General features: G+C 38.8%; 1 protein-coding gene across 1 annotated transcript; it reads right to left on the reverse strand.

Moving 5' to 3' along the window:
* Positions 1–20222: 20222 nt before the first annotated feature.
* On the reverse strand, positions 20223–44845 carry LOC131279366 (olfactory receptor 1J4-like). The gene is given in 3 exon segments (XM_058301359.1): positions 20223–20631; positions 20633–21118; positions 43908–44845. Coding segments are annotated over 3 exon segments (1833 nt in total).
* Positions 44846–72089: the final 27244 nt, after the last annotated feature.

Genomic DNA, 72089 nt, shown 5'->3' on the forward strand with positions numbered 1-72089 from the left:
TTGTGGATAATGTTCAGCAAAATCTCAATGTTCCAAACGGAGATTCTCTGGTTCAGATTCACGAATAGTTGTTATTCTCATTTTTCAGAAGAAGAAACTGGAGCTTACAGAGGTTAAATTGTTAAAACAAACTAGTGTCGAGATCAGCCATCTAATAAACATCTCCTTTCTTCTGTAATGCTCGAAAACACTGTCCTGAGCCCAAACTCTGAAAACACACATATTGTTTTTCTAAAAATCCCTATGTTAAATATAATAACTTTTGCCTGACCCCTGTGCTTTAATTACATACAAACAAATGCCACACAGAAAAACATAATCCACGTGACTCAACAGACACTGGAACATATACACAGCATTGATTTAACTCCCTCTGAATCCCCTGAAAACTGTGACGGTCAGTTGATTTATGCCCTGCCCAACTCCAGAATATTCCTCCATCTGTATCTGAATTCCCAAAAGTAAAAACATTCACTTGAATAAATGTTTATCCACCTTGATGATACATAGTTGGGGAAACTGAGGCATGTGCTAGAGATGAGATGAAGAGGCTCTGAGAACAGCCTGAGCAGCTAGAGAAGCCTCAGGAGTCCCCTGTGCCTTGGCTCAGCTCTGCTAACTGTAACACACATTCTGCTTTTCTGCTTGGAGAAATCACAGAACAAACTCCCCTGATAGGTCAGCACACCACAACTCTCTCAGTTCAGCAAGGTCCCCAGAGGCCAGTGAAGTTGAGCCCAAACCCATGAGCTGACTGAGGTTCCACAACAAAGACAGTCCTTGCACATGAATGGGGGGCATATCTGTCTTCTGAAATGTGGATTTGAGGAAAGCAGTATTCCTGGGAGCGAGACATTAGGAAACAGATAAGGGGTTGTGGTCAGGGCAGGGAAATGTGCTAAGCTTCTAGAGAAGTGTGGCAGGTCTTCCTTCCTTTCCTGTGTCTCTCCTTGCTAAACAGCCAAAAGTTCATGGGTGACACTTGAGGAGGTTGAGCTTTGGCTAAGATGTGGACTTAGAACTAATTAGCAAATGTGGTGCAGAAGAAAGATCAGCTTCTAAAGAAATTGACAAGGAAAGGAAAGCATCTAGATACAAGGAGAGCTTCAGTAAACCTGCCATCTCTTTGCCAAACCAATCCAGATTGCATTTATTGTTTCCTCCCTGATAGTATCTAATACAGCATAGATTAAGATGTCATAGGGTCCAACTGAAACCTCTATCCAGATCTTGGGACAGGTCCATCCAGCTTGACCTTTACACCAAAACTGATACTCAGGGCAAAGCCCCATTAGCACAAAATGAAAAACTATTCTTTTCCCAGCTTCATACACTTACCTGTGCTTTTATAACTATGGCTCCTGATTCCAGTGTCCAAAACCTCCTTCCTTTATCCTAGTTCTCTACGTGGGTGATCCTCACATCTAAACCTGGAGAACCAATTCTCACTTAATTAACCTAAATCTATAAAGATCTATACTAAATCTATAATGATCTATAATTTTTGTATTCCGCATTCTCCAAGCAACCCTTCCATTAATACTGATCTGTGTTTGACAAACTGCTTTTCAGAATTGGGATGTCACTTGCTGAGAAGAGGTAATGGAAGACAAATTAAACACCCTCCTCTGCCTAAAGGCCAGGATACTGTCCATGCATTCACCACAACTCCACACACCACACACATCCCAGCCATGCACTGCCATTTTTTCTACCTCTTTGTTACCTGTCAATCATAAATATTCAAAGTTCAAATTCCTGCATCTGTACAACAGAGAAAGATAGGTCACTTCTCTTGTAACACTAAGGGAAAAGAAAGCTTGGCATTCAATAGGGTTTAAAAGTCCACAAAGAAAATAAAATGAGGAGCAAATGGTGCCTGTACATGACTGTGACACAAAAATTATAGCTTTACCAAAGCATGGGGATATGTAGCAGGAGTTAAGAGCATGGGGTTCAGAGTGAGGCAGTTTGGGGTTCAAATCCTGTTGCTGTCACTGTTTCAATGAACTTGAGCAAATCACTTCACCTCTCAAAGCCTGTTTCCTAACATGTAAAATGGTTATAATAACAGCACATTCCTAAAAATTCCTTATTATGGGATTTAATGAGATGCTTAGCATGTATCCGATGCAACAAATTTTCAACAAATATTGGTTATTAATAACCTTAATTCATTTCAATACATATCCAAATTTCCTTTTATAAAATCTTGCAAAGTCATGAAATTAGTCTACCCATTAGGCAGTTACGATTTGATTTTTTTAAAATATGTGAGTGAAGTAATTTTGAGACTAGCAAGGAATAGCAGATATTAGTATACAGTTTTACACATGGGGAAACTGAGACTTCAAGATACTAATAAATTGTAACTAAAATATAGGAATTTAATTGTCAAATGAATATCTAATGGCCAACATTTTAAAATGTGTGAAATTCCCAAATAAGCCTGTGAAAGATTAAGATAACTCTAAAGAGAGGGCGGGGCAAGATGGTGACTGAGTGAGCTTACCTGACGGTCTCTCCTGCAAAGAAGCGGCTGGGCAGCGTTGGAGGTTCTCCGGGACCAGGCTATTTCAGGATTTTTGCAGGGCAGGAAGTGTCTGGACATCGATTTGGTGGGAAGGTAACAGGAGAGGATTAGTCTATAAGATATAATTGAAACTCTATTGCATGGAGGTGAAAGCTCCGAGTGGGACGCTCCCTCCTGGGGTGGGTGGAGCCACGGAACCAGCACTACGGCCCTGCTTTTTGGAGGCTCTGCAGTACTGGGGAATTTGCGAGCCCTGGGCGGGCTGTTAGGGGGTTGACAGGATGGGACGCCTATGCAGACCGATTTGGGGAGACAAATGGGGGATTTGTTGCAAAGCGGGGAATTTTTGATTGCAGACACAAGTAATAGCGCTTCTGCCTGGAGCCCCGCCCCCCCAAGCCCGGCTGCTGATCTGCAGCAGACTTAGATTGCTGGCAATAAAGGGACGTAACCGGGAGGCTGTTACAAAGTATGGCGGGGGGTAGGGGGGAATGTCTGGAAGCCGATTGGGGGAATATTTTGGAAAGCCTGGGAATTTCAGTTTTGGACTCTGTTGTCGGGGTATTGGCGGGAGCCCCACCCCCAGGCCTGGCTTCTGATCTGCGTCATTAAATTGGCTGCAGTGTAGAGGCGCCCTCAGGTGTCCATTCCAGGGGCTTACAGGGTGGGAGCTGTCCTGAAGCTGAATTGATGATACATCCACAGAATAGACACCAGTGAGTGAGTGAATTGCAGGGTTCAGACACATAAGATAGAGTTTGTGGATCTGACATCCCCCATAGGGCTGGCACCCAGCTGCGGGGATCCCTGAAGGCTGTGTTACACTGCGGTGCTCCCAGGCTCCCTGTTGACCAGATCTTAGGTTGCCAAGTCTGAGTCCCCTAAACCCTGGAGGCCCACACCCCAGAGACTCACACCTCTTGAGTCTTCAATATCTCAGACTTTCCATCCCTGAATCCATCACGCTCTGAGGTCCATCTGAGGTCCTTGAATGTCCTAGCCCTCAACGTTTGCGTTTTTTCTTTTTTCTTTCATTTTGTTTTGTATTTATTTTCATTTTATATTATTTTTTGTTTTTTTAATGTTCTGATTGCTAACATTGCATTGTCCCCTAGTCTTTTCTCCCAACGTATCCCCCAAAGTCTTTTTTTTTCACTTATTTAGGGTTTTTTTGTGGTTGTTGTTGCTGTTGCAGTTGGTGTATATCTTTTTTTTCTTTTCCCTACCTGTTCCCCACCCTTTAACCAATTCCATTTTCTTTCTTCCTTTCTTCTCTTTTTTTTCCGTTTTTTCTCTCTGTCTTGCCCTTCATTTTCTTCTTATTTTATTTTATCTTAATTATACAATAGGTGCTGCAGGGAACACCTCACATTTCCTGGGTTTCCTCATCCTACACTGCCTCATTTCTGTGTGAATTGATTTTGGCTACCTACACTATCCCCTTTCCCCTACATCTTGATATCCTCCATCATCTACTGACTCTCCTATATTCCACCTCCCTTTCTTTGATCCCCAAAGTGTCTAACTCTTAATTTCTAATACCTTTGTCTTGTTTTCTGTCTGTTATCCACTCTTGAAACTATTACCTTTCCTTTCTCTTTCCCTCTCTCACAAAAATACTAGCTTTTTAATTCATACCATATTCATCCCATATTCAGTCGACTACCTCATTATAGGTACTCTACCTACTGCTATAACTCTACACAACTTACATGAATCTAATATCCATCCTCCCAGATCTCATATTGTTGCTCTGTTAACATTTATCACCAATACTACTTTACACTTTTTCCTTGCTTACACAATTGCCTTTCCCTGGCCCTAATACTTTCCTTTAAAGTGAACTCAACCAGCAATAAGAAATTAGAATAAGAAGAACACAGTGACAAAGACAAGATATAACACTTATGCAAAAACAACAGTTAATTAATCCCCAAGACTAGACAAAGAAGATAAGGAACTGATTAAACCCATCAAGATAAAATGATGACCAGGCAGCAAAAAAAACTACAAACAAAACCAGTAATCAGGAAAACATAGCTGAATCCAATGAACAAACTAAAAGTCAGGAAGGGGAGCAGAAATTCACACAAGTAATGAAAGATCTCAGAATATTTATCACCAACAAATTTAATGAAGTAAAGGAAGAGGTTAACAACATGAAGACAACACTTGGAGGGGAAATTGCAGACATACGCGAAAAGATAACAGATATGATAGGAATGAACACCACAGTTCAAGAAATCAAAAATACACTTGCAGCAAATATCAGCAGACTAGAAGAGGTAGAGCAGAGAATTAGTGATGTGGAAGGCAGTACATTGGAAATCAAACAGATAGTAGAATTGGTCGATAAAAAGATAGAAAAAATCCAGTTAGGACTTAGGGACCTGAATGATAATGCAAAATGCTCAAACATACATATTACAGGCATTCCAGAAGGAGAAGAGATGGGAAAGGGGTCAGAAGGAGTGTTGCAGGAAATAATGGCTGAAAACTTCCCAAATCTACTGAAAGAGACAGAAGTACATATCCAAGAAGCACAGTGCACCCCAATCATCATAAATTCCAACAAGCCCACCCCAAGACATATACTTATCAAATTATCCAATGCTCAAGACAAAGAGAAAATTCTAAAAGCAGCAAGAGAAAAGAAAACCATCACATACAAGGGAAGCTCCATAAGATTAAGGGCCAATTTCTCATCTGAAACCAAGGAGGCAAGAAGGCAGTGGTATGATATAGTCAAGGTACTAAAGGAAAAAAATTTCCAACCAAGAATACTCTATCCAGCTAAACTAGCATTCAAAAATGATGGAGAATTCAAAATATTCACAGATAAACAGAAACTGAAAGAGTATATCAACAAGAAACCTCCCCTTCAAGAAATTCTAAAGGGAGTTCTGCAGGAAGAAAGGAAAAAACAGGACAGGCAGAGTTGGAGGAGAGTGTAAGAGCAACAAAAAAGACAAAAAGAGAAGGGGAAAAAAAAGCAAACAAAATATGACAAACACAAGTCCAATCAAAATATGGCTAACACAAATAATTCCTTGAAAGTAATAAAACTGAATGTCAACAGATTAAACTCACCTATCAAAAGATTCAGACTGGGACATTGGATAAGGAAATATGACCCATCTATATGCTGTCTACAAGAGACACATCTTAGATCCAGAGACTCATGGAGATTGAAAGTGAATGGTTGGAAAACAATCATACAAGCAAACAATAACCAAAAAAAGGCAGGAGTAGCTATATTAATATCAGACAAAATAGACTTTAAATGCAAAACAATTGTGAGAGACAAAGAAGGATACTACATTTTAGTGAAAGGGATAATCTGTCAAGAAGATCGAACAATCATAAATATTTATGCTCCTAACAAAGGCGCCTCTAAATATGTGAGGCAAATGCTGGAAAAACTAAGTGAAAGAATAGATGCATCTACAATTATAGTGGGGGATTTTAATACACCACTATCAACTCTGGACAGAATATCTCAAAAGAGAATCACTAAAGAAACAAAACATTTGAACAGTATATTAGAGGAGCTGGATCTAATAGACATATATAAATCATTACACCCAAACGCAGCAGGATATACATTTTTCTCAAGTGCACATGGATCATTCTCCAAGATAGACCATATGCTAGGCCACGAAGAAAGGCTTAATGTTCAGAAAGATTGAAATCATACAGAATAATATCTCTGACGACAGTGGAGTGAAGCTGGAAATTTGCAAGGGCCAGAGGCCAAGATTTCACACCATGATTTGGAAATTAAACAGCACACTCTTAGAAAAACAGTGGGACAAAGAGGAAATCTCAAAAGAAATCAACGAGTACCTTGAAAGAAATGATAATGATAACACAACATACCAAAATTTATGGGATGCAGCAAAAGCAGTACTGAGAGGGAAATTTATAGCCATAAATTCTTATATCAAAAAAGAAGAAAGAGCGAAAATTGAAGAACTAACTGCACATTTGGAGGAATTAGAAAAAAACAACAAAGTAATCCAACAGGAAGAAGAAGGAAAGAAATAACAAAGATAAGAGCAGAACTAAATGAAATAGAAAATAAGAAAGCACTTGAAAAGATAAACAAGACCAAGAGCTGTTTTTTTGAGAAGATCAACAAAATTGGCAAACCTTTAGTGAGACTAACAAAGAAAAAAAGAGAGAAGATGCAAATACACAAAATAAGAAGTGAGAAAGGAGATATCACCACTGACCCCACAGAAATAAAGACTATCATAAGAGGATACTTTGAAAAACTATATTCCAACAAAAATGACAATTCAGAGGAAATGGACAAATTTCTAGAAACACATAAGCAGCCCATATTGACGAAAGAAGAAATTGATGATCTCAACAAACCAATCACGAGTAAAGAGATAGAATCAGTTATTAAAAACCTCCCAACTAAGAAGAGCCCAGGCCAGATGGCTTCACAGGTAAAATTCCGGAAAAAACTAACACCAATCCTACTGAAATTCTTCCAAAAAATTGAAACAGAAGGAACATTGTCTAACTCATTCTATGATGCCAACATTACCCTAGTACCAAAGCCAAACAAAGACACCACAAGAAAGGAAAATTGCAGACCAATTTCTCTAATGAACCTAGACACAAAAATACTTAACAAAATACTTGCTAATCGTATTCAACAACACATTAAACAAATTATACACCACGACCAAGTGGGATTCATTCCAGGTATGCAAGAATGGTTCAACATAAGAAAATCATTGTAATACACCATATAAACAGACTGAGGGAATAAAATCAGATGATTATATCTATAGATGCAGAAAAAGCATTTGACAAAATACAACACCCTTTCTTGATAAAAACACTCCAAAAGATCGGAATACAAGGACATTTTCTGAACATGATAAAGAGTATCTATGAAAAACCTACAGCCAACATCGTTTACAATGGAGAAATCCTAAAATCCTTCCCTCGAAAGTCAGGAACAAGACAAGGATGCCCACGATCTCCCCTTCTATTTAACATGGTCTTAGAAGTACTTGCTCAAGCACTGAGGCAAGAACCAGATATAAAAGGCATTCAAATTGGAAAGGAAGAAGTCAAAATTTCATTTTTTGCAGATGACATGATCCTATACATAGAGAACCCTGAGAGGTCTACAACAAAGCTTCTAGAACTCATAAATGAGTTTAGTAAAGTTGAAGGTTATAAGATCAATGTGCAAAAATCAGTAGCATTTCCGTACACCAATAATGAGCAAGATCAGGAAGAAATCAAGAAACAAATACTATTCACAATAGTAAATGAAATAATCAAATACTTAGGAATAAATTTAACTAAAGATGTAAAAAATTTATACACCGAGAACTATACAAGACTGTTCAAGGAAATCAAAGAAGACCTAAATAAATGGAAGAATATTCCCTGTTCATGGATAGGAAGAATAAATATTATTAAGATGTCTATCCTACCAAAACTGATTTACACATTCAATGCAATTCCAATAAAAATCAACACAGCCTTCTTTAAGGTACTAGAAAAACTAACTATGAAATTTATTTGGAAAGGAAAGAGGCCCCGAATAGCCAAGGACATATTGAAAAAGAAAAACGAAATTGGAGGAATCACACTACCTGACTTCAAAACATACTACAAAGCTACAGTAGTGAAAACAGCATGGTATTGGCATAAGGAGAGACACACAGACCAATGCAATCAAAATGAAAGTTCTGATATAGAACCTCATCTATATAGCCATATAATATTCGATAAAGCCACCAAACCCTCTCAGCTGGGAGAGAATGGCCTATTCAACAAATGGTGCCTTGAGAACTGGATATCCATAAGTAGAAGAATGAAAGAGGATTACCATCTCACACCTTATACAAAGATCAACTCAAGATGGATCAAAGACCTAAATATAAGAGCCAAGACCATGAAGACCTTGGAAAGCAGTGTAGGGAAACATCTACAGGACCTTGTAATAGGAAATGGGTACATGAAAAGCACGAGCAGCAAAAGAACAAATAGATAAACGGTGCACCTCAAAGGAGTTTGTCAAGAAAGTAAAAAGGGAACCTACACAATGGGAGAAAATATTTGGCAACCATATATTGGATAAGAGACATAACTTGCATATATAAAGAACTCCTACATCTTCAAAATAAAAAGATAAACAACCCATTTAAAAAATGGGAAAAAGAATTAAACAGACACTTCTCCAAAGAAGAAATACAAATGGCTAAAAAGCACATGAAAAAATGCTCCAAATCTCTAGCTATCAGGGAAATGCAAATCAAAACTACAATGAGATACCATCTTACTCCCATAAGATTGGCAGCTATGAAAAAAACAGAATACAAATGCTGGAGAGGATGTGAAGAAATGGGAACACTCATCCACTGCTGGTGGGAATGCAGAAGGATACAACCATTCTGGAGGACAGTTTGGCGGTTTCTCAAAAAACTAACCATAGATTTGCCATATGACCCAGCAATGCCATTGCTTGGTATATAGCCAGCAGAACTGAAAACAAGGACACAAACGATATATGCACACCAATGTTCATAGCAGCACTGTTCACTATCGCCAAAAGTTGGAATCAACCCAAATGCCCATCAACAGATGAGTGGATCAATAAAATGTGGTATATACATACAATGGAATACTACTCGGTTGTAAGAACAAACACACTACAAACACACGTGATAACATGGATGAATCTTGAGAACCTTATGTTGAGTGGAGCAACCCAGGCATTGAAGGACAAATACTACATGACCTCAATGATATGAAATAAGCAAGCTGCCTCAGAGAGCTAGAGACTGAAAGATAGGCTTACAAGAAATCGAGGGGTAGAGGAAGGATGTAAGCTGACATCTACATGGGTGTAATCTATGATAAGCTGGAGGTAAGTATGTGTATAAGGAAGAGAAAAAATGGGGGCAAGGGGTTACCTTTGGATGGGGCTTTGAAGGTTTGAGGGGGGCTAGGGATGGGCGGATGGGTAATATTGCCCAAGAAATTGGGGGGAGGGAGGGGCAACATACGAACATAGGAGATTGTCAGGTGTTGGTTGAGAGTATAATGCTGAGAAAACCTTTTCAAAATATAATTAGAAATGTTACCTGTTTAAGATCCTCAAAGGGGATAATCTGATGCAGGACAGACTCCTAGGGAATATGTGAATGCTCAGTTTGCCAGAGTGGGTTATACCATTGGGTAGAGACCCATATAATGAGAGTGAATGTAGACCCACATCCTGGGGAGGACTGATGCCATCAAATAAAGGGAACTGTATCTCTCAAGAGAAAGGGTGGTTCCAAGGGCATTAGGGCAGTTGAGCAAGTCAAGCCCTCAACACTGTTGCAAGTATCTCGGAACATGGCTCCTCAAGAAATGAAGATTGACTGTCACTGTGGGCCCCAAGGGGAGGGGGAAATAGATATTGAATAGATGGAACCAAAGTAAATGTGAGGGCAAAAGAAGTGTTTCGTGAGAGTACACAAGGATGGATATAAAATATGTAATATTACACCAAAAACATATAGGGGACGACAGACTAATAATGTAAACCATAATGTAAAACATAGGATAACTAAAAATTTAGAAAACTGTATAGCCTAAAGTATAAACCACAATGTAAACACAAATGTTACCTTGTTTGAAAGCTATTGTCTCAATATCTGTACATCAGTTTCAGTAAATATGATATGAATAAGTTAAAAGATTATCACTGTGGAAGGGAAAAGGTTTTATAATGGATATGTGGGAGTACTGTATATTGTATATATGAATTACTGTGATCTAAGGCTCTTGTGAAGAGAACCTCAATAATTAGGAAAAAAGAAAAGAAAAAGATAGGATGTAGAATTTTTCCAAATCAATATGTATTCTATATCTAACCTTTAAACTCATCACTATATTCCATTTTACTAGTAAGGGAACCTGACATTATATTGGGCTTCACTTTTCAGGAAGTTTTGGATCACAGAGTGGTTCAACAATGGCAGTGGAGGAATTCTAGTATGGGATGTTATTGACAGGTGATACATGGTTGACAGGGAGTTATACAGGGCATGTGTCCAGGGTGCATGGAAATGTTTGGATATACTCATAGTGGAAACAATTAAAAGCAACAGCTGGGGGGGTACTGGGTTCCTGGCTGGGAGGGGCTCTGTCGTGGTCCCTAGGGGAGCAGTGGCCGTCCCCCAGGTGCAACGGCAAGGACCAGGAAGGAATGAGGGTCCAACAGTAAGCCCCTGATACTAATGACTATGCTTATGAGCCTATACACCTGAAATAAGAACAAAGCCTAGAGCAGCACTGTGCCTAAGAGTTCCCTCCTGACAGCCTCTGTGTTACTCAAATGTGGCCAGTCTCAAAGCCAAATTCAGCATGTAAATGCAATGCCTTCCCCCCAGCGTGGGACATGACACCCGGGGATGAGTCTCCTTGGCACCGAGGGATCACTACCAAGTACCAGCTGATGACGTAACTAGAAAATGACCTTGAATTAAAGGTTCAACGCGGACCAGCAGAATATCCTGTCTACATATAATAACAGGAGTTAAAAATGCTGTTTGACCTAAAGTAAGGGGGAAATGGAAAGGACAAATGAGTTTATATGGCTATGAGTCTCTAAAAAAGAGTCTGGAGGTTGTCAGAAGGATTGCCCTTATGCACACCTGAGCAGAGTCTCAGAGACAGATAAAGTAGATACAACCCCAGGTATTGGTCCTTTTGAGGGCTAAAGAGACCCACAGGTTTTATGGTCATGGCAGATGGGGCTCACTGCCTTGTCAGTTGGCCCTTCTTTGGAGCTGGTGTTTCTGCGTGATGGAGCTGGACTCAGATGGGATCTCTTTTCACAAGCCTTTCATGCTGCTTTACTGGAATTGTAGTTGGTGCTGGGGTTTAAGATGTATCTAGGGGATTTGAATCTCTGGACTGACAATATGATAGCCAGGCCCTGAGCCTCAACAGACTTCAGCTCCTACATTCTGATTTATTGGACTTACCCCACTCAGCTAACATGGAGTTGAAGAATGTCAACCACCACACCATGGAGCCTAGAGTGCCTACAACTGAAAACAGGAGGATTGCATCCAGTATCCATGTGGAATCTAAGCCCCCTCTTGACATAGATGTGGAATGGACACAATCACGCCAAGGTCCACAGGAAGGAGGAATACAGTAAGGATTAGAGTGGACTTAATGATATTCTATGCATGAACTATTGTGGTTAATAATCAAGAAAGTGTGGCATTGGTGTGGAAAAAGTGGCCATGGTGGTTGCTGGGTGCGGGGAATGGGAGGAAAAGATGAGATGTGGAGGCGTTTTCGGGACTTGGAGTTGTCTTTGGTGGTGCTCCAGGGACAATTGCTGGATATTGTATGTCCTCCCATGGCCCACTGGATGGAACGTGAGAGAGTGTGGGCTATGGTGTGGACCACGGGCCATGGGGTGCAACGATGCCCAGTGATATACTCACCAGATGCAATGGATGTGTCATGATGATGGGGGAGAGTGTTACTGTGTGGGGAGTGGTGGAGTGGGGGCGGTGGGGGTGAATGGGGACCTCATATTTTTTTAATGTAATATTTTTTTAAAAATGAATAAATTGAGTAGAATTTGGAAAAAAATAAAAATAAAAATAAAAAAAGAAAATGAAAATTTAAAAAAAAATCAACAGGAATTACTAGAAAATAATAGAAAACAAGCACAGAACAGAGAGTACCAACAAAAGCAATAAGCATTCCTCTGAAAAAGCAGTAAAAATTGATTCTGGCAAAACTGATCAAGAAAAAGAAGCCATACACAAAGAAAAAAATCAGGAATACAGCAACTATATCACTGTAAATACAACAATAATTACAAATATAATAAGAGAATATTATAAACAAATTTATGCCCATAAATTAGACTAAATTAGACTACTAAGATGACATGGACAAATTCCTTTAAAAAGAAATAATTCTTCACAAGAAGAAATAGAAAATCTGAATAGTTAGTCCTTTATGTATTAAAGAAGTTGAACTGTCGTTTAAACCTCCCAACCGAAACAAAAAAAACCAATTCCATGCTTAATGGCTTCACCACTGAATTATTTTAAATTTTTACAGAAATTTTAAACATCAGTTCTACACAAATTTTCCCTTGGAGTAGAAACAGAGGGAACACTTCCCAGATTGTTCTATAATTCCACAATAACCTTGATACCAAAACCTGACAAACACATTATCCAAGGAAGGAAATTTATAAGCATATCTCTTATAAGGATAGATACGAGTAAATTTTTTAAAAAACAAAATTTATTAATACATAAAATGGATATCATGCAAACTTGGTTTTTTCCACAAATACAAAGTTAGTTTAAAATTCAAAATTAATCTATGTAATTAGCAACATTTTAAAAGAGAAAATCATATAATCATAGCAATATATGCAGAGAAAATAATGGGTAAATTCAATACCCATTTGCAATATAAAAAATGAAATCTCTTAGTAAACTTATAGAAGGGAAGTTCCTTAAGCTGATAAAGGATATATACAGATAATATCATGCTTAATGGTGAAATATTAAGAGCATTCCCCTAAAGATTGGTAATAAGAAAAGTATATCTACTAGAATGATTTATATTCAATATTAAAACATATGCCTTAGCCAGTACAAAAAGGGTAAGAAGAAATAAAACTATCATTATTTGCAAATGACACAATTGTGTACAAAGAAAAAGAATCCAAAGGAATCAACAGTTTCACATTGAGAATTCATAACTGAAATTAGCAGGGGTGCAAGGTCCAATTCAACATGCAAAATTACATCATTTAAATATTCCGTAAAAACTAAAATAGAATTTTAAAAATATTTTAATTATAATCAAATCTAAAACTATCAAATATTTTGGAAAAATACCTAACAAATGATATGCAAGCCTGTACAAAATGTATAAAGAAAAATTTAAGAACACCTACATAAATGAAGAAACATGAATATGGATTGGAAGACTTGAGGTTATCAATTCTCTTCAAATATGTCTGAAGATATAATGCAATCACACAAAAATTCCAAGAAGGAATTTATGGAAATTGACAAACTCATACAAAAATATATATGGGAAAGCAAAGGGCCAAATATAGCCAAAACCATCTTGAAGAAGAAAAACAAAGCAGTAAAAATCACACTGTTGGTTATTAAGACATATGTTGAAGATCCAAGACTTAAGGGAGTATGCTATTAGGAAAATAAAATACATCAGAAAAGAGAACACATAAATAGATACAGACATGATTTGTGGCACAGGTGGCACTGCACATTAGTGAAGAAAGTAGATATCCATATGGAAAAATTAACCTTGGTGTCTACTTCACATATGAACAAATTCCAATTCCAGGTTCTTTGTAGCTCTAAGTATAAAAGGTGAAGCAATAATGTTCCTAGACAACATAGGAGAATATCTTTATGATCTTGGAGTAAACAGATTTCTTAAACAGGCATGAAATCTAAACATAAAGGAAAATAATAATAAACAAACTACACTACGAAAAGGACCTTCTGCTCATCAAAAGATCAGATTAAGCAAGTAAAAGACCCAGTCACAGAGGGGGAAATGGTGTTTGTAACATATATATCTAACAAATGACTTAGGTTCAGAATTTTTTTAAAATCAATAAATAAATACAAGACAAACAATCCAAAAGAAAAAATGGTCAAGATAGTTAAACAGACACTATACAAAAAAAGAAGCTATTCAATGGTCAAAATTCATATGAAAAGGTTCTGAAACTTATTCATTTACCAAGTAATAATTCACTCATACTAACAATAAACCATATATTTAGCAAGGTCACTGAATACAAGATCAACATACAAAATAAATGTTGACTCTACATATTTGCTACAAACAATCAGAAAATGAATTTTAAATGCCATTTATAATGACATGAAAAAATCAAATATCAAGAAATAAAGCTACTGGAAGATATTCAAGACCTCCATATTGAAAACCTCAAAATATTTCTGAGGGTAATTAAAGACTTCAATAAATGGAAAAGTTCATATACTGGAAGACAATATTGTTTAGAATTCAGTTCTCCCCAAATTAATCTATAGATTTAATAAAAACTCAATCAAATTCAAACCTCAGCCAGTTGATCAAGGTTAACATTTTCAGTTCTTAGTCATGTTGATAACATGTACCCTTGAACCATAAGGAAAATGGCACTTAACTTCTTGGTCATCAAAAAAACTAAGTCTAACCGTGAAGAAAACATCAGATAAACCCAAACTGGAAAAGGTCAAACATTCTATAAAAAGGTTTGACCATCAATCGTCAAAACTGTCAAGGTCATGAAAAACAAGGAAAGTACAAGAAGTTGTCACAGACCAGAGGAAGTTAAGGAGACAGGATTACTAACTGCAATGTGATATCCTGAATGAAATCCTGAAACTAGTGAAATCTGAATAACCTGTGGAGTTTAGTTAATAGTAATGTACTGATGTTGGTCCCTTAGTTGTGACTATGTGCCATAGTAACATAGGATATTAAGAATAAGGAAAACTGGAACAAGGGATGTTTTAGTTTCCTGGGGTGCTACAGCAAATACCATAAAATGATTTGGCTTAAACAATGGGAATTTATTCACTCATGGTTTTGAGGCTGGAGAAAATGTCCAAATGTAGGCATCATCAAAGCATTGCTTTCTCCCCAAAGATTATGGCATTCTGGGGCTGGTGGCTGTTGATCCTTGGTTCCTCTGTCAATGGAAAGGCACATCACAGCATCCCCTGGTCTCTTCCTTCTTTTCTAGATACCATTTCAGCTTCTTGCCCCCTGTGGCTTTCTCTCTGACTGAATTTCATTCTCTTATAAAGGACTCCAGTAATAGAATTAAGACCCTTCCTGACTGAGGTGAGACACCTTACCTGAAGTGACCTCATACTTACAATGTGTTTATGCCCACAGGAATGGATTTAAGAACATGTTTTTGGGATACATGCATCTTCAAACCTTCACAAGGGATGTACAGGAATTTTCTGCACTGTCTTTGCAATTTTTCTGTATATCTAAAAATATTCTAAAATAAAAGTTTACTAAAAACAAAAATAATATTGCAAGTATATTTCTTTATGGAAATTGGCATGCCAATTCTAAAATTTAAATGAATATGAAACGGATATAGACTACCCAAAACAATCTTGAAGGAAAACCCCAAAGTTGGAGAATATATATTACCAGATTTCAACACTTATTACAAAGCTGAAATGAATACAGCATGGTATTTGTATAAGGAAACATAAATAGAGCAATGGAACAGAATAGAAACCCAGAAACAAATGCACATTTATCCAATTACATGATTTTTGGCAAAGATACCAATATAATTTGCATCATTCAATACATTATGCTAGATTGAAATCTAATAAGCTTTTACCTCTATTTCACACCAAATGCAAAAGTTAATTCTAATATCTAAAAAATGTATTTTAAAAAACCATAGAACTGTGTAAGACCAACTTTGAAGGCCATTGTAACCTATGGACTGTTTTTAGTATGACAATTGGAATAATGTTTCCATCAATTGTAACAAAAATAACACACTAATACACCCTGCTAATAGGGAAAACTATGTTTGAAGAGGTGGGATATGTGGGAACAATGAACTTGCTATATAAATTTTCTGTATACTAACAACTCCAAAAAAATTAAAAAAGAACCCACATGCTCAGATGCATTTAGTTTCCTTTTAAGGTTTGCCAGACATTTACTATAATAAATAATAATGAATGAACCAACAATAGGCTGCTATCCTTGAAAGGGTAAAAATCAGTATTCATACAGAGGGAGAAGGAAGAAAAACTGAAGACAGTCTCAGTAAACTGACCAGAAGTTAGCAGACTGGCCACACTTGATAATGTTCCCTGAAACAAGCCAACTGGGCTTTAAGCAAAACGATGGATCCTCTGAGAATTCCTGAGATCATTTGCCAGTCAGTGCCTTTTCCTTGGCACTTCCAGGTGAGATAAGACCATTTCCCACATGAGACTATCTCAGGGAGGATGATATTAAAACCATGTCTTAAAATAGTTGAGAAGATTAAATGAGAGAAAATACATCAAATCTTTAGATTAAGTAGCATTTAGTAACCCTTCATCAAATATTAGTTATTTGTTGTGTTATTATTATTTATAAAGTCATTACTTTCTGCTGCTTATGCATACACACCCCTTTGGTTTCATAGCTGTGATAGCTCACCATAATGCCATGTCATTTAAACCAAAAAGTTGAAGTAACCGTTGACTTTGATCTTTCCAACAGTTATCTCAATTCGTCAGCAATTCGTTGTTAGTTCTAACTTCCAACTACATTGCCATCTCCACTGCTATCATAATAGACTGAATGATCTCCAATTCTTAACTGCTCTATTGTAATAGCTTCTTCGATGTTCTCTCTCCGTCCACATGTGGCCTTTTTCATATCGTCTGTCCTCAACACAGCAGCCAGGATAAATCTTTTTTAAAGCTGAATAATATTCTTCATCTACAGAAAAGCTTCAAGTGATTCACAGGTAATTCACAGGAAAAATCTAAATGCAAAACTTATAAGACCTGGATTCTCATTAGCTCTAAAATTAGCCCCAACTGCTTTTTACCTCTTCACTCCTGCCCCTTCACCCTAACCTCCTTTCTACTCCTGAAGCATGATTGACACTGACCCATCTCAGCAGATATACAGTTGTCTCCACTCCCTGGAAGGTTTTGTCTAAAAATAGCCTCATGGCTATTCACACCTTCACACCTTCAATTCTTTGTTCAAATGTCATCTCCACATTGAAAGAAATTCTCATCACGTAACTAAAATTACAACTTATTCTTATCATTCCTGATGTCTTAACTGAACTTGGTTTTTTATTTTTTTCATTTTTCCTATTTTTACAATCATTTACACACTCAAAATTTACCATTTTACCCACTTTAAGCTGTACAATTCATTGATATTAATTTTATTCTCTATTTTATGCTACCATCACAAGTATATATTGCCTAATAGTTTTCATCACCCATTTTACAGAAATTCTGCACCCACTATGTAATATCTCCCCATTCCTCCTTCCCCTGCCTTAGTTTGCCAGGGCTGCTAGGAAAAATTTCACAAAATGGGTATGTTAATTACAGGATTTACTGGCTCAGTTTTAGAGATAAGCAATGCAAAATTACGGCATCACCGATTTCTTGCTTGATCCCTGAAGTCTGTTGTGTCAAGGGACAGGTTTGTAAAGATCCATGGGGCTCCTGGTCTTGTAATTCTGCCTCCTGTCACATGTTGATATCTCACCCCTTGTGTCTTCTCTTCAGATTATCTCTGATTCTGGCTTCTGAATTACTTCTCTTATTATGCATCCAGAAATACAGATTAAGGCCCAAATTGATTCATCTGACCACATGTAACAGGAGTTTAGAAGGTCCTTTTCACAAATGAGTCCATACTATAAATGCTAATATATCTTCATAAGATCCTATTTACAAATGAGTACACACCCACAGTATTACAGATTAAGGAGATGTCTTGGTTTTAGGGACATAATTCAATATAGCATACCCCTACACCCTTAGGAAACTGTAAACAAATATCATTCCCTGTGAATTTATTAATTGTATTTCCTATCAGTCAGATCATACAATATTTGTCAGTTTGTGTCTGGCTTATTTTACTGACATGAAATCTGTACAATAATTTTTACAGCAGCTTTAGTCAAATTGCCAAAGGTGGAAGCAAACCAAACATCCATCAGCAGATGAAGAGATAAACAAAATGTGACATAAACAATGTCATAATGCTCAGCAGTAAAGAGAAAGGAAGTTCTCATACATACAACACGAGGGATGAACCTTGATGACATCATGTTGAGTGAAATAAGCCTGCTGCTTCTTATGGCACTTATATGCCTTGAAATCTACTGTCTTGGTATTCTTGTATTAATTTTTCCCCACTAAATATAAGATCTACAAAGCAAACCGACTTTTGCTTCAGATTTATAGAACTATCCAGAGACAATAAATAATTACAAAAGAATAAACAGTGGGCATATACTTAGCATTCTCTTAATGGAAGTCACTTTTGCTCTTGGGTGCTAACAGCTAATTCATTATCAAACTCTAGAATAATCAGGCAGATTTAGATAGTCCACAGAAAGGCTGACATAGAGAAAATGTACATTTAACATTGTTTTGGGAATTTCATAATGGGACTGATTACTCTGCTATTCAAATGGACACTTCTCACAGTCACAACAAAATTTAAGGATAATAGAGCCAAATCATTTCAATATATGTTAGTAAATCATCAGACACACTGTATTATCAGGAAATATGTTAAAAAGGAAAGCATTCTTAACTCTATTACCTTAAACATTAAAAGTATGGAAAAACCAATAATCTGATTTCTAGTCCATATACATAAAAACTACATATAATGATTTATCATTAAATTTTAAATTACAAATGTTAAGATATTTATCTAAAATAATATTTACCAAATCTTGAAATATATTCAACTGTATACATCCAAATGAAATTCATTTTCTAGACCAATAGAGATATCATATTACATCTGAGAATTCTTATCTTTTCAATGTGGTATCTGTAAATTAAGGAGTTAAAAGATAAAACTTACACAAAACATGTTATTATTCACAACTCTAATCTTAGTCTAAAATCATTTCTATTCTTGAAGAGAGAACATATATTTCTGAGGTTCTGTCTTCCTTCAGAAAGAAGCGTACATGTATTGTGGTATTGTAGTAAATCATTCATATCTCCTCCAGCAGGTAAGGCAGCTCCTTAACAGATGAGGAATGTGGTACTCACACATGAATTGACAGAAAAGGTTGCCAATGGCAATGCCAGACACTGAAGGTTATACAAGAATGGAGGAACAATGAATATACCTAAAGCTAAAGCAATTGGTTGTGTTTATCACAGATTTTCTGTGAACCTGCAGAATTAAAGTTCTGTGGATTGTGCAAAAATATGCAAGGAAGAAATCCTAAGCAGGGACCAAAAACAGGAAGGGAACATTGAAAGGACATTTGGGAGTATACCAGAGACAAAGGTAAACACTGTATTTGCTGCATAACAAACCATCCCGAAACTTAATGGCTTAAAAAGTCATTTAGTTACATCACAATAGTGTTGGTTGACATTTTGGCTAGGGTTAGACAAAAATGGATGGTATATCTGGTCTGGCTAGGGTCAGCTGATCTAAGCACAGGTCACATGCTTCTGCAATTACCTACCATGTCCCTGGGGGTTGGCTGATAGCTTTCTGGGGTATCTTGTATCTCCTCCATGTGGCCTCTTATCCTCAGGCAACCTAGCTTGGGCTTGCCCACATGGTGGTGTCAAGGTCCAAGAGCTTCTGAAACAGAATTGACAAATACTTTTAAGGTATTGGCATCAGTCATTTGTCATATCCTTTCCAATAAATCTATTAGTCAAAGCTACAGCTCCATCCATATTTAAGGGGTAAGGAAATTCATTGCACATTGGAAAAAAGCTTACAAAAAATTTTGGTAATCTTGGCAATCTTCCATTATCACCTGCACAATTTTTCAAGGAGGCATAACTGGGACATCAATAGGAGAATTAAGAACATGAACGACTGGGTGTCACTTGACAAAAGTAATCCTCCTTCAGTAAAGTATTCCCAAAGCCGATTTCATGGCTGTGTTCCTTAGGCTATAGATGAAATGGTTCAGCATGGGAGTCATCACCGTGTACATAACTGAGGCAATTATGTCCTTGATGTCATAATTGTTTGATGAAGGAAAGAAGTACACCATGGCAAGAGTCCCATAGTACAGAAACACCACAGAGAGGTGGGAACCACAGGGGGACAAAGCTTTGCAGATCCTCTTGGTGGAGAGGACCCTGAAGATGGTAGCTGCAATGCTGGTATAAGAACTCAAAATAGCACTCACTGACAGGAAGAAAATCACGCCTGCCTCAGTAAAGACGACTAGCTCATTGAGCAAGGAGTCTGAGCAGTTCAACTTAAACAGGGCTGTGATGGTACCGAAGTAGTGGGGGTGGTTTAATGTCAGCACAGAAGGACAGGGGGGCCAAAGGAAGGGTGTGCAACAGAGCATGGTCACAAGAGAGGAACCAGGACCCAGCCACCAACAAGACACATGGCTCTGCCTGCATGATGGTGATGTAGAACAGAGGGTGACAGATAGCCACATACCTGTCACAGGCCATTGCTGCAACAAGAAAACTTTCAATAGAAGCAAATAATATGTAAAAATACATCTGAGAAATGCACTCCTCATAAGGAATTGATTTGTGGTTACTATGAATTTCTATCAACATCTTTGGGACAGTGACAGATGAGAAAGAAACATCCATGAGGGCCAAGTGGCTGAGGAAGAAGTACATGGGGGTGTGGAGGCGAGAGTCCAGACTGATGAGGAGGAGGATGAGCAGGTTACCCAGCACCGTGGTGAGGTACATGCCCAGGAACAGGGTGAAAAACACGCCATGCATCTCTGGCCAGGTGGGGAGTCCCAGGACGAGGAATTCAAATGTGCTGCTCAGAATTCATGCTGCTCTTTTCTTTTTGGGGAATTTAGAAAGTGGGAAATGTCAAGGACCTAAAAAGAGTGAACATGCCCATAACATTATATTAATATCCTTTTTAAGATAAAATTATTGATTGAAAGCTACATTTATGTTTATTTTTTACACTGTTGATGCATGCATCAGCAGTCTCTCATACTTTCTCCTCAATGATGCATTAAGACTTCACAATAACAAATAAGATTTCCTTCCATGTAGGACAGAGGACATTTTTATTCCTTTAACAAATATTTATGGATTAACAGCCTAAATACAAAGTCTCTGTGTCTGTGTGCCAGGCCCTGTAGTGGGTAATTTTTGTGTATTTCCCCATTTACATACACCTCACAGGGCATTTTGAAGCATGAATCGTTGTCCCCCTTACTAGTAAACAAATTGAATCTAAGAGGGCTGAAGTCACTCCCTAAGATTACAAACCTTGTAAGGACCAGAAAGAAAATTGGACCTTACTTTGACTTAGAGCAGACACTGAGAGTATGATGCTAGCCCACTGGTGGAAATGCACAGGAACCTGTCAATCCTAGAAGAAATATGGCTACTATTGAGAGAGAATTTAAGTAATATTTTTCTTAATAAGAATCAATCAGAAACCCTAAGGCACATGCATGAACTACTTTCACACATATAGACACAAACGTATAAGTTGCTAATTTGGGAATTCAACCAGCTGTGATCACAGAGTAAAACCTGTGTCTCAATTAGCCACACAGTCATATAAACATAATATACAAATAATGCCCACAAAGTTGGAAAACACAGCACACAAGTTACAACAACACAGGGAATCGGATGTGACTCAAGCGATTGAATTCCTGCCTACTACATCAGAAGTCCCTGGTTCAGTTCCCTGTGCCTCCTAAAGAAGACAGCAAGCTGGTGCAATGGGCAGGCACAGGAATCTGATGCAGCAAGAGACACAAAAAGAAAAACATATTGAGAAACAGAACAAAGCAGAGAGCGGAGATTCTCAGTGCCTCCTAAAAAGGATGAGCAAGACAGTGAGCTGATGCATCTGGGATGCACAGCAAACTGACACAGTAAGAGATACATACACAAAAAAAGAAAAACACAAAGAGAGACACAGCAAAGCAGAAAATGGGGTTGGTTCTAGCAATTAGGCACTTCCCTCCCATATCAGAGGTACCAGGTTCGGTTCCAGGTTTAAGTGTCTCCTAAAGAAACAAGGAAAACAAAAAGACATGGAAAGTGCAAACAACAAGGGGGTAAGGAAAAATAAAAATTAATAATCTTTAATAAAAAAAAAAGAGAAACCACACAACCATACACAAACACAAATCCTGGACCAGCCACGACAGATGAACTAGCAAAATGTCACTTACATCACACACACACATACAAGACACACACCAACTGCACAAGCGTGCCTCTTCACATTCAGGCAACAAGTGACATACTTGGTCACACACATAATACCCTCATATTGGATAGCAGACTCCAGCTGAGGCCTTTACACATCACAGGTGAAATAAGATTTTAAAAGATCAGTTCAAATGAGTAAAAAAGTGAAAAACTCACATTCCAAATGCTGAACTTTCAGTAATTGAAAAATGATAATTTTTATTAAAATAAATGCATTTTAAGAGGTCCAAAGCAATCCTAAATCAAAATTTAAATATTCCATAAGTGCTACAATGAAGACCCAGGGGAATGAATTTTGTATAAAGCTTTTTGAAATATAAAAACTTACTAAGGGGGAGCTCTATCACATTCCCTAAAGGAACAGCAACAATCCCCCAAGTGCAACGGCAAAGACCAAAAAAGAAGGAAGATCCAACAATGAGCCCTTGATACTAATGACTATACTTGTGAGCCTGTGCACCTTAAATAAGAACAAGGGCTAGAGCTGTAGGGTGCCTAAGATTTACCTCCTGAGAGCCTCTGTGTTGCTCAAATGTGGCCATTCTTGAAGCCAAACTCAGTATGTAAATGCGTTGCCTAACCCCCAGTGTGGGACATGACTCCCAGGGATGAGCCTCCCTGGTGCCGAGGGATTACTACCAAGTACCAGCTGATGATGTAATTAGAAAATGACCTTGAATAAAAAGGTCAACTCAGACCAGCAGAATATCTCTGTCTACATATAATACCAGGAGTTAAAAATGCTTTTTGACCTGAATCAAAGGGGGAAATGGAAAGGACAAATGAGTTTATATGGCTATTAGTCTCCAAAATGAGTCGGGAGGTTATCAGAGGGGTTGCCCTTATGCACACCTCAGCAGGGTCCCAGAGACAGATAAAGTAGATACAACCCCAGGTATTGGTTCTTCTGAGGGCTACAGAGACCCACAGGTTCTATGGTCATGGCAGAGGGAGTTCAGTGCCATGTCAGCTGGCCCTACTTTGGAGTTTATGTTTCTGTGTGATGGAGCTGGACTCAGATGTGATATTTGTTAAAAAGCCTCTCCTGTTACTTTTACCAGATCTGTAGTTGGTGCTGGGGTTTAGTGTATACCCAGGGGACCTGAATCTCTGGACTGACCATGTGATAGCCAGGCCCTGAGCCTCAACAGACTTGCAACTCCTACACTCTGGTTTGTTGGACTTACCCCACTCAGATAACATGGAGGTGAAGAAGGTCAACCACCACACCAGGGAGCCAAGAGTGCCTACAACTGAAAGCAGGAGAATTGCATCCAGCATCTATGTGGAATCTAAGCCTCCTCTTGATATAGATGTGGAGTGGACACAACCATTCCAAGGTCCACAGGATAGAAGAATAGAGTATGGATTAGAGTGGACTTACTGATATTCTACTCATGAACTATTGTGATTAGTAATCGAAGAAAATGTGGCATTGGTGTGGAGACAGTGGCCATGGTGGCTGCTGGGGGTAGGGAATGGAGAAAGAGATGAGATGTGGAGGCATTTTCAGGACTTGGAGTTGTCCTGAGTGGTGCTGCGGGGACAATTACCAGACATTGAAGATCCTCCAATGGACTACTGGATGGAACGTGGGAGTGTGGGCTATGATGTAGACCATTGGCCATGAGGTGCAGCAATGCCCAGAGATGTATTCACCAAATGCAATGGATGTGTCATGATGATGGGGGAGAGTGTTGCTGTGGGGGGAATGGTGGGGTGGGGGCTGTGGGGGGTGAATGGGGACCTCATATTTTTTTAATGTAGTATTGTTAAAAAATGAATTAAAAATTTTTTTAAATTTGCTAATATTGTGTAAGGATATTTCTTTCTATATAAGTGAGAGGCATTGCTGGATTGTATCCTTTTTCTGCAGCGTGTATGTATCAGGATAATAGATCTCTCACTGTGCTAAGTATCTTAGTTTTCTGTCTAATAAAGCAAATATCATGCAACAGGCAGATTTAAACAGTGGGACTTCATTGGCTCATGGTCTTGAGGCTAGGAAGAGGCCAAAACAAAGGTGCTATCATGGCAATGCTTTCTTCCTAAAGCCTGTGGTGTCCAGGGGCTGTCTGCTGGCCCTCCTTGGAGCTCCCCATCTTTTCTCTCTCACATGGAGCTTTCCTCTCCTTTCTCTTCCAAGTTCCCTTGACTTCTAGCTTCCTGCTCCTTCCTGTGAATTTCTCTCTCTATTACTAACATTTCTCCTATTGTAAAACACATCTGAGTAAGAAATGAAGATTAGCTTAGTTTTCACATAAAGGAAGAAAATATTAATTAATGAAACCTGGCAGCCTACTGCCTCAGTCTCTTACTCCTGGGTTAAGCAGGAGCAAAGGAAACCAGCTTAAGCCAGTCCTATAGACAGTAAAAAAGATGCCCAAAAAAGAGCTAAATCAATACCAATTCAGCACTAAATTCCATTCCTTGTTTGGCAAAGGGGAGCAAGTAAAAACTAAAATGGTTGGAATATATGGGGGAAACAATTAATCACCAACTTTTGCACGGGAAAGTTAGATCTTCTCGGATAGGCTGTAACCTCTAACGTATCCAATCAATGGAGAAACAGAGTAAGGGCTTGAGTGCTAGGCTTAGGGGTATGAATTGTGTCATTTTTCTTTGTTTGGGGCACCAGCCACGTTTTCTGGTTGTGCACCCCTTCTTGCAAAATTGAGAATAAATTCTTTCCTTCTCCACAATCGGGTGAGCCTTATTTTCTTCCAGAAGATTTCTTTCTTGCAGCCTGTAATTAGGAATAAGAACCATACTGTTTCACATGGCCACACCATAACTAATAAAACATCCTCAACATTCTTCTTCACAATGAGTTCACACCACTGTAAACTAAAATTAAGATGATGCTTTCTTCTGGGGATCATAACTCAACCTAACACAGGGAGTATTCACTCCTTTTCAATGTTTTGGAGGAGTTTCTATGGAATTGCTATTATTTCTTCATTAAACGATCAATAGCATTTATCAATAACCATCTTTGCCTGAAGATTTTTCTGGAAATGTTTCTAATGAAAACCTAATTTTCATTAATTTTTATAAAATTTTCAAATTTAGCTATAGCAACCAGCAAGATGGCAGCATAGTAAGGAGCTCCTAGAATCAACTCCTGGTTCAGGGCAGTTAGTAATTACCCAGAGCTATCCAAAGCACCCTTTTGGGGGCTCCAGGAGATCAGAAGGGCATCCTGCAATATCCGTGAAAGAAGGGAAGGAGAAGACTGCCCAGATGCAGAGAAGATTCATAACTAGAGCACTCTACATTGCAGAGGCTGGTGCCCATACTCCACTGGCTGCACAAGCTGCCTCAGGAGCTATTCTGCAGCTGGAATTGGAAGCTCCAATTCCCAAAACCAGAGAAAGAAGAGACATTGGGCACCACCTTGAACTACTGATTAGCAAATTCATCTGGCTAAAGTATAATCCTCAGAACAGTTAACATTTGAACCTGACCAAATCGGAAAGAGGCCAGTAGCCACAATTTTAACTCTGGCCCTGCCACAAGGGGAAGCTGGGCTGACTAAAAATCACAGTGCTGTTAGGGACTGGCTTCTTTCCATTCAGAAGAGATTGCAGCTATAGTAAAAGCTCCAGCCCCACCACAGGCAAGGAGGAAGATGGAGGGACCCGAGTCAGCCTCTTCAGGAAAATACAGACCATGCCTCATAGGCTGGTGATCATCCTCCACTAGCAGTGCAAGATCCTTTACTAGTTTTCTGTGACTGGAATTGGAAGCTCCATTTCCCAAGAACATGAGATGAAGAGACGGTTGTGATGACCTCAGTTAATGATTAGTAAATTTAGCTGGCTAATGTATAACCAAAAGAACAGCTAAAGTTTGACACTGACCATGTCAGAAAGAGGTCAGTAGCCACCATTTTGTCTGCTGCACCCACAGCATGAAGGGCAGCTGGGTTGACTGGAAATCACAGTGATGTTATGGACTGGATTCTTTCACCCAGGTTGGCCTGCAGCCTAACCTAGTCTTCTGCCCCAGTTCTAGTAGGGAGGAAGCTGGTGGGCCTTACACCAGTCTCTCTGGGTAACTGCCCATATATTTCACTAACACTGACAGAATAATCAGAAGTATATGGGGCAAATGCAGATATTTTGGACCCACACAGCAGAGATTGTTACCCACACCTACAACTCCATCCCTGCACAGGCAAGGGAGAAAAGGGCATGAAGCTTCATCAGTCTCTGGGAAAATATGGTCTAGACCTCCATGAATTCAATTGTTATAGATGGTTGTGGCTCTGTCCATATCCCTGGCAAAGAATCAAGTTGGGAAAAGTTTCATTGGTCCCTGGGGCAATGAGGGTGGCTTGAACCTCCACAACTTACAGCACCAACTACATCCTTGGCTCCTACTATCCAACCAGCAAGGGAGAAAGGGCAAGAAAGTCATAAACTAAAGAGAGAAACTGCACTCAGAATAAATACATCTAGTAAGTCAGATTCCAATCACCAACAAAAAATTAAAATCCACTCCAAGAAACAGGAATATATGGCCTAGTTAAAGGAACAAGATAAGCCTCCAGATGACAAAAATGAGTTGAGACAACAAATCAAAGATGTTCAAACAAATCTCATTAATAAAATCAATGAGATGGCTAAAAAGATTAAGGATATTAAGAAGACATCAGATGAACACAAAGAAGAATTTGAATGAATACATAAGAAAAATACCAGATCTTATGGGAATGAAGGATGCAGTAAATGAAGTTAAAAATACACTAGAAACATATAATAGCTGGTTTGAGGAGGCAGAAGAAAGGATTGGTGAGCATGAAGAAATGGCCTCTGAAAGTGAACATACAAAAGAACAGATGAAGAAAAGAATGCAAAAAATTGAACATGGTCTCAGGGAACTAAACAACAGCAAGGGACATGCAAACATACATGTCATGGGTGTTACAGAAGGAGAAGAGAAGGGAAAATGGGCAGAAGGAATATGTGAAGATATAATGGTAGAAAAGTTCCAAACCCTATTGAAGGACATAGATACCCATGTCCAAGAAGCACAACATATTCCCATCACAATAAATCAAAATAGACCTAATCTGAGACACACATTAATCAAAACATCAAATGCCAAAAATAGAGAATTCTGAGGGTAGCATGAGAAAAGCAATGCACAACGTATATGGGATTCCCAATAAGATTAAGTGCCAATTTCTCATCAGAAACCATGGAGTCAAGAAGACAGTGGTATAATATATTTAAGATACTGCAAAAGAAAAACTTCCAGTCAAGAATCTTATATCTGGCAAGATTATCTTTTAAAAATGAAGGTGGAGAAGTGGACTTAGCCCAATGGCTGGGGCTTCTGCCTGCCACATGGGAGGTCCACGGTTCAGACCCCAGGACCTCCTTGACCCATGTGGAGCTGGCCCATGCGCAGTGCAGATGGGCACAGGGAGTGCCCTGCCATGCAGCGGTGTCCCCAGTGTGTAGGGGAGCCCGAAGCATGGGGAGTGCGCCCCATGGGGAGAGCCACCCAGCGCAGAAGAAAGTGCAGCCTGCCCAGGAATGGCGCCACACACATGGAAAGCTAACATAACAAGATGACACAACAAGAGGAAACACAGATTCCCAGGGCCGCTAATAGGGATAGAGGTGGTCACAGAAAAGTACATGCTGCAAATGGACACAGAGAGCAGACGACTGGGGGCGGGGAGGGGGAGAAATAAATAAATAATTAAAATCTTAAAAAAAAAAGAAGATGAACATAGAATATTCACAGATAAACTGAAACTGAGAGTTTGCACCAAAGGGACTAGCTTTAAAGGAAATTCAAAAGGATATGCTTCAGTCTGAAAAGAAAAGACAGAATAGAGAGGCTTGGAAGGAAGACTAGAAATGAATATTATATCAGCAAAAGTAACTAAAAGTAAAATGAAAGTAACTAAAGGTGTGAAACGAGTGGTGGAAATAAAATATGACAGATAAATCCCATATATTTAGGAATAAACTTAACGAACGATGTAAACCACATATATTTGGAAAACTATAATTCATCATTAAAAAAAATCACAAAAGACCTAAATAATTGGAAGAACATTTCATGCTCACAGATTGAAAGACTAAATATCATTAAAATGTCAATTCCACTCAAATTGATATACAGATTCAATGCAATCCCAATAAAAATTCCACCAGCATTTCTACCTGTGCTCTCAAAGAAAATCTTGTGTCCTGCAGCCACATACTTCAGATAACTGAGAACCAGGCTCAGACTTTCATTGTATGAGTAGCAGAGTAACAAAGAAAAACTAAAGGGTATATGCAGTTAAAATGAGGCATTGATTGGAAAGGAGTGGAACCCAGAGGACTGGGATGGAGGCATACGGGATGATGATAATATTGTTGGAGACATTGGAACCCTAAATTATGCTGAGACTTTACCAGATAAACCTGTGGTGGCCTACCCTGTGGAGACCACACTTTGTCAATGTTGTATCGCCAAGCTTCCAGCCCTACCCAGGGGGTCCAGACCTGAGGTGGGAACCAGCCAAACTAAAGCCTGCACTGCCGTACCTCTGGCCTGCCCCAGGGAGTCAGGACCTCCTCCCACCCCTGAAACAGGTACCAACCAAACTCCAGCATGCACTACCCAGGCTCTGGCCTGCCCCAAGAAGTCTGGACCTCCTCCCAGACCTGAGACAATTCTGATCCAGGAATCTATTTCACAGAAAATGATGTGTGGGAATGGGCACATGCTCATGGAATTCTCTGGTCTTACCATGTCCCCATCATCCTGAAGTAGCTGCATTGATAGACAGTGGAATGGCCTTTTGAAGTTGCAATTATGGTGCCAACTAGGAGGCTATACCTTGCAGGGCTGGAGCAGTGTGCTCCAGCAGGGTGTGTATGCTCTAAATCAGTGTCTACTCTATGGTGCTTTTTCTCCCCAAGCCAGGATACATGGGTCCAGGAATCAAGGGGTGGAAATGGGACTAGCACTACTCACTATTACCCCTAATACTCCACTAGGAAAATTTTTGCTTTCTATCCCTGCAAACTTAAGTTCTGCTGGTCTACTGGACTTAGTTCCAACAGAAAGAGAGCTGTCACGCGGAAACACAACAATGATTCCATTGGACTGGAACTTAAGATTGCCACCTGGCCACTTTGGACTTCTCTTGCCTCTGAATCAACAAAGAATGGATTTAATATACTGGCTGGTGTGATTGCTCTTAAGTATCAAGAGGAAATAAGACTGCATCTACAAAATGGGGGTAAAGAAGAGTTTGGCAGGAGTACAGGAGATCCTCTAGGGCATCTTTTAGTACTGCCATGCCCTGTGCTTAGTCAGTGGAAAATTGCAACACCCCAATCCAAGCAGGACTAGCAATGGCCAGAATCTTCAGGAATGAAAGTTTGGGTCCCCCCACCAGGCAAAGACTTATGGCGAGCCAAAGTACTTGCTGAAGGTATGGGGATCATGGAATGGGTAGTGGAAGAAGGTAGTGATAAATATCAATTTCAACCATGTGACCAGTTACAGAAATGAGGACTGTAATAGTTATGAATCTTTCTTCCTTGTTTCATTATGAGCATGGTTGTATATGTACATAAAATGAACAGCTTTATGTCTTCTTCCCTAACCTTTTCCCTTACAATATGACAAATTGTGTAAGTTTCATGTCTTGAGTTTGGACAGTCCTGGAAACTCATCATGGACCTTCATTGGATTTTGATCAGAGCTCCTGGTTTACAGCCTGCTTGTGGAACCTGGACTTCTGCATCCCCACATTCACATGAATCTTATAAAATTTCAGGCTATTTACAGTTATCTCCTGTTGATTCTGTTCCCTACAGAACCCTACTAATACAATAGTATTATTGGGGGGATGTTCTTAATCATTAGTTAAGTGTTTTATAACAATGCAAGGTATTGGTGGTAGGATGAGGTATGAAAGCCCTCTATGTTGTTATGTATGTTTGTTTTGTAAGTTCACAACTATTACTATACACTTACTATCTATGATATGCTTATGTATGAGTGATATACTTCAATAATTTTTCAAATTAAAAAAATTACCTATACCTTTGTTCTCTTCTAGTTATTTTAAGCTTATGGATGTTTAATGAATGAGCAATAAATTGCAGATATTTAAAGGATACATGCTGGTAAGTTTTGACCTATGGATCCACTCAGGAAACCATTCATCACAACAATCAAGTCAGTGAAAATATCCAACTCCCTAAAATATTTCCTCATCCCACTATGTAAGAGATTCCACCCACAATTTTCTTCTTCAAGCCCTCTTCTCTATAACCAGGAAGCCACTGATCAGCTCTCTAACACTAAAGATTAGTTTGTCATTTCTAAAATTTAATGTAAATGAAATCACACAGCATGTGAATGTCTTCTTTAAGTATAACTATATGAGAGTCATCCAGGTTGGTGTTTTATTATGAGTCCATTCTTTTTTGTTATTGAGTAGTATTCCAGGGGTTGGTTAATATTTAAGTTGTTGTTTCTTAACATTTCATTTGTGTCGTATTTTGGACCATTAAAAATAGAGCTAGTCTGAACAATATAAATCATTCTTTGAATGGATTTGTGCTTTCATTTCTCATGGTTATATACCTAAGGGTGTAATAACAACATCATATCTTAAGTGTCCAATCAGTATTTTTAGAAACTGCCAGTGAGTTTGCAAAGGTGTTGTATGATTTCTGTTCCCAACAACAGTGCACAATAGTTCAAGCCCTTCTAATCCTCACCAACATATGGATAGTCAGTGTTAGAGGTTTGCAGTAATTAAGAAGCTGTAGCTCAGTTTCCCCAGATATGCACTGGGAAAAAGCTAACCCCATCCCCCATAAGCCTACATGTCCAAGGGCATGGCGCTTCCCCACTGGTTAAATAAAGAAACCACAAGGAGATGGGAGTAAAGGAAAATGTAAACCTTCCCTACCTACATATCAGAGGGAGATAAAACTCGTACAAAACAAAGAAACATCTGCTCCTGCAGCATTCCAAGAAACCATAACTCCCTAACCCTCTATCTTCTAGTCACTATCAGGGAAAGTTCCACCTCTAAGAGCTTCCCATTGGTCCCTGCCCTTCACTCGGACCCTCAACCCCCTCCCACCAACTATCATTTCCCCGCCTAGGAAAGTTCTGTATAAATCCAAATCCCCCCTTCCAGGGGTGGGCTGAAGTCTCTCTCCAGGCCCCCACCATGCTGGTGGGGGCGCTGAAGTCTGTTCTTCAGACCCCCTCCGTTGGGAGAGCTTCTCAATAAATCTTTCTTTGTCTATAGTTAATCAGTCTCCGTGTCCGAGTAAGCACTGTATTTTCTCCAACAGCCAGTCTCTTTAATTTTAATATTCTAACAACTGTATACTGTTATCTTGCTTAACCCAGAACTATAAAGTTTTTCTCAATTATTTTCTTCAGATATTTTGTAATTTTAGATTTTACATTTACATGTATTACCCACTTTGAGTTCTATTTTATACATAGGGCAATATCTAGCTAGAATTCTATATTGATGAACACAGATATTCAAGTCTTTCAGAATCATTACCTCACAAAATACTATTCTTCACAGTGTAAGAATCATGGACCCAATCAATCCTCTTCAGAGTAAGTCAGAAATGGATATGTGATTTTACAGGAAAGATCTGCAGAAGATCTTTTTGTGTAATGGCTTGGAACCCCTTGAATTGCATAGAATAACAAGTTACTTGAGATTTTAAGAGCAAAAACACAGTCAGCCTGAATGTGAAGGTACAGAGGTATGACAAAATGAAGGAACAATCAGCCCATGGGCAGAAACATAGATGCCGAGGTCTGGGCTTGATGGAACTTCTTTGGGACAACAGAGAGGAGCTACCATTGTTGCATGAGGAAAAGATGGACACATCCCAGTGCTCCAGCAGAGCATGACCACAATTGTGACCTCATAAAGGGTGGAGATGCCCTTCCGCTGATCTAAAGACACAGAATCAAATCACAGACTACACTCAAGCCTTGGAATCTAATGGAATTTGGCCTGCTGGGTTTTGGACTTCCTTTGGACCCATGACCCCTAATTTCCTTTCATCTCCTCCTTTCTATAATGAAAATATCTATCGTATCCCTTTCCATATTGTAGATTGAAAGCAGATAATATGTTTTCTAGGTTTCATAGGTCCACACTTGGAAGGAATTATTCATTTAAGATTGATCATACTCATGAATGATTTAGATGAGGTTTGGGGCAAGAGATGTTACTGACTTGGCTTATGGCTTCTGGGTAATTGAGAAAGAGTGTGTGTGTTTTTTTGTTTCTGTTTTAAATGATTTTTTTTAAGATTTATTTTATTTATTTTTCTCCCCTTCCCCCCACCTCAGTTGTCTGTTCTGTGTCCATTTGCTGCATGTTCTTTGTCCACTTCTGTTGTTGTCAGCAGCACAGAGATCTGTTTCTTTTTGTTGCATCATCTTGCTGTGTCAGTTCTCCGTGTGTGCGGCACCATTCCTGGGTAGGCTGCACTTTCTTTTGCGCTGGGTGGCTCTCCTTACAGGGCGCACTCCTTGCACGTGGGGCTCCTCTACCTGGGGGACACCCCTGCATGGCACGACACTCCTTGCGTGCATCAGCACTGCACGTGGGCCAGCTCCACACGGGTCAAGGAGGGCCACGAACCTCCCTTGTGGTAAACGGACGCCCTATCCACTGGGCCAAGTCTGCTTCTTAATAACAACATGATTTTTAGGAATTCAGAAGAAAGACTGTTTTGAATTGAAAGATAAATACAAGACCTAACCTTGGTCCTGTGGATTTAAACTCATTTATAAATAAAATCTTTAAGGATGTCATAAGTTAAGGTCAGGTCAACCTGAATCAGGGTGGGACTTAATCTGATAAACTTGGAATCCTTAATAGCAAGAAACTGTGCTCAGTGAAAGAGGAGCCAAAGGCCATGTGACAGTGACGGAGACTGAATTGTGGATTTCCAGCAGGCCACCACCAGTACCAGACAGAGTTCAAAAAAGTATGATCCAGTCAACACCTTACTTTTGGACTTCTAGACTCCAAAATATGAGAGGATACTTTTTATTGTTTAGGCTGACAAGGCAAACTAAAAAAGTATGAATTAAGTCTTCTATATTCCTACTGCTATTCTATTTCTTCAATAAATTGAATTCATTACCTTGAATTGAAAGTGGTGTCGAAATATTTGACTATAATTGCAGATATGTTTATTTCTCCTTGCAGTGCTAAGAGATTTGCTGCATGTATTTTGGGATTTTCTTCATTTTTAAAGAAGCTTTAGATTACATAAATGTTACTTTGAAAATATAGGGGATTCCCATATACATCACACCCTCAACTTTTCACACTTACCCCAGTTAACAAGATCTCTCATTAGTGTGGTGCATTTGTTAAATTGATGAATACATACTGAAGCATTGCTATTAACTATGGTCTACAGTTAATATGATTTATACTTTGCACCACACAATTTCATAGGTTTTGACAAAACGTATAATGGCTTGTGTCTGTCATTACAATACCATGCAGAACAATTCCAATGTCCTAAAAATGACCAGCTATGTGTATTTTGAAGATCTGTTATTAGGAGGAAAAGTGTTTAGAATTATTATATACTCTTAATTAATTGATACCTTTGTCATTTTGAAATGTTTCTAATCCCTGCAAATAATTTCGCTATGAAATTAATTTCTTTGATATAATTCTAAACAATTCAGTTGTATTGATTAGGGTTAGCATGGTATATCTTTTACTGTTGTTTTACTTCCTTATTCTTATTCTTTTACTGTAGGATAAAAATGTATCTCTATGGTAACTGATAGGTACCAATTATCTGATTTTATTGGCATGATTGTGAAGGATTAACACCTTGCATTGATTTCCATAACTCAAGAAACAGTTCCTGGTAGCTCTATAAGAAATATTATCCATTATATTAGTCTTATACCCCTTTCCTATGCCTGAAGGCCCTAGGTTTCCCTTGGGTGTCTGAGCCTCAACAGTGACCATAGCTAATTTTTAATAAATTATTAAATTGGATAGGTAAATAAGGGTTTATAATATTCCTGTAAGCAAAGGGGAAAAGATTATTAGTTTAAGGTACAATGAATAGCAATGCAACTGAAGAAAGTCCTTGACCAAAAGGGGGAAAGAGTAAAGACAAATGAGTTTATATGGCTAGGAGTCTTCAAAGTGAGTCAGAAGGTCATTCCATAGTTTATACTTATGCACATCTCAGCAGGATCTTATTGACTGTCACAGTAAATATGGCCTCAAATAGTGGGCCTCCTGAGGTCTCTGGAGACATCCAGACACTAAAGGAAGGGTTGATAGCTCAAGAGTTTGGCAACCTGCCAGTGGGTCCTACTCTGGAATTTATGCTCTCCAGCGTTGCAGGAGTTGGACTCAGTTGTGAACCTATAGTTGAACCTATAGTTAGTTCTACAGTTGATAGGCTTATGTCCAAGAGACTTAAATCTTTGGGCTTTCCATGTGACAGTCGGGCCCTGAATCTCAACTGAGTTGCAAAACCTACTGTCCAGTTCATTGAACACACCCAGGACAAATAACAAGGAAATGATGATGGACAACAACCATCACAAGGAACAGAGAGAGTCTACAACTGCAAGCAAGATAATACCATCCGTTTGCCCCAGGGGATCTAAACCCCTTCTCATTTAGAGGCAGAGCGAACATCACCATCCCAGAATCCTCAGGATTGGGGAATGAATGCTGGACTAGAGTAGTCTTACAGTTATTCTACTATAGACTTACTGTTATTCTAGCAATGGAAGAACTTTTATCATTGATGTGAAGGCAGTGGCCACCAGACGTTCTGAAGGGAGGGAGAGGGGGGAAATAGGTATAATATGGGGCTTTTTAGGGCCACTAGAATTGTCCTGAATGTTGTTGCAATGACTGATACAGGCCATTGTATATCTTTGTCATAACTTACAAAATTGTGAGGGAGAGAGTGTAACTACAATGTAAACTATAATCTATGCTTAGTGGCAATGCTCTATTTTGTGTTCATCAATTTTTTAAAATGTACCACACAATTGAAGGATATGGTTAATGCGGGAAAGAGTGGGAGGGGTAGGGAACGGGCATATGGCAAACAATCCCCTACATTTTTTATGTATCATTTATCTAAGTACCTTTAAAAATTTAAATTTAAATTAAAGAAAAGGTACAATTAATATCTTTGGGTCTCAAAGGTTGGCTCTAATAAAATATTTCCTACACTATAAAATGGTTTCAAAGAGTAATCAAGCATTCTACCAAGATGGCAGCATAATATACTCCAGAGAGCCATTCTCCCTAGAATTTTTGAACAACCAGCAAAGATAGAAGTGAAAATTACCACTCACTAACCAACTTTTCAGAGTAACCCCTCCCTTACGGGCTTGTAGAATTTTCTAGAAGTTTCTACTTCCCTTTCGTTCAAAGGACCACCTCCTCATGTTTATTTATACAAAGCTTGTTGCTTCACTAGGTAAGTTACTGTTTCCTTTCATCCTTGCGGTACCCACTAAAGCTAACTCTGATCAGTTCTAGACACTGAGAATGCTAGGCCTCCATTTTAAAACCAAGCATAACTTCAACTGAGCATGCTCTTCTTAAACCCACCTTCCTAAACTGGATTGGCCCATGTCACCTCAACCTATCTGTAACCATGCCGCATAGCCAGCTTTCCCCAAACTGGATTGGCCATGCCATCTCACCCCATCCTTACCCACTACATTAGACCCATCTTCCCTTGATTGTATAAAACCTCAATGCCCATTTTGTTTGTTGATATTGATCCGAAGTGTGCCTCCAGTCTCCTTGTTGGTGGACTACTAAATAAACTTTCTTTTCTCGAAATCCTGGTGATTCAGCATTGTCTTCTGTGTACATCAGCAGTGCAGTCTTCCTCAAAACTCCAGAAAAAATTAAAAGTTTACAATAACTGGGCAAATTCCCAACCAAGAAAAAAACAACTTTTTAAAAAGTACGAGGAGCACCTGGCATCTTTGCTACACCCTTGCAAGCTCGTCCCTAGTTTGGTGTGAATCTTGCCTGTACTTCCCTTGTGGGCTCCTGGCCCTGTTCCAGAGGGACCAGGTAAACCTTATATGCAAGCAAGTGTGCCTGCTGGTGCCAATTTTGGGGTGGTAGCTGGAAATACTAAACTGGGATGCTTGTCTCTACCTCACCCTCCAAAAATTGGACCTGTGGGCAGGAGCAGTTGAGGAACAACTAAAGCTTTTAAAAAATGAAAAGGTCAAAGCAGCATGGGGCAAAGGATTGGCTGCTAATAATACAATAAAGCACACTTGAGGTGGGGCAAGTCTATGTCAGAAGGAGAAGAAGGGGCACTCAGATTCCTTTACATGGGGTATTTTCTAAGGCCATGATTTCCTACAATGTGCTGTTACTCACCAATAAAATGTATTGAAGGTCTAATACACGCAACAAATTTGATGATCTTTGAAGACATCATGCTGAGTAAATAATCCAGACACAAAATGAAAAATATTATATGATCTAAATGATATGAAATAATTAGATAACATGAATTTACAGAGTCTGGAACTAGAATACATGATAAAAGGGTCCAGGATGGGGTAAAAAATGGAGAGTTAATGCTTGAAAGGTACAGAGTTTCTGTTGGAGTGATGGGAAGGTTTTGGTAATGGATGGTGGAAATGGTAATACCACAATATGAATGTAATTAACACCACAGAGTTATGCACTTATATGTGGATATAAGGGAAAATGTCAAGTTATGCATATGTTACCAGAATAAAAATTTTCAAAACCATAGAACAGTGTAACGCCAACTGTGACAACCAATGTAAACTATGGAATGTTTTTATATGTTAATTGTAATAATATGTTTTCATCAGTTGTAACAAAAGTAACACAGGAAACGGACATGGCTCAACTGATAGAGCATCTGTCTACCATATGGAGGGTCCAGGGTTCAATTCCCAGGGTCTCCTGACCTGTGTGGTGAGCTGTCCCACGTGCAGTGCTGCCGCACGCAAGGAGTACCGTGCCACATGGGGTGTCCCCACATAGGTGTGCCCCACATGCAAGGAATGTGCCCTGTAAGGAGAGCCACCCCATGTGAAAAAAAGTACAGCCCACCCAGGAGTGGTGCCACACACACAGAGAGCTGATGCAGCAAAATGATGCAACAACAACAACAAAAAGAGATGCAGTTTCCCAGTGCCACTGGATAGTACAAGCAAACACAGAAGAACACACAGCAAATGGACACAGAAAGTAGACAATGGGGGGGCAGGGAGGGAAGAGAATAAATTAAAAAATAAATCTTTAAAAAAAAACAAACTAACACACTGATACACCCCATTAATATGGAAAATTATGTTTGAAGAGGTGAGGTATAAGGGAACTCTGTACTTGCTGTATAAATTTTCCATATACTTTTTTAACTAAAAAAAATAAAGAACGCAGATGCGTTTAGTTTCCTTTTAAAGTTTGCCGATATTTATTATACTAAATAAGAATGAACAAACAATAAGCTACTATTCTGTACTCATCATACAGATGGAAAAGGAAAGATATGGAGACATTCTTAGTAAATTGATTGAATAGAAGTGATCAAAGTGGCCATACTTGATAATGTTACTTGATACAAGCTACCTGGGGCATCAGGAAAATGATACTCTAAGAATTGTCAAGGGATCATCTGTGTAGAGAACCTCTGTAATATTTACCTGTGTCCTTTCTTTGGCACTTCCAGTTGAGAGAAGCCATCTCCGCATCATTGCCCACAGGAGAATATCTCAGGAGGGATGAAGGTATTAATAGTCAAATGTGCCACAATGATGAAAGAGGTTGTTGATGTGGGAAGAGTGGGGTGAGGGGGTGAGGGGTATATGGGGACCTCATATTTTTTTAATGTAACATTAAAAAAAATAAAGAAGGAAAATAAATTAAATTAAATTTAAAAAAATAGTCAACATCTTTAAAAGATTGAGAGAACTAAACAGAGTAAAACACAACACATACTTAGATTACCTGGCATTTTGTAAGCTTTCATTAAAATTTTAGTTAATTTATTATTATTTATTATTATTTACCTTCTGCTGCTCACACATACATACACCTTTGTTTTCATAGTCATTGTAGTTTTCAAGAGTTATGTTATGTAAACCAAAAGGTAAGAGTAACACTTGACTTTTATCTTTCTGTCAATTCATTAGCAACTCTTGTTAGTTCTAACGTCCAACAGCATCACCACCTCCACTGCTATCATCATAGATAGAATGATCACTGTTACTTAACTGCACTATTGTAATAGCTCTTCAGATATTCTCCCTTCTTTAATACAAGGCACTATTCCTGCTGTCTATTCTCAGCACGGCATCCAGGACAATCCTTTCTCAAGCTTAATTATGTTGTTCATTCTGCAGAAGAGCTTCAAGTGCTTTACAAATAATTCAACTCATTCAAAGGAAAAATAAAATTTCATCTCTGCTCTGTTAGCTGTAAAATTATCTCTGACTGCTTTTTTACCTCCTCACTCCTGTCTAGTCACACTAACGTCCTTTCTGTTAGTGGAGCATAGCTGGCACTCATTCATGTCTGCAACTTTGCAGTGATTGTCTGTACTCTCAGGAATATTTTACCTACAAATATCCTCATGGTTCAGTACATTAACCCCTTCAATGTTTTGTTCAAATATCACCCTCTTGATGATCCAATCTTCATTCCACTACTTAAAACTGAAACCTATTCCCATCATTCTTGAACTCGGAACCAAAGTGAGTTTTTCATTTTTATTTTGTACTTTTATTGTGTTAATATATCTACAACTCAACATTTCACATTTTATAAACTATCAGGTATAAAATTCAGTTAAATTGATTATAGTCACTATATCGTGCTACCGTCACCAACATACAATGCTAATGTTTTTCATCACCCATTCTGCAGAAATTCTGCACCCATTAGGCCATAACTCCCCACTCCTCTTATATCGTTGCCATAGTTTACCAGGGCTTCTAGGACAAATACCACAAAATGGGTTGGTTAACTCCAGGAATTTACTGGCTAAAGGATTTGGAGGTAAGAACTCCAAAATCTACACACTGCCAAGCCCTTGCTTTCTGTGTGGAGTCTGCAGTGCTCTGGTGCAGGTTTGTCAGAATCCTTGTACTTTCTGGTCTTGTATCTCACTCCTGTCACAAAATGATCTCTCAAAACTTGTGTCTCCTATTGAGGTTTTCTCTGATTCTAGCTTCTGAATTTCCTCTCTTATTAAGTATTCAGAAATATAGATTAGGGCCCATCCTTATTCCATTTGTCCATATGAAATAGAAGTTTAAAAGATCATATTCACAAATGAGTCCACACTACAGTCAATAATATATCTTCAGAAGGTCTTATTTACAAACTTATAACTTACAAGTTTACTTATAACACCCACAGGATTGCAGATTAAGATTAGGAACATGTCTTCTTCTTTGAGGACAAAATTCAATATAGCATAGCATTCAAGCCTTAGTAAACTATAATCGACTTTCATTCTCTCTGATTTTATTTATTGTATTTCCTATGAGTCAGATGATAGAATACCTGGCAGTTGGTGTCTCACTTACTTCACTCCACATGAAATCTGTACCATAATATTCATAGAAGTATTATTCAAAATTGCCAAAATGTAGAAGCAACACAATTGTCCATCAACAGATTAATGGATAAGTAAAATGTGGCATATACATAAAAGGGCATGTTATTGAGCCATAAAAAAGAATGAAGTTTCCAAACATGCAACAACATGCAACATGGATGAACCTTGATGATATCATGTTGAGTGAAATAAACCTTCTGCTTTTCATACTACTTAAAAACATGATATCTGCTGATTTTTTCATTTTCCCCACAAATTTAAATTCTTAAAGAAAAAATATTTTTGCTTCAGATTTATGCATTTATAGAAATATCCAGAGACATGGTAAATAATTATCAAAGGATAAATAAAATGAATACATTTTTCTTGCTTAGAGATAATTTTTACTGATGGACGGTAAAAGATAACTCATTTTCAAAGTCTAGAATTATCAGGCAGATTTAAGTTGTCTGCAGAAAGTCTCAGATGGACACAAAGTACATTTTACATTGGTTTGGGAATTTAGTAATGGGATTGCATGCTCTGTGCTTCTCTAATAGTGTCTTCTCACAGACACAATCAAATTTATGGATAATCTGGCCAAAATCTTTCGAATATGTTTATGTTGGAGGTTCCCCCTCACTAGGTTTGCAATAATTAATGAACTGTGACTCAGTTCCCCATGACATGCATTGAAGAAAACAAGCCCCCTACAGCCTATGTGTCTGAAAGCACGGCACTTTTCCAAAAGTTGAACAAAGAAACCACATGGAGATGGTAATAAAGTGAGATGCAGACCTTCACTGCATCCAGATCAAAGCACCACCTGCTACTCCAGCATTCCAAGAAAATATAACTCCCTAGCCCACTATCCTCTAGCCATACCAGGGGAAATTTTCACCTCTAGGGCTTCATATTGGTCCTTGCACCTCCCTAGGACACTCGACCCCCTCCAACCAACTATCATTTCCCTGCCTAGAAAGGTACTGTTTAAATTCATATTCCCCCTTCCAAGGATGGGCTGAAGTCTATTCTTCAGACACCCTCCATTGGGAGAGCTTCCCAATAAACTTTTTGCCTGCAATCCTCAGTCTCCACATCCCAGTGAGCAATGCCTTTGCACCAATATTTGGTGCTGAAAACCCAGGACTGGTGTTGCACTGAGAATGATTGCTTGGTGAGGAATCTCCCCCTGCCGTGACTGAGAGCCCATCCAGCACTGGACATCAAACCTCGGCTGAGTGAGTTAAGGATTTCTCTTATGGAGGATACTGCTGTCTCTCTCTCTCCTTTTTCCATTCTCTAGGACAACTCAACAAAAATCCTAGTGCTAGGTCAGTGATCCTCACTGTTTCTGAGGGCCACAGCAGGTGGAAAGCATATGTCCTCATGAGAAGAAACCGTTTGGCTCTAGAGATGTCTGGCTCTAAGCGCGGTTTCCTGTTACCTTGGAGATTTCTAACCGATTTGGGGTCACCTGTCTCACTCAGAATCTCACCTGTCCTAGAGATCCTTAGTCTCACTCAGCCACCTAAAATGGGGAATTGAATTTCAGCCTCCCCAAAAACCACACCCTGGGCTGTCTCCTTCATAAACCAAGAAGGAGATATCAGACCTAAAAAGTTCATTTTCTATCAACCTCTGTGTGGCCACAATACAAATTGGACAATGAAAGTCAATGCCCAGAAAATGGCACTTTTGATTCCAAGTTCTCTGAAATTTAGAGAACTTTAGATAGCACAATGGCAGAGAGTCAGAGATCTCTTATATTCAGGCCTTTTATCTTCACAATTGCCCTTCCCTCTGCCAATCGTGTTCTTCCCACCAAATTCTACTTTTGTACCAGATACCATCTCAGAAACCTTCCTCCTCAGCATTTCAACCCCTTAAAATTTCTGAACACCCTAATTTTGATCCCTCAGATCACAGCCCCGCATACCTCCTCCATATAATCCTCCAGTGTTATCTCTGAACTCACCCTCCACCCCTTCATCCTCCTCCCTTTCATCACTACTACCTCTAATCTTCCCTACTCCCCTCCTCATACTCGCTTGTGGGGACTACTTCCTCTTTCTGTGCCACAACCCTCCACCTCTGACAGCACATAGGCTCCTACTCCACACAGACAGCAGTTCCTCCCTTACCCCCTGGGAACTTTCTGCCTGCAGTCTGCAATCTCCGCCTCCAGTGAGCACCATATTTTCTCCAATAGTTAGTATCTTAGAAAATCATCAGACACACTGTATTAACTAGCAAACACATTTTAAAAGGATGCATTCTGAACTCTACAATCTTAAAGATTTGAAAATACATTTACCCTCTATAACCACAGAAAATGAAAGACAAAATGATGGAGAAAACAAAAATGATTGTTAATGGATGTGTCACGATGATGGGAGTGAGGGTTGCTGGGGGGAGTGGTGGGGTGGGGGTGGTAGGGTTGAATGGGACCTCATATTTTTTTAATGTAATATTTTTACAAAATCAATAAAAAAAATAAAAAATAAAAAATGTTAAAAAAAAGATTGTTATCCCATTTATATATAACATGCACATTATGATTATTCATTAAATTTCAAATTACAAATTTTATGATATTTAAAATTATTTTCAACAAATCTTGAAATAAACTCACCTGTCAGGATCCAAATGAATATCGTTTTCTAAATCAATATATGTATCATATTACATTTGAGAATTCTTATCTTTTCAATATGGTATCTGTAACTTAAGGAGTTAAAAGATATAACTTACACAAAACATGTTATTATTCACAACTCTAATCTTAGTCTAAAATCTTTTCTATTCTTGAAGAGAGAACATATATTTCTGAAGTGATGTCTTCCTTCAGAGAAAAAAAGTGTACATGTATTGTGGTATCATAGCAAGGCATTCATATCTCCTCCAGCAGGTAAGGCAACAACTTAACATGATGAGGAATATGGTACTCGACTTGACAGAAATGGGAAACACTGACAAAGCCAGACATTGAGGATATGTGAAAATGAAGGAACAATGAATATATCTAAAGCTAAAGCAATTGGTGTCAGTACTATCACAGATTTTCTGTGAAGCTGGAAATTTTAAATTATGTGGATTGTAGAAAAATATGCAAGGAAGAAATCCTAGGCAGGGACCAAAAACAGGACGGGAACATTGAAAAGAACATTTTGGAGCGTATCAGAGACAAAGGCTGACACTGTATTTTGCTGCATATCAAACCATCCCAAAACTTAGTGGCTTAAACAATCATTAATTTACATCACTATGCTGTTGGTTGCCATTTTAGCTAGAGCTAGACTAAAATGGATGGTGCTTCTGGTCAGGCCAGGCTCAGCTGATCTATGAAGGGGTCAATTGCCCCTCTGCAAGCACCTACCATGTTGCACGGGGTGGGATAAAGGCTTCCTGGGGTATCTTGTTTCTCTTTCATATGGCCTCATATTTTCTGGAAGCCTAGTTTTAGGCTTGCTCACATTGTGGTTTCTGAAAAAAAAACCTACAAAGACATATGAGTCCTTGACATTAACTACTTACTTTATCCTTTCTAATAAATCTATTAGTCATAGTATTTCAACAGCCTTGCTCACACTTGAAAAGGGGCTTGCAAAATATTACAGTGATTTTTGCAAACTTCCATAATCACCTACACAATTTTTTCAAGGCGTCATCACAGGGGCATCACTAAGAAAATTAAGAAAATGTACAGCTGGTTGTCACTTGACAAAAGTAATCCCCCTTCTATAAAGTATCCCCAGAGCCGATTTCATGTCTCTGTTCCTCAGGCTGTAGATGAACGGATTCAGCATGGGAGTCACCACCATGTACATAACTGAGGCAATTATGTCCTTGATGTCATAATTGTTTGATGAAGGAAAGAAGTATACCATGGCAAGAGTCCCATAGTACAGAAAAACCACAGAGAGGTGAGAGCCACAGGTAGACAAGGCTTTGCAGATCCTCTTGATGGAGGGGACCTTGAAGATGGTGGCACCAATATGGATATAAGAGCCCAAAATAGTACCCACTGACAGAAAGAAAATCACTCCTGCCTCAGTAAAGATGACTAGATCATTGAGTGAGGTGTCTGAACAGCTCAACTTCAGGAGTGTTATGAGAGCACAAAAGAAATGGGGAATGGTATTATCATCACAGAAGGACAGGCGGACCAAGAGAAGGGTGTGCAACAGGGCATGGGCACAAGAGCAGAACCAGGACCCAGCCACCAACAAGACACACAGCTCCTCCCTCATCATGGTGGTGTAGTGCAGTGGGTGACAGATGGCTACGTACCTGTCATAGGCCATCACTGCAAGAAGAAAACAATCAACACAAGCAAACAACATGTAAAAATACATCTGGAAAATGCACCCCACAAAGGGAATAGATTTGTTATCAGTATGAATGTCCGTCAACATTCTTGGGACAGTGACAGTTGAGAAAGAGACATCAGTGAAGGCCAAGTGGCTGAGGAAGAAGTACATGGGGGTGTGGAGGCGAGAGTCCAGCCTGATGAGCAGGATGATGAGCAGGTTCCCCAGCACCGTGGTGAGGTACATGCCCAGGAAGAGGGTGAAGAACACACCCCGCTGCTCTGGCTGGATGGGGAGTCCCAGGAGGAGGAATTCAGACACGCTGCTCTGGTTCTCCCACCTCATGCTGCTCTTTTCTTTGATGGAAATTTAGAAAAGTGGGAAATGTCAAGGACCTAAAAATATCTGACATGCCCATAACATTATAATAATGTCCATTTTAGTATAAAATTATCGATTTTTAACTACACTTACGTGTATTTCACACATAATGATACATGAATCATGTCTCACATTTTTACTCCCATGATGCATTAAAACTTCAAAATAACCAACAAAATTTCATTCCATTAAAACCAGGGACAGTTTTTCTTTATTCAATACATGATTATTCAATATCATCCTTACCCCAGTAATACAGTAAACACTTAATAGGGAAATAGAAATGCAAAGTGTCTATGGCTGTGTGCCAGGCCCTGTGCTGAATATTTTGTATGTATTCAATAGGCTTTGTGAAGTAGGAATAGTTGACCCTCTTTTGTCAGTGAGGAAACCAAGTCTCATGAGATGATGTCACTCCCAAGGAGTACAAAAACTCTTGAGGACCAGAAAGAAGATTGGGTCCAAGACTAACTTATGTCAGACACTGGGCTCTTATATACTAAAATATGATCTCTGTGCAGGGTTGGAAATGCTAGGGACCTGCCTGCCCCTAGAAGAAGCATGACCACTGTTGAAAGACAATTAAGGACATACTTTTGTTTTAGGAGTCTACCAGAAACCTCTAAAACACACACAAGCACATATGTTACTGACGTGGGAATTCTATTCATCTGTGCTCAAACAGTAAATATGTAGTTACCCACACAATCATAAAAATACAACTCAAAAATAATGCCTAACATTGGACACACAAACACAAGAAAAAGCACAACCACTAATACTCGTACAGTCTCAAGACTAATATAAAACACATAAAATACACACCACATATGACCTATATATGACTCACTCTCTTAGACTAGACACACACATACAAGCTTACATATGAACAAGCAAAAGTACATAATGTCACCTGCATGACATCAAAGTCATACAGGAAACACCAGATGCACACACATGTCCCTTCATATTCAGGAAACAGAGAACTCACATAATCATGCACGTACACCCCTTTAAGTGTGAGACCTTCCAACCCCAAAGTGCAGGGGAAGGCAGCCAGTGCATGAGTCACTTGGCACAGTCACATAGTCATTATCTACAAATAAATTAACTGCAAGTAAACAAATGCTATCAACAAACACACACACATGCACACACATCTCATGTATATGTAAATATACCTCATAAAAGAAGATTACACAGACCTACTTCATTGAGTAGAGATTCAAGCTTTCTTTCTTATGCTGGTTATAGGAAAAGTCAGAAATCTCGTGTTTCACTTAAGAAGCACCTAAGTCTTCCTCCAGATTCTCCGCTTGCACTTACTTAACTATGATATCAGTTCAATGGTGGAAAATTGAAGGAGAAGAGGACAAGTATTTCGGATCAATGACACAGATTAAGAAACTCCAATGATGCACGCAAATGGGGCACTTCTTTAATTGGGGCCTTTTTTGGAGCTCTATGTTCTGGGTCAAAGTGGGAAAAAATCAGGCTGAGTCAGTTACTTATCACACACATGCACACATGCACTCACCACACAGAGAGACTGAATTGACAAAGAAAATATGTGTATAACTATATTACATATGCAAAAAAACCCATAAAGACCTACCAAAAACGTATCTGCCAATCTATTATCACACAGATATACCCTGACTACTGAAAATTCACTACTCACTCTGACCTTTGCCAGTTCTTGTGAGCTCAGGCACCTTCTGATCCACTTTCCTGAGTCCCTACTTGCTGATGACACCAGGGAGAGAAGAGTAAATGAAAGACTCTGTGAGCCCTCATTTCTATGTATGACCTTGAGCTCCAGAGAAATGGGCAGAAGGTTACCTTTCTACCAACCACAGTGGAGTCAGATAACATCCCTTAGCCCCTGGAGAAGGGGATAATTAAGCAGACTAAGTGCCTCCAATTCTCCCTCATACCTTGGGGAAGAGCCTGGTCAGGGACTGGAAGGTCTGAGATACTAGAGTCACCAGAGAGGGGCCCAGATATCAGGTCATCCCAGGCCACTCTTTCCCTGTTCAGAATTCCACCTGGGAAGCCAGAGTGGCTCAGTCGTCCTCCAACGCAGATGTAGTCAGTGAAAGAGGTCAGAGAGTACTGGAATTGGGTCTCGATACTGCCAGTCATTTTTTTGTTGACCCTGAGCAAGTAAAGCAAATTCTCTCAACTTTGTTTCATTAGCTGAAAATGCAGATAATAATAATATTGTCATCATGGTGCTGTTATTAAAATTAAATGAAATAACACATACTAGTTCACATAATAACTGCACAATGAACAGTAATTCTAATTAGCATTGTCATTGTATCTTCCAAAAAATATAGTTGCATGCATGTACACTATAGATATATAATTACTGATGTTGAATGAACCACAAAATTAATTATTAAAACCATTAGAATTTACTAACAGTCTACACCATCCATAAAAGAGATCTAAGCTGTCCACAAAGAACAATTTATGTGATTCAGATTTCAATAGATCCACCAATCCTACTTTACTCCACCTTTGTTGTTCCTCTTGGATTCTACAAAAAATGGCATTTTTACAGGAGTCTTCTCAAGGGTCTGTCTTTCCCACTTTGGCCAATCCTCAGCACTCGATCTAAAGGTTAAATCATACATTTAATCTTCTCCACTATTTGGGGCACATTTCTTTCTTGTGTCTCAAGAAGATGTAATCACCACTAGGACATAGGTTGTATAATTTACTCCTTCCCACTTCCCACCACACATAAAACAGCATCCTCTGAGCACACATCAGGGACTTCTCAAGTGCCAAATTGTGAAACCAGCCTGTTACATCCAAACAGAGAGACCACCAGAGCTACCCCAAATGCAAGTCCCAGCCCACAGGTCACTTTGTTCCCTATCTATGTAAGGGAAAAAGGGATTAAGAATACTCTTTTAGGGAAGCGGACTTGGCCCATTGGTTAGGGCATCCGTCTACCACGTGGGAGGTCTGCGGTTGAAACCCTGGGCCTCCTTGACCGGTGTGGAGCTGGCCCATGCGCAGTGCTGATTCGCGCAAGGAGTGCTGAGCAAGGTGTCCCCAGCGTAGAGGAGCCCCATGTGCAAGGAGTGCACCCCATAAGGAGAGCTGCTCAGTGCAAAAGAAAGTGCAGCCTGCCTAAGAATGGTGCCACACACACGGAGAGCTGACATCAACAAGATGACACAACAAAAAGAAACACAGATTCCCATGTCGCTGACAACAACAGAAGCGGATAAAGAAGAAGACACAGCAAATAGACACAGAAAACAGACAACCAGGGCAGAGTTGGGGGGGAAGGGAAGAGAAATAAATAAATAAATCTTTTAAAAAAAAAAAGAATACTCTTTTAGTATGAGCTCTGTATAACTTTATTTACTTAGAACCAGACCAATTCACTGAAAGTAAATTAGCAAATTAAGTCTATAAATGATTGCTCTTAAAATGCTAAAAAGTTGAGTTAAATAAGAAATCAACTAGGAAATAATAATCATGTAATAAATTTGCTGCTAGTGCCTAAATGTAATTGAGTGAAAGCACTCCTTGAAAAGTTGGTGAAATATCCTAACATATTTTAAATAGAAGAAAGATTTGAAAAAATTCGGTAAAATCATTACAAAACTGAAAAATCCCCACTCCAAACTCTGAAACATCAGTAATTGATTAGGAAAAATAATTTTCATAAAACAAATGTATTTTTAAGAAGTCTAAAGTATTCTGTAGCTCCTAACTAATTTTTAAAAATCTAAACTTCCCTAAAGCACTACCATGAAAATCCAATGTACTATGATTTTTTTTAAGTTTTTTGAAATATTAAAGCTTATAAATGTGGAATGTCCAAGATTTTGCTCTTTTTATATATTATATTCAATTTGCTAAAATCACGTAGGAGTTTCTCTAGTTATTTAAGTGAGAGAGTCTAATGGATAGAACCCTTTCATTCAGTGTGTGTGTCCTGTATTTGTATTAAGATAATGTTGACTTCATAAAATGACTAAGTAGGGAAACGTCTTAGTTTCCTGGCTGCCAAAACAAATAATCATACAATGGGTTGGTTTAAACAACATGATTTTATTGGCTAATGGTTTTGAGAGAAGATTAAAATAGAGGCGTCATAAAGGCAATGCTTTCCCTGTGAAGAGTGCGGTATACTGGGCTGGCTGCCAGAGATTCTTGGTGTTCCTAGGCTTTCATTCACAGGGAAACGTTCTCTCCTTTGTCTTCAGGTTTCATGGACTTCAGCTTCTTGCTCCTATGTTTTTTATCAATTTTTGGTTAATTTTCCTGTAAGATGTGAGGTAGGGTCCCTCTTTCCTTCTTTTGGCTATGGATATCCAGTTCTCACGGCCCCATTTCTTATATGTACTGTTCTGCCCAAGCTGGGTGGGTTTGACAGGATAGTCAAAAATCATTTGAACATAGATAGAGTCTGTTTCTGAACCATCAGCTTGGTTCCATTGGTCTATGTGTAAGGCTTGATGCCAGTACCATGCTGTTTTTACCACTGTACCTAGGTAATATTATTTAAAGTCTGGAAATGAGAGTCCTACAACTTGGCTTTTCCTTTTTAAGATTTTTCTGGCTATTCAGGACCCCTTACCCTTCCACATAAGCTTGAAAACCATGTTTTCCATTTATTTTTAAAATGCTGATGGAATTTTTATCAGGATTGCATTGAATCTATATATCAAGATAAGTAGAATTGGCATCTTAATTATATTTAGTCTTCCAATCCATGAACATGAACGTTCTTCCATATATTTAGGTCTTTTTTTATTTATTTTAATAATGAGTTGTAGTTTCTGGAATACTAGTGCTTTACCTCATTGGTTAAGTTTATTTCTGAATATTTGGATTTTATCTTTCATATTTTATTTTCTTCACACTTTTGACATTTTTAGTTGCTTTTGTTGATACATTTTTCATTTCTAGACTCTTTTTCCAGGTCACTTTCTCCTGTCTTTTCTTTTCAGGTTATAGCACAGCCTTTGGTATTTCCTGCAAATCTAGTCTCCTGATTACAAACTCTCAGTTTCTGTTTCTCTGTGAATATTTTAAACCTGCCTCATTTTTGAAACACAGTCTTGCTGTATATAGGATTCTTGGCTGGAAGTTTTTCTCTTGCAGTATATAAATATATCCTACCACTACCTTCTTGTCTCCATGGTTTCTGATGAGAAATCAGCACTTAATCTTTTTGGGTATCCCTTATATATTATGCTTTACTTTTCTCTTGCTGCTCTCAGAATTCTCTCTTTGTCTTTGGCATTTGACATTCTGATTAATATGTGTCTCCTAGTTGATCTATTCAGATTTATTTGGATGGCAGTACATTGTTCTACTTGGACCTCTATGTCTAATGTCCTTCAATAGGGTTGGGAAATTTTCTACCATTACTTCTTCAAATATTCCTTCTACACCTTTTCCCTTCTCTTCTCCTTCTGGGACACCCATGACATGTATGTTTGCACATCTATTGCTCTTGTTTAGTTCCCTAAGACACCGTTCAATTTTTTCCATTCTTTTCTTCATCTGCTCTTATTTGCTCACTTTCAGAGACCCTTTATTCAAGTTCACCAATCCTTTCTTCCACCTCCTCAAATCAGCTATTACATGATTTTTAATCTCATTTATTGCACCTTTCATTCCCATAAGAGCTGCTATGTTTTCTATGTATGCTTTCAAATTCTTCTTTGTGCTCATCCATTGTCTTCTTAATATCATTAATCTCTTTAGCCAGCTCATTGAATTTATTAAGGAGATTTGTTTGAATGTCTATGATTATTTTTCTCAACTCCTTTATGTCATCTGGAGGCTTATCTTGTCCTTTTAACTGGGCAATATCTTCCTGTTTCTTGGTGTGGATTGTAATTCTTTGTTGTTGTCTTAGCATCTGCCTTACTAGAGTATTTATTCTGGGTGCAGTTTCTCTCTTTAGTTTATGGTTTTCTTGCCCTTTCTCCCTTGCTGTTTCTGTAGCAGGAGCCAAAGATGTCGTTGGTGCTGAAGGTGTGGAGCCTCTAACTGCCCTCATTGCCCCAGGGACCGATGACATTTCTCCCAATTTTCTCCTTTGTTGGGTGTCAGTATAGAGCCAGAGCCATGTGGAATAATTCGAGTCATGCAATTCTAGACTGTAGTTGCCCAGAGAGACTGATGAAGCTTCACACACCTTTCTCCTTGCCTGGATTGGGGATGGAACTGCAGATGTAAGCAGCAATGTACGACATGTGGGTCCAAAATGACCACAGTTTTCCCAGTAGACTTCTAATTATTCAGTCTGCCCCAGCTGAATATACCTGCATTTACCCAGAGAACTGATTCTGGGCCTGCCAATTTCCTCCCTGCTAGAGGTGGGGCTGAACCTAGACTAGGGCTGCAGGCTGATCTGGGTGAAAGAAATCACATCACTGTGATTTTCAGTCAGTCCTCCTTCCCCTCATGCTGGAGGCAGAGTCAAAATGGCAGCTACCGGCCTCTTTCTGACTTGGACAGGTTCAAACTTTAGCTGTTCTTAGGGTTTTTCAGAAGTGGAGTTTCCAATTCCAGTCACGGAATAGCTCCCGAGGCGGTTTCTGCCACCAGTGGAACATGGGCACCATCCTTCAGGGTGTGGAGTGATCTACTTATGAATCTTCTCTGCAGATGGGCAGTCTCCTCATTCTATTCTTTCAAGAATGTTACAAGATGCTCTTCTGATCTCCTGGAGCCCCCAACCAGGTGCCGTAGATAGCTCTGGGTGATTACTTACTGCTATATATCATGATTGACTGTAGGAGCTCCTTATTCTGCCACCATCTTGCTGATTGTCCTTGTGGCAAGGTTTTTAATAAAAAATTACAATTCTTTAATTGATATAGGACTAATAAAGTTATCTATATCTCATTTCTAATCCAGTTTTTTTCCAACCTTATTGACATGCAATAAATTACAGATATTTAAAGTGTACAATTTGGTAAGTTTTAAAATATGTATACACTCAAAAAACCAACACAACAATCAAGATAGCAAAAATATCCATCACACTCAAAGATTGATTCATTCCACTTTGTAATCCACTCCACCTACAATGCTCTTCCTCACTCCTACTTCTCTATAACCTGGCAGTCATTGATCTGTTCTTGCTCTCTAACACTAGAGATTACTTTGCCATTTCTGGCTTTTACATAAATGGAATCATACAGTATGTACTATTTTTTTCTCGCTTTTCTCACTCAGGCTAAATATTTTGGTAATTAAGTCTGTGTGATATTGGTGAGAACTAGACAAGAAGACTAAAGTCACAGGTTAGAGAGCCCAGAAATATACCATACATTAGTAAACACTTGGCTTATGACACTAGGCACTGTAAAGCAGTCTTTTCATAAATGGAATAAAAATAATTGGGAATCCACATGGAAAAATGAAATAGGAACCCTACATCACACCATATACAAAAATTAGCTCCAGATGAATTAAAAACTTACCTATGATGTTTTGCCTTTCATCACTGTAATTCACATTGCCCTGTAGGTACAGTGGCAAGGCAATTTCTTTCATTTCTTCCTCAGTTGTCTACATCCTTTTTTTTTCTAATTTTTAAAATTTGGTGTTCAAAAAAGTTTTAGATCACAATAAATTTACATATAAAATACAGGGGACTCACCAATATCCAAGTTATGATATTTTTCATTTCTTAATATACCAATTTATTTTTACTTTATTTTAGTTTTTCTAAATTAGTATGTACTCTATTTCTAAATTTTAAACCTATCATCACTATTTCATTTCTCTATTAATTGAATTTGGCACAATTTAGGCCTCATTTTTTAAGAAGTTTTGGACCACTGAGGGGTTCAACTATGGCAGGGGAGGAATACTGGTGCATTTCACAATTGCTCCAAAAGATACCCCTTACCATTTATAAAACGTTTCCTGCATTTTAGTCATTGCAAAAGCACTTGCCCACTTGGTACCAAATTCTGTATTAGCCACAGGGGTGCTGAAGAAAAATTCCAGAAATAGGTTGCTTTTTATAAAAGGTGTTTATTTGGCTTACAAATACCAGGCCATAAAGCATAAGTTACTTCCCTCACCAAAGTCTATTTTCACATGTTGGGGCAAGATGGCTGCCGACATCTGTGAGGTTCAGGCTTCCTGAATCCCCCTCTTCCAGGGTCTTGCTTCTCTCTTGGTTCAGTATCTCTCTTCCCAGGGCTTGCTTCTTCCTGAGCTCAGCGTTCCTCTCTTCCTGGGGCTTGCTCCTCTTTCCTCTGTGAGTTTACTTCCCAGGCCTCCAGCTTAAGGCTTCAGCATCAAATTCCAACATCAAAACTCCAACATCAAAAACCCTCAGCTCTTTTGCCGTGCCTTTTATCTGCAAGTCCTCATCCATCAAGGGGTGGGTACTCAATGCCCTACTGACACAAGAGGTTTACTTGATTAAGTAATCAAGTAATCCTCTGAATCCAATATAATCTCTTATGCCCAGAGGAAAAGACCAGTTTACAAACATAATTCAATATTTCTATTTGGAATTCATCAATAATATCAACCTGTTACACCATTTTCTTCTAGAGTATCTTGACTATATAGTCATTTATTAATCTATACAAATTTTTTAATTAGCTTGTCACATTCCATAAATCTTCCTGTGGATTTAATTGGAATTGTAATAAATTCACAGATTAATTGGAAGAGAATTGATATCAGCAAGATATGAGTATACCTGTTCATGAACATGAAATTTTTTGTATTTCAATAAAAATTATAATGATTTCATCCATAAAGGTCATGCATTTTTGCAAGGTTTATTCTCAGGTATCTTATAATTTTTATTGATATTATAAATTGTATGTCTTTGAAAAACATATATTTTCTCTTTTATGCTGTATCTTTTTCCCTTTAGATTTTATTGCACCACTGATGATCTTTATGACCTCCACTGAAATGGTGACTAGAAGCAGTCAGACTGTGCATCTTTGTCTTGTTTCTGATCTTAAAGGGACTGCTTTAGACATTTTAATATGAACTATCAACTTTATTATGTAAGTTTTTGATAGATACCTTTGTAGATTAAGGAAATTTCTTTTCATTCCTTATTTGCTAAGAACATTTATCATAATAGATGCATTATGCCAAATGCCCTTTTTATATCTCTTGAGATAATCATATAATTTCTCTATTTTATTAAGTTAATGTGGTGAATCACATTAGCAGATTTTTCTAATATTAAATATTCTTTCTTTTCCTGTAGTAAACTCAATGTTGGTCATGTTGCACAGTTTGTATGTGTGTGTGTGTATGTACGTATTCCTGTATTTGTTTTGCTAATATTCTGCCCAGGATTTTTTAAATATTTTCTGGTTTTTAAAAGATACTTTTATTTTATAAATGGTCCATAAAAAATACAAGAGATTTCCATATGTCCTGATCCTTACCCCTCCCACATTTTCCCACATTAACAACATCCTTCGATTGTGTGGTACATTTGTTAGAACTGATGAACACCTTTTGGAGCATTGCCAGTAAATGTGGATTATAGTTTACATTGTACTTCACATTCTCTCCCACACATTTTTGTAAGTTATGACAAGATATATAATGACCTGTATCTGTCATTGCAATGTTATTCAGGACAATTCCAATGTTCCACAAATGTCCCCAAATTACACTATTTTTCCCTCTCCCTCCCCTCTGAAGATCCAGGGGCCACTGCCTCCACATCAATTATAAATATTTTTCCATTGCTAGAATAACAATAAGTCTATTGTAGAATAACAGAAAGTCTACTCTAGTCCATCATTTATTCCTAATCCTGAGAATTCTGGGATGGTGATGGCCATTCCACCTCTAATGGAGAGGGAGCTTATGTCCCATGGGAAAGATCAATGGGAAAGTCTTGCAGATGAAGACTCTCTCTGTTCCTTGAGATGGCCATTGTCCATCATATTTCCTTGTTAGTTGTCCTGAGTGAGTCCAATGAACTGGAGAGAAAGAGTTACAAGGCTGTTGAGATTCAGGCCCATCTGATACAGGGACAGCCCAAAGATTTAAGTCTCTTGGACGTATAGCGATCAACTCTAGTACTAACTATAGGTTCAAATTGAAAGGGCAGTTGAGTAATATGTAGGGAAACCACAACTGAGTCCAACTCTGTCACACTGAGAAGCATAAATTCCAAAGTAGGGCCCACAGGCAGGGCACCAAAATCAGGAGCTGTCTGCCCTACCTACAGTGTCTGGATGTCTCTGGAGCCCTCAGGAGCCCAGATATTTGAGGCAATATTTACTTTGGCAGTCAATGAGATCCTGCTGAGCATAAGCATAACCTCTGGAATGAGCTCCTGACACACTTTGAAGTCTCTTAGTCATATAAACTCATTTGTCTTTACCATTTCCCACTTCTCCAGTTGCATGGCTATTTGGTGCTTTGTAGTAATCCTTCGGTGACAGGGAGGCTTCTCCCCAGTAGTCATGTCCCATGCTGCAGAGAAAGTAATGCATGTATATGCTGAATTTGGCTTAGAGAGATTGCCTAGGATTTTTGTGTTTATGATCATGAGGAAGATTGGTCTCTAATTTTCCAATTTGATTTCTTCTTTGAATTTCTGGTAACACTGGTTGAAATCATTTGGTAGTTTTTGAAGGGAAGATTATAACCATAGATTCCATTTCTTTACTGGAATAAGGAAATATTTGCTTTTATTTTGATGCTCTATTTTGATTTTCTATTTGGTTTTGAAAGTTTTCAAATGTTTTGGCATTAAATAATACATAGATTAAATTTTTATTTTAAATAATTATTATGTGTACGCTGTATTGTTTCCCTTTTATTGATATTATTGTTTATGTATGCCTTCTCCCTTTTTCTTAGAAAGCTTGAAAGTCAATTGCCTTTGTATTAACATTTTTAAAGAACTCAGTGCTGTTTATCAATTATATCTTTGTTTTCTGTTTCATTAATTTCTACTCATGCCTTATTTATCTTCTCATATCAACTCTCTTTGGGTTTATTTTCTTTTTCTTCTCCTAACTTACTGAGTTGCACATGGACACTTAACTGATTATCTGTGGGTCTTTCTTTATTCTTTCACTGGGATATTTCAGTTCTTTACTTGCCAAAGAGTAGAACTAGTAAAGAAAATAAGGGAAGATGTGAATGCTTTAGACAACAAAATCTAGAAGGAATGGCAGAGCACAAACCCAGGAGCTTCTGAAACAACTATATTATACTATATTATACTATACTATACTATACTATACTATACTATACTATACTATACTATACTATACTAATCCATACTCTATATGGAAAATGGCCAGATTCTCAAATAGTCATATATATACAAATGCCATGACCATCACCATCACCACCACACACCACACTACCTCTGTCTCTCTCCAAAGCCACAGGGAAAGAAGAGCATTCCAAGTTTTATTTAAAAAATATATTTACCAGGTGCAGTGAATGTGCCATGATGATGGAAGAGGTTGTTGATGAGGGAGGAGTGGGGTGAGGGGAATGTGGTGTATATGGGGACCTCATGTTTTTCTAATGTAACATTTAAAAGAAAATGAAGAATAAATAAATAAATAAATAAATAAATAAATAAATAAATAAATAAAATAAAAAGAATGTGCAGCAAATAAAAAATCACTTCACATTCAAAGAAATCAAATAACCACAGAATTCTGAATCACAGTGATATAAATAAGTATTTTTATTATTAAATTGTCTTTTTTTAAAGATACATAGATCACAAAAAAAGTTACATTAAAAAATGTAAGAGGTTCCCACATACCACACACCCCACTCCCACCCCACTCCTCCCACATCAACAACCTCTTTCATCATTGTGGCACATTCATTGCATTTGGTGAATACATTTTTTTTTCCTTCTTTATTTTTTTTAATGTTACATTCAAAAATATGAGGTCCCATATACCCCAAACCCCTCTCACCCCACCACTCTTTCATCATCTTGGCACATTCATTGCATTTGGTGAATACATTTTTGAGCACTGCTGCACCACATACATAATGGTTTACATTGTAGTTTACACTCTCCCCCAGTCCACCCAGTGGGTCATGGCAGGGCATACAGTGTTCACCATCTGTCTCTGCAGTACCACCCAGGACAACTCCAAGTCCTGAAAATGCCCCCACATCATATTTCTTCTTCCCTCTCCCTGCCCTCAGCAGCTACCGTGGTCACTTTCTCCACATCAATGCTACAATTTCTTCCATTACTAATCACAATAGTTCCACAGTAGAATATCAATAAGTCCACTCTAATCCATACTCTATTCCTCCATCCTGTGGACCCTGGGATGGTTATGTCCACTCCACCACTATATCAAGAGGGGGCTTAGATTCCACTTGCATGATGGATGCAATTCTCCTGCTTGCAGTTGTAGGAACTCTTGGCTCCCTGGTGTGGTGGTTGACTTTCTTCACCTCCCTATTCGGTGGTCAGGGCAAGTCCAATAAACCAGAGGGTAGAAGTTGCAAGTCTTCTGGAGGCTCAGGGCCTGGCTGTCACATGGACAGTCCAGAGATTCAGGTCTCTTGAGTATACACCAACCCCAGCACCAACCACAGGTCTGGTAAAAGTAACAGAAGAGACGTGTAGAAAGGTCACATCTGAGTCCAACTCCATCACACTCAGGAACACAAACTCCAAAGTAGGGCCAAAAGACATGGCACTGAACTCCAGAGTTATCTGCCATGACCATAGTACCTGTGGGTCTCTGTAGCCCTCAGGAGAACCAGTGCCTGGGTTTCTATCTACTTTGGCTGTCTCTGGGACCCTGCTGAGGCATGTGTAAGCATGACCCCTCTGAAGACCTCCCGACTCTTTTTTGGAGACTCATAGCCATATGAACTCATTTGTCCTTTCCATTTCCCCCTTTTATCCAAGTCATAAAGCAGATTTTAACTCCTGATAATACATGTAGGCTGAGATATTCTGCTGGTCTGAGTTGACCCTTTTATTCAAGGTCTTTTTCTAGTTACATCATCAGCTGGTGCTTCATAGTAATCCCTCGGCACCAGGGAGGCTCATCTCCAGGAGTCACGTCCCACACGCAGGGGGGGGGGGCGGGAGGAAGGTAATGCATTTACATGCTAAGTTTGGCCCAGAGAGTGCCACATTTGAGCAACATGGAGGTTCTCAGGAGGTAATTCTTGGGTACCCTGCAGCTCTAGGCCTAGTTCATATTTCAGGTGCACAGGCTCATAAGCATAGCCATCAGTATCAAGCGCTCATTGCTGGATCATCCTTATTTATTGGTCTTTGCCAGTGCACTTGGAGGATTGTTGCTGTTTCATTGGGGAATGTGATAGTGCTCCCCTGGCTAGGATCTCAGCACCTCCTCAGTTGTCATTTCTAACTGAAACCACTATGAAAATATCCAAACATTTTTATGTACCCTGTATACATGCCCTGGAGAACTCCATCTGAACCATGTGCCTCCTATCAATAACACCCCACACCCATGTACCTCTCCTGCCATAGTTGAACCTCTGTGGCCTGAAACTTCCTTAAAAATGAAGCCTAATAAATTGCCAGGTTCCATTAATAGTAAAATGGAATATAGCGATGGGTTTAAAGGTTAGATATAGAATACATACTAACTAGAAAAATTAAATAAAGTAAAAATAAATTGGGATATCAAAAAATAAAAAAATGGAAAAGCTTTGTTTCTGATGTTTTACCTTTCATTTTTGCTATAGGTGTTGCCCTGTAGGTACAGTGGCAGGCAATTTCTTCCATTTCTTCCTCAGTGTCTACATATTTACTTTTTTTTTCTAATTATTAAGTTTGTCTTCACCAAAGTTTTCAATCACAGAAATTCACATATACAATATATGGTACTCCCACATATCCAACATCAAACTCTCCCTTCCCCAGCAGTGATCTTTTTACATATTGATATTATCTTTGCTGCAACTGATGAACAGATATTGAAACAATAGCTTTGAAACGTGGTTCCACTGGAGTTTACATTATGGTTTATTGTGGGAAGCTGCCTCTGGCACTGGTGTTTTATTGGCAATCTTGTTGCTAAGCATTATTTTTAGAAACTAACCCAGTTAAGCTTCCGTTTCCCCACCCTCATTGTAGCAATTAAGTTTCTATCCTCATGCCACTCAGACGGTTGTTTTGAAACGTCCGCGAAAAGACTTTGTGACGTGGACCAATCAGATCTGTGGTGCGAAACCTCATTCATCCCTGGCTATAAATACTCCTGATTGACCCTCAATAAATGAGACTTGATCAGAATCCTGTCTTATCTCCATTCTTTGTGTCTCTTGTCCCTTTTCATTCCCACTCCCTCCCTCAGGTCTTGGTTCGACTGATCCGCGGGTCAGGTCAGTTTATATTTTAGACTTTACAATTTTCTAAATTTTTATTTATCTTGTTTTACATTATGGCTTACATCTTAGCCTATGGATTTTTAAACACTTTTTATTTAATTTAGCATGTCCTATATCCATCATTGCATGATCTGGTGGAACACTTCCATTGCCCCACAGTTACACTGATTCTATCTATTCAATATCTCTTCCCCTGCCCCCCTCAGGGCCCACAGTGACAATCACTCTTCATTACTTGAAGCACCATATTCAGAGATACTTGAAACAATGCTGAGAGCTTGACATACTCAACTGCCCTAACCCATTGGGAGCCAACAATTCTCTTGAGAGATACAATTCCCTCTATTTGAGAACATCAGTCCTCCCCAGGATGTGGGTATACCTTCACTTGCATTGTTTGGATCTCCACCCAGCGATATAACCCACTATGACAAAATGAGCACTCACACACTCCCTAGAAGCTTGCTCTGTGTCAGATGCTCCCCCTTAAGCATCTTAAACAGGTAACCTTCCGTATTCTATTTTCTAAAGAGTTTTCTCTACATTGTAATTTCAACCACATACCTGACAATCTCCTATGTTCAAATGTTCCCAACTTCCCCCAATTTCTTGGGCCATCTGACCCTTCCTCCCATCCCTAGCCCCTCTCAAGCCCACAAAGCCCCACCCAAATGTATTCCCGATGCCTCCATTTTATCCCTTCCCTGTACAAATACTTACCTCCAGCTGTTCATAGATTTTGCACATTTAGGTGTCAGCTCACAATCTTCCTCTACCCCCCAACTTCCTTTAAGCCTATCATCCAGTCTCTATCTCCCTGAGACAGCTTTGTTTACTTATTTCATATCAGAGAGGTCATGTAGTATTTCTCCTTCAATGCCTGGGTTGCTTCATTCAACATAAGGTTCTCAAGATTCCTCCATATTATCACATGTGTTTGTACTGTATTTGTTCTTATAACTGAGTAGTATTCCATTGTATGTACATAGTATATTTTACTTATTTATTCATCTGTTGATGGGCCTTTGGGTTGATTCCAACTTTTGGCAATAGTGAATAGTGCTGCTATGAACATTGGTGTGCATATATCGGTTTGTGTCCTTGTTTTCAGTTCTACTGAGTATATACCCAGCTGTGGAATTGCTGGGTCATAGGGCAAATCTATAGCTAGTTTTTTGAGAAACTGCCAAGCTGTCCTCCAGAAGGGATGTATCCTTCTGCATTCCCACCAGCAGGGGATGAGTGTTCCCATTTCTCCACAACCTCTCCAGTGCTTGAAGTCCCAGTCTTATGGGAGTAAGATGGTATCTCATTTTTTGGATTTGCATTTCCCTAACAACTAGTGATTTTTGAGCATTTTTTCATGTGCTTTTGAGCCATTTGTATTTCTTCTTTGGAGAAGTGCTCCAGCCGGCGGAGGCAATCCAGGGACCTGTGGAAAGAAGCAGGGTGGGGCAGGAGTCTAGAGAAGAATGGAGACAAGACAGGATTCTGATCAAGTCTCGTTTATTGGGGGTAAATCACAGGAATTTATAGGGAGGGAAGGGAACGTGTACATAGGTGACAGGCTGGTTTTGTAGGTGGCAGACGTCCAAGGAGGGGATTGACCGACAGTTCACGTTGGGTCTGCGGAGTCTCGCGCCTTATGCATGCGTATTGCTGTGGTGGCCAAAGTTACAGCGGGAAGGGGAGAACAAAGAAACAAAGAAAGTTACGGTGGGAAAGGGAGAACAAAGAAACAAAGAGGAAGAGGAACAAGGAAATGACAGGGCAGATTTGTGAACTCCGCCATGTTGTGAGATCCGCCATGTTGTGGCAGGCTGTAAATAGGTCTCAGAGCGGATGGCTCCCCACAGAGAAGTGTCTGTTTAAATCTTTTTCCCATTTTTTTAAATGGGTTGTTTGTCTTTTCAATTTTGAGATACAGGAGTTCTTTATATATGCAGGATATAAGTCTCCTATCAGATATATGGTTACCAAATATTTTCTGCCACGTGTAGGCTCTCTCTTCACTTTCTTGACAAAGTCATTTGAGGTGAAGAAGGCTTTAATTTTGAGGAAATCCCATTTATCTATTGGTTCTTTTGCTGCTTGTGCCTTGGTGTGAAGTTCATAAAGCTATTTCCTATTACAAGGCCCTGTAGATGCTTCCCTACATTGCTTTCCAAGGTCTTTATGGTCTTGGCTCTTATATTTAGGTCTTTGATCCATCTTGAGTTTATTTTTGTATAGGGTGTGAGTTAGTAATCTTCTTTCAATCTTTTACATATGGATATCTAGTTCTCCAGGCACCAATTGTTGAAGAAGCCATTCTCTACCAGTTGAGAGGGTTTGGTGGTGGCCTTGTCGAATACCATATGGTTGTATATATGAAGATCAATATCAGAACTCACAATTTGGTTCCATTGGTCAGTGTGCTTATCCTTGGCTAATACCATGCCATTTTCACTACTGTAGCTTTGTAGTATGTTTTGAAGTCAGGTGGTGTGATTACTCCAATTTCATTTTTCTTTTTCAATATGTGTTTGGCTCTTCAGGGCCTCTTTCCTTTCCAAATACTTTTCCTAGTTAGTTTCTCTAGTTGATTAAAGAATGCTGTGTTGCTTTTTACTGGATTGCATTGAATCTGCAAATCAGTTTTGGAAGGATAAACATCTTAATAAGATTTAGTCTTCCTATCCATGAACAGGGAATATTCTTCCATACATTTAAGTCTTCTTTGACTTCCTTGAACAGTGCTATGTAGTTTTCTGTATATAAGTCTTTTACATCTTTAGTTAAATTTATTTCTAGGTATTTGATTTTTTTTATTTATAATTGTAAATGGTATTTGTTTCTTGATTTCCACCTCAGATTGCTCATTATTGGTGTACAGAAATGCTACTGATTTTTGCGCATTGGTCTTGTAACCTGCGACTTTACTGAATTCAGTTATAACTTCTAGGGAATCAAACTTCTCCCAATGGATAGGGTGTCCACCTACCACATGGGACATCCATGGTTCAAACCCCAGGCCTCCTTGACTCATGTGGAGCTGGCCCATGCACAGTGCTGATGCACGCAAGGAGTGCTGTGCCACGCAGGGGTGTCCCCCACGTAGGGGAACCCCATGCACAAGGAGTACATTCCATAAGGAGAGCCACCAAGCACGAAAGAAAGTGCTACCTGCCCAAGAATGGCACCACACACAGAGAGATGACAATTCAAGAAGATGCAAAAAAAGAAACACAGATTCCCAGTGCCACTGATAAGGATAGAAGTGGTCACAGAAGAACACACAGTGAATGGACACAGAGAGCAGAAAACAGAGGGGGGGAGAAGGAGGGAGATAATAAATAAATAAATAAATAAATAAATAAATAAATAAATAAATAAATAAATAAATAAATAAATAAATAAATAAAAAGTTCTAGAAGCTTTGTTGTAGACTTCTCAGGGTTTTCTATGTATAGGATCATTTCTTCTACAAATAGAGAAATTTTGATTTCCTCCTTCCTGATTTGGATGCCTGTTATGTCTGGTTCTTGCCTCAGTGCTTGAGCAAGTACTTCTAAGGCTATGTAAAATAGAAGGGGTGATAGTGGGCATCCTTGTTTTGTTCCTGATCTTAGAGGGAAAGAGTTTAGGATTTCACCATTGTAAATGATGTTAGCCGTGGATTTTTCATATATACTCTTTATCATGGTCAGAAACTTTCCTTCTATTCCAATTTTTTGCAGTGTTTTTATCAAGAAAGGGTGCTGTATTTGTCAAATGCTTTTTCTGCATCTATAGATATGATCATGTGATTTTTTTCCTTCAATCTCTTTATATGGTGTATTACAATAATTGATTTTCTTATGTTGAACCATTCTTGCATACCAGGAATGAATCCCACTTGGTCATGGTGTATAATTCATTTAAAGTGTTGTTGAATATGATTAGCAAGTATTTTGTTGAGGATTTTTGCATCTATGTTCATTAGGGAGATTGGTCTGTAATTTTCCTTTCTTGCAGTGACTTTGTTTGGCTTTGGTACTAGAGTAATGTCGGCATCATAGAATGAGTTAGGCAATGTTCCTTCTGTTTCAATTTTTTGAAAGAGTTTAAGCAAGATTGGTGTTAGTTCTTTCCAGAATGTTTTGTAGAATTCACCTGTGAAGCCATCTGGCCCAGCGCTCTTCTTAGTTGGGACGTTTTTAATAACTGATTCTATCCCTTTACTTGTGATTGGTTTGTTGAGATCGTCAGTTTCTTCTTTCATCAGTGTAGGCTGTTTATGTGTTTCCAGGAATTGTCTGTTTCCTCCAAATTGTCCTTCTTGTTGGCATATGGTTTTTCAAAATATGCTCTTATGATATTCTTTATTTCTGTGGGGTCAGTGATCATATCTCCTTTCTTATTTCTTATTTTGTGTATTTGCATCTTCTCTCTTTTTTTCTTTGTTAGTCTGTTTCTCAATTTAATTGATCTTTTCAAAGAACCACTCTTGTTTTTGTTTATTTTTTCAAGTGCTTTGTAATTTTCTATTCCATTTAGTTCTGCTCTGATGGCGAATACATTTTGAAGCACTGCTAAACTGTATGGAATATAGTTTAAATTGTAGTTTATACTCTCCCCAGTACATTCAATGGGTTTTGGCAGAATATATAATGTCCAGCATCTGTCCCCACAATATCATTTAGGACAACTCCAAGTTGATAAGGGATATTTTAAAGTGCAAGGAAACCATCTGAAAAGGATCTGGCTTCACAAGTCATTGTCTCAGTGCTTTGTGTGCCTTGCCTTATTTAATTCCCACAAAACCCTATAAGATATGTAACATTATCTCTGCTTTTCATATAAGGAAACTGAGGCACTAGTGGATGCAAAATATCTCTCTGGCACAGACCTCTTCCCTGAATGTCAGATTTGTACACCCACAACCTACTCAACATCTCCACTTAGATATTTACAAGATATCAGTAGCTATTCATGTCATTAACCAAACTCCTGATCTCCCCTGAAACTGCTCACCCATGGGCTTCTCCATTTTGATTAATGGCCACCCATTCTTACAGTTGCTCAGGCCAAGAACCTTGGGGTCATCCTTGACTCATTCTCTCTTACTCACTCTTCAAACAATGTGTCTGAAACCTTCACAAAATATCCACCTCCACCACCATCACCTTTAACCAATTCAGCATGATCTCTGACTGGATTATTGCCATTGCTTCTACTCATGTCCTGCTCCTAACCTCACCTTCCTACAGTCTATTCCTAACATGGCATCCAGAGCGGATTATGTTAAGTGTTTATCATGTCATGTAACTTTTACAACCCTTCCATTTCTCCCCATTTCCCTAGAATAAGAGCTGAAATCTTCAAAATGGCCCACCAAGCCTTAAATTAAACAATATGACTACTTCTTGAACATCATATCTTCTACTTACCTGCTCTGGTCACACAGCCTCCTTGCTCTCCCTGAAACATTCCAGGTAGGTACCTTATCTCCTCTGCTTAAATGTCACCTTCTGTGAGGCAATCCTGACCACATACTCAAATTAAAGCCCTCCCAGCATGCACATTCTCCATCCCTCTTAGAATCCTCAATTTAAATTGTTCTATTTTTTTCTTTAACATTATCATCTAACATATTGTGCAAATACTTACTGTGTATAGCTTTTTTTTTCATATTTCACATGTGATTTTATTGTGGTATAATTCCCAAGTTACATTTTTTAGCTTACCTCTTAGTTATATACATGACCTTAAACTTTCCTTTACAACCAGTGTCATACCCTCATAATAGTCCTGCTGGCTACAAATACTACCTTGGGCTTTCACTTTTTAAATTCATTTTCAAAGATTAACACACATCCATTTTACCAATTTTGCACAAGTTAACCCTCAGCATTCCTTTCTTTAAACTCATTCTATTTACTAGTGACCTATATTCAAGTTATTAACTCCATAACATTATAGAATATGTTAATTCATAGTAGTGCAATCATGCAATAATTGTCCTTTTGTATATGACTTGCTTCACTCAACATAATTTCCTCCAGGTTATTCCATGTTGTCATATGCTTCTTGACTTCTTGTCAGAGCCGCAGAATAGTCCATTGTGTGTATGGACCTTTTATTATCTGTTCTTCCCCACTCATCAGAGATATAAGATACAAAAATATAGATATTTTTAAACTTTTGTTAACTGCTATACATCACAAATGTCTAGAATAGTGCTTAACACATAGTAGACATTCAACAAATATTTGTTGAATGAACAAATATAAAGGAAGAAGGTAACATAAATACTAAGTGGAAGAAGCAGGACTCAAATTCAGGGCTTTTAGTCTTAACACACCCTTAATTAAGAATAAGGGGGAAAGTCACAGACATATTGTGTGTGACAATGGTTTATATTGAGGGCAACAGCAAATTGTATTTGTATTTTCTTTGAGATGTTGTGGATGTAGCTCACCTAATATTCAAAAATTCTCTATGTAAAATTCAATTTGAAGTTTTCTCTCTGATCTCAGTACCAGGAATAGTTGTATTCTCATTTTTTCAGATGAAGAATCTAAAGCTTATACAGGTTAATTAACTTGTTAAAATCACCTAGTAAGAGGATTGTGGGAAGATGGTGAGTAGATGCTCTGCGAGACAGTCCCACCACCAAAATAAGTTTTGAACTGGCAGGAGCTATATGAGCAATTGTTTTGGAATAGTTAATAAGGAACAGCTGGATGAAGATGGTACTAAATTTTGGTACATATTGGTGAATTTCACCTTCCATGTAGTGGCTACAACCCACAACCCACAACCATGTGGCAGTACCTGTTGGGAGTAGAGTACACATTCCTGGTGCAACTTGTGGGTGACAAGGTGGGTAAAAATATCATGTCCTCCAAAAGCTAGGGGGTTGGTCATATTGCTGGTCATCCCTTTGGGTCACTAGAGGACCAGCAGGGAGGATGACCTTCAAATCATAAAGGCTAAATTAGCTGAGGAGTCTTAAACAGATAGCACCTTAATTTTCTTTCCTTGCCTCTTTTGGGAGCAAAAACATTTCAGAAATGTCAAATGGATGGCTCCAGGCCTCAGCCAGTAATCCCAGAGGAGTAGAAGTGTTGGATTTCCAGAGTTAACATCGTATTGCTCAAAATGTTCAGTTATCAGCAAAAAATTACAGAGCACATGAAGAAACAAGAATGTAAAACTTATTCACAAGAAGAAAAAAAGGATCTGACAGAAACAATCACTGAGAAAGCTCATGCATTGGAGCAATTAGCAAAAGAGAGTTAATCAATTTTCTTAAGTATATTCAATGAGATAAATAAAGCCACAGATGAAAAACTAAAGGAAATTAGAAAACACTCTGTGAACCAAATTAACAAATAGAAATTATATATTTAAAAGGAACCAAACAAATTCTGGAGTTGAAAAGTAAAATAATTGAGATGAAAAACTGAATTGAGAGATTCAGCATTAGATTTGATCATGCAAAAGAAAGGATCAGCAAACTTGAAGATAGCACAGTTGAAATTATACAGTGTGAGAAGAAAATAGATGAAAGAATGAAGAAAAATGAACAGAGCCTGAGGGATCTGTGGGATACCACAAAGTACTCCAACATACATGCCAAAGTAGTCTCAGAATGAAAAGAGTGAGAAAGGAGAAGAAAAATCATACTGATAAATAATGGCCAGAAGCTTCTTAAATCTGATGAAAGACATGAATAAATACATTCAAGAAGCCAATTTCTCATCAACAACCATGGACACCAGAGTCAGTGGTATAAAATATTTAAAATCCTTAAAGAACAAAATGTTCAACAAAGAAATGATCCTTCAAGGATGAAAAGAAAGATATTTACAGATAAACAAAAACTGAAAGAGTCCTTTACCATTAGACTGGCCCTAAAGATAGGCTAACAAGAGTTCTTCAGGCTGAAATAAAAGGACAGTAACTTCAAGCCATAAGAAGAAATAAGGAACATTGGTAGCAATAACTACATAGGTAAATATAAAATTCTGTATTTTGTATTTTGGTTTGTTTCTGCTTTTTTCTCAATGATTTTAAAGGCAAAAGTATACAGCAATAACTAAAATCTATGTTAATAGTCACAAATGCATAAAGATGTAATCTGAAACAATAACAACATAAAGGGAAGAAAGAGAAATTTGTAGAAGAGTGGTTATATACTACCAAAATTAAGTGGGTATTATTCAAACTAGGTTGTTATTACTTTAAGATGTTAATTGTAACCACAAATTAACTACTAAATATGACTTAAATATATAGAGAAAAGAAATGAAGAAGAGAATCAAAAAGGTACACTATTAAAAAAAAATCAGCTAAATACACACAAAGGCAGTCATGGAGAAAATGAAGAACCAAAAACATGTAACACATACAGGGGAAAATGATAGTTAAATGGCTGAAGTAAATCCTTCCATATCAGTGATTATTAAGTGTAAATGGATTAAATTAAATAGTCATATTAAATTAAAGGATGGGGTTGTGCTGCAGTGCCCCCAAGCCCTGGATGGGCTGTTTTGGGGGCTAGCAGGGCAGGAGGTGTCTGGACGTCGATTTGGTGAGACAGTGACAGAAGAGATTCTTGTGAGAGGTGGAATTTTGGGTTTCTGACACTGAGGTCAGAAATTGTTGATGGGACCCCTCCTCCTAGGGCTGGCGGCCCTGCAGCGGTGATCCCTGCAGGCTTTGTTGAGATGCGGTGCTCCCAGGCCCCATGTTAACTGGATGAGTGGTTCCCAGGTCTGTGTCCCCTAAATCCTGGTGGCCCATGCTCCAGAGACACACACCTTGAGTCTGCAATATCACAGAATTCCCATCCCGGAATCAACCGTGCCCTCGGCATTTGTGTGGTTTTTTTTCTCTCTCTCTCTCCTTGAACTTGGAGGAGTGTACCAGCTGACTTGGGAAGAGTCTAGGAAGAAAGAAGAGGTGAATCTGCTGAGAAAGCCCAATTTACCTGAACATCCTGGGATAGGAAACCTGCTCTGGGAGAAGACAGAGTCAGAAAATCAATCAAGGTAGAGTCAGGAGGACTGTAGGGGGGTGTTATCCAAGCTTCCAGTAGCATATTTGGGGTTTCTGGTGAGGTGTAGGTGATCTCACACTGGAAATAAAGAGTCATAGTCTTCTCTGTTGAGTTCTTCAACAAAGACGTACTTGAATCTCCTATCGAAACTCTCAGGAGCTTTCCTGCTGCCCTGGGAGACAGAGAAGTGAGAAAAGGAGAAAGGGGAAAGGTTGGATTCCTAAGTGTATTATTGAACTGCAAAGAGGATTCCTAGCATAAAATCTTGTTTCTTTATTTTTTTTTCTTGGTTGCTAATATTGTATTGTCTCCTGGTCTTTTCTCTTGTTTTATCCCCCAAGGTCCTTTTTCATTTATTTAGTGTTTTTTCTTTTTTCTTTTTCTTGCTTGTTTTCCCCCTTTTCTTTGCCCTCTCCCTTATTCTCTTCTCTTTTTTCTCTTCTCTCTTTTTCTTCTTATTTTATTTTATTTTCTTTATATAATAGGTGCTGCAGGGAGCACTTAACACTTGCTGTGTTTCCTCATCCTCCATTTCCTCTTTTCTGTGTATATTGATTTTGGCCACCTACACTATCCCCTATCCCCCACATCTTTCTCTCCTTCATCATCTACTGTTTCTCTTACATTCTACCTCCCTTTCTTTGGCCCCCAAACATATGACTTTTTATTTCTAATACCTTTGTTCTGTTTCCTGTCTCTTATCCACTCTTGATATTATTGGCTTTCTTTTCTCTTTCCCTCTCTCATGAAAACACTGGCCTTTTAATTCATAATATATTACTTCCCATATTCAGTTGACTGTGTCATTATAGGTACTCTACTTACTGCTATAAATCTAAAAAACTTAACATGAATCTAATATCCATTCTCCTAAATCTCACATTGTTGCTCTGTTAACATTTATTACCAATACTATTTTATACATTTTCTTTTCTTACTCATTTTGCTTTCCCTGGCCCTAATATTTTCCTTCAAAGTCAAATTACCCAACAACAAGAAAACAGAGTAAGAAAAACAAAGTGACAAAGAGAAGACATAACACTTACACATGAATAACAACTAATTAATCCCCAAGACTAGACAAAGAAGCTAAGGAACTGATTAAACCCATCAAGATAAAATGATGACCAGACAGCAACAAAAAACTACAAACCGAGGAAGAGGCAAGATGGCGGCTGAGTGAACTTCCCGGTTACTAGCTCCTGGGGGGAATCGGCTGGGAGGCGTCGGAGACTCTTTGGGACCGGGCTGTTTCGGGATTTTTCCTGGTCCGGAGATGTCTGGACATGGATTTGGAGGGAAGGTAACAGAGAGGATCCGTCTGTGAAATATACACGGAGAGCCCAGCTACGTGTGGAGGATTCCCTCCTTCGGTAGGCGGAGCCGAGGCAGCTAGCACCGCGCCGAGCCCCGGCAGGCGGCGGCCAGGGTAGCCTAGCTGGGCCGCGGTGGACAGCAGGCGGGGGATCTGAGCCACGCTGCGGCGGGCAGCGGGCGGAAGAGCCGAGCCGCGCTGCACTGCGGCGGGCGGCGGGTGGGAGAGCTGAGCCGCGCTGCGCTGCGGCAGGCGGCGGGTGGGGGAACCGAGCCCAGCAGAGCCCAGCTGAACGCAGCCGAGCCGCGGCGGGCGGGGAAGCCGAGCCCAGCTGAGCCCAGCTGCGCCGCGGCGGGCGGCGGGCGGGAGAGCCGAGCCCAGCCAAGCCCAGCCGAGCCGCGGCGGGCGAGTGAGCCGAGCCCAGCCGAGCCTGGCGGTGGGGTTTCTGTTCTTTGTTTTTGTTTTTATTTTTTATTTTTTATTTTTGTTGTTGTTGTTGTTTTTTAATCCTCTCTTTCTTGTCCCCAATATTCTTCTTATACTATTTTATCTTAACAATACAATAGGTCCTACAGGAAATACCTCACATTTGCTGGGTTTCCTCACCCTCCACTGCCTCATTTCTCTGTGAATAGATTTAGCCTATCTACACTATCCCCTTTCCCCTACAACTTGATATCCTCCACCATCTGCTATCTCTCCTATATTCCATCTCCCTTTCTTTGATCCACAAAGTGTCTAACTCTTAATTTCTAATACCTTTGTTTAGTTTTCCATCTGGTATTCGTCCCTGAAACTATTACCTTTCTTTTCTCTTTCCCTCTCTCATGAAAACAATAGCCTCTTAGTATGTACCACATTCCTCCCATATTCAGTCGTCTACCTCATTATAGGTACTTTCCTACTACTATAACTCTACACAATTTACATGATCTAACCTCCATCCTCCCAGAACTCATATTGTTGCTTTGTTAACATATATCACCAATACTACTTCACACTTTTTCCTTCCTTACACAATTGCCTTTCCCCACCACTAATACTTTCCTTTAAAGTGAGCTTAACTAGCAATAAGAAATTGGAATAAGAAGAACAAAGTGACAAAGAGAAGATATAACACTTACGCAAAAACAACAGCTAATTAATCTCCAAGACTAGACAAAGAAGCTAAGGAACTGATTAAACCCGTCAAGAAAAAATGTTGACAAGACAGCAACAAAAATCTACAAACCAAACCAGTAATCAGGAAAACATGGCTGAATCCAATCAACAAACTAAAAATCAGGAAGGGGGGCAGGACTTCGCACAAGCAATAAAAGATCTCAGAACATTTATCACTGACAAATTTGATGAAGTAATCAAAGAGGTTAACAGCATGAAAACAACACTTGGAGGGGAAATTGCAGACATGCGCAAAAAAATAAAAGATATGATGGAAATGAACACCACAATTCAAGAAATCAAAAATACACTTGCAGCAAATATCAGCAGACTAGAAGAGGCAGAGCAGAGAATTAGTGATGTGGAAGACAGTGCATTGGAAATCAAACAGATAGTAGAAGTGGTCAATAAAAAGGTAGAAAAAATCCAGATAGGACTTAGGGACCTGAATGATAACGCAAAACGCTCAAACATACGTATTATAGGCATTCCAGAAGGAGAAGAGAAGGGAAAGGGGTCAGAAGGAGTGTTGCAGGAAATAATGAATGAAAACTTCCCAAATCTACTGAAAGAGACAGATGTACATATCCAAGAAGCACAGCACACTCCACTGGTCATAAACCCCAACAGGCCCACCCCAAGACATATACTTGTCAAATTATCCAATGCTCAAGACAAAGAAAAAATTCTAAAAGCAGCAAGAGAAAAGAAAACCATCACATACAAGGGAAACTCCATAAGATTAAGTGCTGATTTCTCATCTGAAATGATGGAGGCAAGAAGGCAGTGGTATGATATAGTCAAGGTACTAAAGGAAAAAAATCTCCAACCAAGAATACTCTATCCAGCTAAACTAGCATTCAAAAATGATGGAGAGTTCAAAATATTCACAGATAAACAGAAACTGAAAGAGTATATCAACAAGAAACCTCCCCTTCAAGAAATTCTTAAGGGAGTTCTGCAGGAAGAAAGGAAAAAACAGGACAGTCAGAGATGGAGGAGAGTGTAAAAGCAACAAGAAGGACAAAAATAGAAGGGGAAAATAAAATAATACAAACAAAATATAACAAACACAAATCCAACCAAAATATGGCTACCATAAATAACTCTCTAAACGTAATAACACTGAATGTCAACGGACTAAACTCACCTATCAAAAGATTCAGACTGGGACACTGGATAAGGAAATAGGACCCATCTATATGCTGTCTACAAGAGACATATCTTAGACCCAGAGACTCATGGAGGTTGAAAGTCAATGGCTGGAAAACAATCATACAAGCAAACAACAACCAAAAAAAGGCAGGAGTAGCTATATTAATATCAGACAAAAT

The sequence above is a fragment of the Dasypus novemcinctus genome, chromosome 8, assembly GCF_030445035.2.
Source record: "Dasypus novemcinctus isolate mDasNov1 chromosome 8, mDasNov1.1.hap2, whole genome shotgun sequence".
NCBI lineage: Eukaryota > Metazoa > Chordata > Mammalia > Cingulata > Dasypodidae > Dasypus > Dasypus novemcinctus.